Source organism: Lampetra fluviatilis, chromosome 59 (assembly GCF_964198595.1).
Source record: "Lampetra fluviatilis chromosome 59, kcLamFluv1.1, whole genome shotgun sequence".
Classification (NCBI taxonomy): domain Eukaryota; kingdom Metazoa; phylum Chordata; class Hyperoartia; order Petromyzontiformes; family Petromyzontidae; genus Lampetra; species Lampetra fluviatilis.
The window spans coordinates 4050012-4122100 of NC_136333.1; positions in this window are offsets into that span (position 1 = coordinate 4050012).

Here is a 72089-nt window from a genome sequence, read left to right on the forward strand (position 1 = left end):
TATATATAGTTATTATCAGGGGCGGTTTCTTCATTAGGGCGATTGGGCGACGCACCACCAATGTCATTCAACTACAGAGTCACGCTAGCCGTCACTGTGCCTCTGGATATAGTCCAATCAGCGTCATGCTACGTTCTGTGGAGTACCGCCTCTTTTTGGGCGATTTCCCTCCAGCTGAGTTGGCCCATAGACTTACATTCAAAGATGTTTTTTTTCGAACGGGGGCGCTGCAATGCATTCTCTATGGCTTCCGGGATGGCTCGCCCTAACGTGCTTACGTCATCATACGTGCTTACGTCATCATCTCTAACGCGTGTTGTTTTGATAACGCGAATTTCAATATAACGCGATGAATGCATTGGTGGAACACGTTTTTTTTCATATAACGCGGATTTGAATTGGATATAACGCGATCGAGTGAACAGAACTACGGCGCGGCAGCAGGAATAAGCGGTTGCTGCTGGATGTTTTCAGATGCTACCCACGTGCCTAAAGTCATTGTTCAGCACTGCTTTACGCATCTCTCGTGTTATCGTTTACTGTGCTTCATCCCTATATTATATACGCGCTTTACTACCCGGCTTCGCCCAGGACTTGGATTCACCACGCCCGGCCGCCTTTGTCCCCCCAGTGGCGATGTTCACACAGCAGACAAGTTACTCGTTTGAGGCAAAGTCGACCTAGGGGAGGCCCAGGACCGGTTAAAACAATCGTCACCGGTGGTAGCCGTGAGCGGGAATCGAACTAGGCTCGCCGGGTTCGTAGCGCGGCGCGCTAACCACTACACTACAATGCGTTACGCTTCCACATGCGCGGGTCACGTGACAGATTTGACGTCACAGCTCACTTGCTGTGCAAAAAATATATGCATTATTGAGTTCCCCCCCCCCAAATTTTTTTTTAAATCATTTTTGCTTGGTGCACATTCTGGAAAGTACCCACATGGTAAATTTCAAGTTTGTTGCATGTCAGGAATATATTTGTGTTCACCGAAAGAACAAAATAGTATAAAATTAAACATATGGAAAGGACGCCACCCACTTTTAATCAGCACATCGAATGTGATTAATTGTGGGGTCAAAATAATGTATTTTGTACTTTAGAATGTCAATAAAAGTGTGTGCATTTAAAATCTTGTTTTTTTTTACCAATTGTATGAGCACAACTGTCTTTGCCTCGGACCACGGAGCAAGCCCACACATCTTCTTAATCACAATCTTATCGAATGCCAGAAGCTAAGCAGAATGGAACCAGATTGGCTTGCCATGTGTTGTCGGTGCGGGGGCTGCGATTTCTCCCAGGTTTTCCGGTCTCCTCCTCCCCCAACACGAAGCCAAACTCTCTCACCACTCGTGGAATTCATGGCCAAACATCGCAACGTAGCAGCAGCAGCCGCATCCTGTCAACCGCTCTCGAGACTCAGTGAGACGTTCACGGCTGAACAACTAGCATCATTTGGATTTAAAGCTTTCGTGACTGCAGGGATTCATATTCTTGGTTCTTTCGGTAAAGTCACGTAGAAGGGAAACAATAAAATAAAAAATATATAAAACAATAAAATTATCACGACATTTCGCCTGCAACACAAGCAATCATCATCAGGTGTGAAATCCACAGCAAGAAAATTTGAAAATTTAACTAGCATCATACAGATTGTTATAATTATTATAATTTGCACGTGGTAAATAGTTCCCCTTGATCTTGATTTGAAGCTTTCGTGGCTGCAGGAATTCATACTCGTTGGTTCTTTCGGTAAAGTCACGTAGTTAGAAATAATATAAAATTAAACAAATCCCGACGTTTCGATTGCAACACAAGCAATCGAAACTGTCGTGATTTGTTTTATTGCAACACGAGCATTCGAAACGTCGTGATTTGTTTCATTTTATTTTATTTCCAACCACGTGACTTTACCGAAAGAACAAAATAGACTTTGCTCTCATCTTCACGAATCACGTTGAATCCGCTGCTGCACGAAGGTGCAGCACGTTCATTCCTGCTTTGGCTGCCGCTCCTGATGCGTCTGGGCCAAAGCCCCACTCGCTGGCCCTTCTTGACAGTCCACGTGACGTCTCTAAATTCGCGTGTCCGTGCCATGAACCTCCCGCACGCCTCTCGTTCAAAATCTCTGCTCGCTCTGCGAACAGCAACGTCTATCAATCACACGTGACACCTCGTCACCATGCCACTCGCTACCTCGTACGCGACGTATGTTCTCGCGATAATTGCGGTCCCTATGAATGCAGATTGACTTATGCGTGCGTATATGAGTGTCCGCCTCTGTTGCCTTCCTAGTGGTGGCGATGGTTACCCCACGCACGAGGTAGTCATTTAAGGCGACAAAGGCGGCCGGGCGGGGTGCTGGCCACCCACCCCCTCGTGCGCCGTGCCGGCCTTCATAGGTGCTCCGCGCTAACAGCACTTGCCCCAAAAGTCGGTTAAGGCTACGTGGGGGATCTTTGTTGTTTGTTTTCAGTGGGAATTAACGAAGGGACTTTACAAAACGGACGCTGTGAGCGGTGGCACGGTGGTTAGCGCACTGCACGATTTGCCCGGCGACCCGAGTTTGATTGCCTTCTTTCGCACCGTACGTAATCCCAGGCCGTGGTGATTGATGTCGCAAACCCGGTGTTCCTGGGTGCCACCACCCACCGCGTTCCACCAATCCCGCACTGACCGGCGTGGTGAAGTATGGGCAAACGACCTTCATGACCGACAGTGGCTTGATAAAGGGTTGTCAAATTACACTGGTCAACACACTTTTTCTGGCATAAGGCATTCCAACGGTTTTAATGTAATTTTGGGGTGCTGATTCAAAATCTGGCATCAGTTTTTGTCTATCACATCAGGTTTTTGAGATATCAAATATTGCATTTTCAATAAAAACTGCAGAAGAAAAAATTGAATAAATGTGGATATCTACATAAAATGATATTATAAACACACTATCCTAAAAATACAGCACCATATTTTAACACTAAAGCAGTCACTGACTCGCAACAACTTGCAATCATAAGTGACAGAGTTAATTTCGGGTAAAATCAATGAAAATGGGCTATGCCGATAGCATACAAATGATGTGATAAAGAAAATCTGAGATCAGATTTGGAATCAGCACCCTGAAATTAGTCTAGAACAGCTGCAAAAGTCCAGGCCAGAATTTATTTTTTAATTGACCAGTGTTATAATCGTACTCTATTTTTTAGTGGCTTGGCTGGAACGGACAGTCACGTTTAAAGCACGTGTTGCGCTGCTCGTTTAATATAACCTCGAAGTCTTCGAGTGAAAAGCAGATGTGAATGACTGGGATTACGATGATGATAACAAGGATGATGATGATGTCAGTGTTGTGCTTTCGAAACTGGGTGTGGTGGCGAAGCTGCACACTCGACGCAATGTTTGGATGCAACACCATTCGTCAACCTGCACCACGAGAATACGTGGGGGGAGGGGGGGGAGAGCCACAGAGTTTCAGAAAACATGGAACGAGAGCGGGGGGCGTAGCTCGAAGAGGTGAGCATCTCGGCAGGTATGAGGGCGGGTGTCCTCTATCGCATCGCGCGTATTGCCCCCCCCCCCTCTCTGTATTTGACAGCTGTGGCTACAGGGTTTGGTGGCACATGTTGTTTATGTCGTTTATTGTGAAATTTCGGTCACATTTCCTATGATCATTGTTACATTGCTTGTATGGCTTTATTTTGGTGATTTCGAAAGTTTTTTGGTTTGGCCATGTTTTGTTTGTTGTAGTACGGAGTTAGACTGATGGCTTTAATCTAAGTTGTCTTGTGGTTGTTATTGTTTGACTTGCATCCCACTGGGATTTTGCACGCAGCGTTGGTGTACGGTGCTTTTTCTGGAACATTTTGCTGTTTTTTTCTTGGATTTTCTGTTTGCACATAGTCACATAGTCACTTTGAGATGTTTCTTGTTCATGTTTTTGTTTTTTGTTTGTTGCGGTTGCACCCGATTCAAGAGCCGAATGGCTCACATGGCGATACCAAATAAATGAAACTGAAACTGTAAATGTATTGTTCCCTCCTCGCCCCTCGCCCCCTCTCTCGTGTACCATACGATGAACTTATTTTGCACGGCACATAATCTCGATTTGTCGGAACTAACAAACAAAAACTTCGAGAGAGATATTAGACCCCCTGATCGTTCTGACAAATGATGCAAGATCCAATCATAACAGATTATACATACTGGATGCTATATTCTTAGGTTTTTTTCGGTAAAGTCACGTGGGTAAAAAATTAAAATTAAAATTAATAAAAGTAAAATTAAAATTAAATTAAAATAAAAATCACGACGTTTCGGAGGTAACACAAGCTTCCGTCTTCAGGTGGAACCGTCACAGCACGATAGCTGTATCAAGAAAATAACCTAAGAATATGAATCCTTGCAGTCACGAAAGCTTCAAATCTAGACTGGATGCTGTTTATTTGTTCGGGCTGTGTTATATACACAGTAAGATAACTAAATAAGTTAAGCGATTGCCCAACACAATGGGGAAAACAAAGTTGGTGTGGTGACGCACGGCTGGCTGAGCATTGCGTTTTGGAGACGAGGGTTAGGCGATCACTCACTGACTCACCCAACTATTCACACTCGCACTCACTCGCTCACTCACCCCTCTACCCACCCACTCACACAGCCACTCACTTACCTGCACACCCACACACTCACTCACCCACCTTCATGCAGCCACTCATTCATCCACTCAACTGCTCATGTCAACCAGAGACTCAGAGGATTGAGAAAAGTGTGGCTCTCCCAACAGGCAGAACAGCGAAACGGTGATATCAATGGCACACTGGTGTTCATTCCCCATTAGGGATCATCGGTATAGACCACCGTCGTCCCAATTGGCAGCAGTGAGACACATAGACACTTTAGTTTCGCGGCTCTGCGTTGTGTTGGAACGCCCACCCAATGCTGTGACTGCCCTAACACGCAGCGTCACGGAGGCGAGGAGATATAATCTCATACGCCTGCTACGCATGCGGTCCGTGGGTTCGAACCAGGACACTGGCGATGCCTGTTTAAAATATTTGGAGTTCATGGTTCTTATCCTGTTTTGCAGAGTCTAAGCGAGTGTGATTGAGTGAGCGATTGAGTGTGCGATTGAATGCGTGTGTGTGTACTGTGTAGGTGAGTGTGATTAAGTGTAGGTGAGTGTGTGTAGGTGAGTGTGGTTAAGTGGAGGTGAGTGTGTGTAGGTGAGTGTGTGTAGGTGTGGGTGTGGTTAAGTGGAGGTGAGTGTGTGTAAGTGGAGGTGAGTGTGTGTAGGTGAGTGTGGTTAAGTGGAGGTGAGTGTGTGTAGGCGAGTGTGAGTGTGATTAAATGGAGGTGAGTGTGTGTAGGTGAGTGTGAGTGTGGTTAAGTGAAGGTGAGTGTGTGCAGGTGAGTGTGGTTAAGTGGAGGTCAGTGTGTGTAGGTGAGTGTGATTAAGTGGAGGTGAGTGTGTTGTAGGTGAGTGTGCTTAAGTGGAGGTGAGTGTGTGTAGGTGAGTGTGATTAAGTGGAGGTGAGTGTGTGTAGGTGAGTGTGGTTAAGTGGAGGTGAGTGTGTGTAGGTGAGTGTGGTTAAGTGGAGGTGAGTGTGTGTAGGTGAGTGTGAGAGGGATATTCTGTGAGAGTGAGTGGAGTTCGCGTGATCTCTCCCCGTGGTGTCGCGTGGATTGTTCTCCGGGTTCATCCCGTTGCCCTACACATTTAGAACCAATACGCGTTAAGATTACGCGGCTGCCGATAATAAATCTCAGTGACGGACGAAACTAGCATATGTTATAAAGGGGCCCTAAATAAAAAACACGCATTTTTTTTACTTGCACAGTAAAGTAATTGTACTTTTTAAATTGCTATACAGCCAGATAATACGACAAATCGCGAACCTTAAACACTTGCTCGTTCATAAAAGTTGAAGGCAGTATAGTACTATAGTAATAGAGCAAGTGCAGAATCACTGAACCGGAATTGATAGCTTGAAAGCATTTAGCGCGGGGCCCTTAAAAGTGTGGGGCCCGTAGCGTGTGTAGCTACTCTTGCCACTACGATAATCCGGCACTGATACATCCCCACGTGCAATGGGGAGCAATCATCACGTGCGTACAGGTCGCCCCCGAGACAAGAGTTCATAAGCTCAGTAGCTTTGAACCCGCAGGTCAAAAATAAATCATTAATTTATTTATTTAGCTTTTGCTCTATTCTCTCAACTCGTTTCTGAACGTTCAAAAAAAAAACGTGAATATCGGCACGTCCAAACTCTCCGTGGAGCCGGTGGTCTGGGCAAGGGCCGAGAGCGCTGTGCGCGCGCGTCTCACGGCGTGCGGCTAGAAATCTATTCTGGTCGCGGCCCGAGACCACGACACGGGAGGCGGAGAGACGGGAGGCGAGTCCTGGCACATCTCCCGCAGAGAGCCCGCGGTGGGGCACGGTGGGTGGGGTGCGGGTGGAGAGGGAGCAGGAATCCGCCGAGACGACGAGCGACGCTCCGGGGAGGAGGGAGCAGATGGGGTGCGCGGGGGGGTGGGCAGCTGAATACGCCCGGTGGTTGCGTGGTTGTGTGTGAGAGATAGTGCGCATTTGTGTGTGTGTGTAACAAGGTGCGTGTGGTATCGTCACTGGGGAGACAAAGGCGGCCGGGCGTGGTGCTTGCCTGCGACTGTGATATTTACACTTCGTGTACCATTCCGGCCTTCGTAGGTGCTGCTACTCGCTAACAGCACTTGCCCCAATAGTCTGCCAAGGCTGTACGGGGGGATCTTTATCTGTGTTTTTTGGAATGGCAGTGCTCAGAAGATCTGCGACCCGAGTTCGATTCCCGCTCACGGCCAACGGCAGTGGCGATTATCTGAACCAGTCGTGAGCTTCCCCGAGGTCTGCCGACGTCGCCCTGTCAGCCAGCCACATAATGAGCACTTGGAACGGTGAGTAAACATCGCCACGACGGAGAGAAAGGCGGTCTGGCCACTGACCCACTCATACGCCGTTCCGGGATAAATCGAGGTCCTAGCGCTGATAGCACTTTCCCCAACCATTATTCGAAGGCTATATGGGGGATTCATATTCTTTGGGTCTTTCGGTAAAGTCACGTAGAAAGCTTCAAAGAAAATAACAAAAAAATACAGCTTTAAGTCAAGATTTATATGCCTGTACGTACGCATGTGTTTTATATGCACGTGTGTATGTGTGTGGAATGTGATAGGGTGTGTACATAGTGGGAGCGGCGGTGCAGTGGTTAGCACACCGTGCTCCTATCCTCACAATCTATAGGTTCTATTCCCAGCCGCAGGTTAATATCGGCGGCAAGTGCTCTCCGAACCCATCCCGTACCACCCTTGGGTCAACTCAGCCTTAAATTGCTAGCCATTCGCACCGGCGAGACAAAGGTGACATTCGGGCAAGGTGCTACACCGACATTTGGCAGACCGTGGCAGCCTTAATAGGCGCTCGCGAACAGCACTTTGCCTCTTGAGTCAGTGAGGCTTAAGGGGGATTGATATGTCCTAAGGCTGCGAGGCACACCTTGGTAATGTGATTACAATTCCTCGCACACACACACGCACATATGTTTTGGATTTGTTTTTTTAAAAGCCAGCTGAATTGTAGGGGTGTTTTTTCTTATTATGCTCAGCACGCGAACAAGATTTTCTGGCCAACAAAGTCGGTGGTTTCTAACTCGAGTGAGCAGCGATGCAGTGATGCTGATCTACTGGTTACAGCCAGCTGGTGTGAATTCCACATTGCTATGGCAGGATGTGGGGTGGGTGGGGGGAGCGATTTTCCCTAAAGGACAACAGGGAGTTGAGCTCACGAGCTTCAGATTTGAGATGTTGTCCGGCCGGTTACGATTTTATGATCCTGACCAACAACAAAAAACCCCTGCAGCTAAATGACCAAAATTATTAAATTTCACTGGATCCGCTGTCGTCAAGCTACACTCTGGCAGTTGTGACCCTAGGTCGACTCAGCTATGAGTACCTGGTGATGTGTGTAGTCAACATCGCCACTAGGGAGGCAAAGGCGGCCAGGACGTGGTGATGGCCACTCCATCCCTCCTTTCATCAGTGCTATTCGCGAACAGCACTTTCCCCAAAACTCTGTTGAAGGCTGCACAGGAGAGCTTTGCCTGCGACTGTGATATTTACACTTCAAGGCCACGGGGTGTGTAATAACCGAACTGCATCGCGATCAATCACTGCCAACGTCACCCTGGGTGCTCATTAAGCCCACACGCGAGTGGGGCCCCTTGAATTCACGAAGAAAATCGAGGGCGGCATTATGGGAATCATCTATAGATAGATTGGGGGGGGGGGGCAGCAGTCGTAACAACAACAACAACATTACGAGAGTCGCCCGGAAAATAAAGGCCCACTTTTTTTTTTTCGGCCAAAATCTATTGAAGAAAATCATTGTGAGATGTATTGGTTACGTGCGCGTTTCTTTTCCACGTAATCACATTCCACCTGAATGACTTTATCCATAATATAGGTTTTTTTGGGGTTAGATCGCGTAAATATACGTCGTTAAAACCCACCACCACCCCACACAGCCAATCAGTAAGGTTTGTCACGTAAACAGAACGTGGCCGATTCGTCACTCGTACAGCACACCGATGTGTTGGAGAGCCAAGCCACAACATTTACAATCTTGGCTTGGCTCTCCAACACACCAGTGTGCTGTACTAGTGACGAATTGGCATGATCGCGTTATTTATAAATAACTCAAAAACGTTTATTATGAAGGCTGCACAGGGGGGGGTTTGCGCGATCTAACTCAATAACGTTTATTATTAATACTATTGGTCGCGACAGCCTTCCACGTGTTAACCTCAATGGCTTTACGCCATTGAGAAAACGAGACCCGGTGTATTCAATGCCCAATGGGGCATTCCTGTCTGGGCGACACTCGTAAAGGACGATGCGATTCTTAACGCGCTGCGCCAGACATTCGCGGACATGAATGACCGTGACCCTGGATGTGCCCGGTCAAGTTCAGTGTCGCTTGAAAGCCAGAGGCGAGAGAGAGGGAGAGAGCGAGCGATGTAGTGGGGCCTCTAAGTGTCTCTTTGAAGGCGGTGTGAGTTAAACGCTGCTGCTCCTGCTGCTGTGAATGTGCAGCAGCAGTGGGATGATGATGGCCGCGTTCCAGACGGCGGGAGCTGCCACAGAGAAACGACTGCCCGCAGCAGTGGCCACGATTCTGCTCCTGGGTGTAGAGAGGAGGAGGTTGTGAATCGCGCTGCTGCTGCTGCAGAGAGTTCCACCGTGAATTGTAGCGCAGGGTGCAGTGCAGGGTGACAGCAGCTGTAGTGCAGGGTGACAGGAGCTGTAGTGCAGGGTGACAGCAGCTGTGGTGCAGGGAGACAGGAGCTGTAGTGCAGGGTGACAGGAGCTGTAGTGCAAGGCCGACAGGAGCTGTCGTGCAGGGTGACAGTAGCTGTTGTGCAGGGTGACAGCAGCTGTTGTGCGCGGTGACAGCGGTGAGAAGAGATCGGTGGTGGACCACCGAGAGGAGAGACGCAATGGTGGCACGGGCAACAGGAAGTGTCGCAGCTGACCCTGATGGTGGTGATGGGAAACCGGCGGAGGAGGGAGTGGGAGGCAGGCGAGGGAATCTCCCCGAGGCTGACGGTGACCAGCACCGAGGGCGACACGGGCGAAATGTTTTTTTGCGATCGCGAGGAGGAATCCCCTGGGGTGGCTCGATCTCCCTTCTCCGCTGTCGCGTGGTTTGTCCAGGAATTAGCAAGGGGAGCGGCACGTGGTCAAAGGTCCACGTCACAGTATTGAAGGGCTGTCCGTAAATGACGTCACGCGATTTTGAACGATTTTTGACCCCCCCCCCCTTCGTTCGTCACACGACGTCACAAAAGGTCAGACCCCCCCCCCCTCAAATATGACGTCACAAAGCTCTGCCCCCCCCCCCCCAAAAAAATATATATAACATGCTTCAAATCGCTTTAAACTATTGTCATTGTAGTGCGTATTTAATGTGGCGCTGCACTCTGATGTTGTAGGAGAAAACATTTATTAAAAAGTCTATTTCATTAGCCTGAGCACAGGCGAAGTTGGCGAGAGAGAGCGAGAGGGGACATTGTGAAGGTTACCAAACTTCCTCTCGATGGGCATCGAGCAAGGGCGGAGGCGTTGCAAGTTCCGACGATGCTTGGTGGGTGCGCGTGCAAGAAGGATAGAGGATGGAGTCGAGAATGACGAAAAAAATCACTCGACGTGGTCAGAGAATTCGCGAGCGTAGCCAACGAATAATACGCACGAAGTAAGCGTGGACGTAGTGGTTAGTGCTGGGCCTCCCTTAGGTCAACTCGGCCTCAAATGTTGACCTTCATTTGTATATGCGGCAAGATCCACACCCTTATTATTTTTAAATGTTTAAATGTGAATTCACAAATACACGAGTCATCAACCTACCCGTGAACTTTACGCTCCGACGCCTTCCGATAGCGTGTAAATGTGCAATTACCACCGTCTCTTATTAACTTCTTTCATTCATGTACTTACTTGTGCTGTCTGCTTTGCGGTGGAAGTTAAAGATCCCGTGACGTAGTTCGCAAGAGTTGTGCCATCGTGTGACGGAGTCATAGGTCCAAATATGAGAACAAAAAATTTACTCGATTGGAAAATGGCAGGACCCTCCTGAAAAATGGAGTCGTCAGGCTCCGTGAAGTCTTCCCTGGGTAATAAAACATGCACGAATATATGCATGTGTACCATGAGGCTAAGAATCGATTTATTTGACGCCACATTGCCTATTGAACACAAAAAGGAGTGTACCATTCGCGAAATATACATTTGAATTTAAGCAGAAGGAAATTGCACCACCGCTTCAACATTACGAGTCACGTGTTATATATTATATTCAGAATTAAAATATGTGTTTATTCTGCATGAGGAATCCGATGATCTATAAAGCTCTTTTTCACAGATGTCCAGTAAGGGGCACGGGGTACGAACATTAACAACAACAAACAATACAAACATACGATAGTGTTGCAAAATAAAATAAAGGTTTAACACGTAGGCTTTCGCGACCAGTATTATTCATAATAAAGGTTTTTGGGTTAGATCGCAGTTATTTATAAATGTGTCGCAACTCTCCACCACCCGATACGGCCAATTAGTAAAACTTGTGTCACTTTAACAAAACGCCAATTAGTCACTTCTGCAGTCCACCGATGTGTTCTTTAAGTCTTACGCTAATGTTACGTCCCGTCTGTCCAATATATTGCACAATATATATTGTGTAAGACTGAAAGAACACCAAAGGAACATTAAATTATCTCAAACGCAGCAATCAGCAGTGGCAGAGCATGCTTGCCAACAAGGACATTCAATTGATTTTGATAACGTGGAAGTGTTATGCAGAACGAATTATTACTGGCCAAGACTAATTAGAGATTCAACCGAAATTGAGAAAAATACAAACAATTTCAACCGCTGTGATAGCTACAGACTCAGCGCAGCCTGGAAGCGTATTATTAAGTAATGCACAATACATATTACAATTCCTTATAGAGTAGTCCCATGCTAAGTGACTGATTACTGAACTATTACATACTGCAATACCCCCCCCACATCCGCCTCTGATCTCGAATCCTGATGGGGTTCAACAATGATGACGTCGTCCTATTTAAGACCGGGAGCAGGTGGGTGGCTTCACTATTCTGGCAAATCGCCCGAAGATGCTGGATGCAATTACCAGCGGAACGTCGTACTACTCAAATTATTAATGTTGTGGATTCACTCTTCCAAACACACCGGTGGGCTGAAGCAGTGACTAATTGGCGTTTTGTTAACGTGACACATTTTGATTTAAAGCTTTCGTGGCTGCAGGGATTCATATTCTTGGTTCTTTCGGTAAAGTCACGTAGAAGGAAAACAATAAAATAATAAAAATATAAAACAATAAAATTCTCACGACGTTTCAACTGCAACACAATCAATCATCATCAGGTGTGAAAAACACAGCAAGAAAATGTTCTTGTTGTGTTTATTGTTTTCCTTCTACGTGACTTTACCGAAAGAACCAAGAACGTGACACATGTTTTACCGATTGGCCGTGTCGGGTGGTGGAGGGTTGCAACACATTTGCAAATAACGCGATCTAACCCAAAAACCTTTATTATGTACGAGAAAGGTAAACAAATCGCCCAGAGACATACAAATAAAACTAACCCAACCCCATCCTTACCCGTCAGACAAATCATCAGCGTTGCTCCGTGGTCGAATCAGCATTGGTCCAAGAGATGGCAGCAGTGTCGTTCGGTCCGCATGTTGCTCACGAGCTCGCATAGACTTACAATTTCCCCAAAGGGTTACATTGGACCCATAGATATGCATAGGACTACAGCAGAGACTTTTATAGACCTTCATATACGAACGAGAAAAAAAGCTTACGTAGAACCCACATGCGTATGTAAAGTTACATGGGACCTGCGTAGGACTGTAGACTTGCACAGGATCCATGGATTTGCATGGATCCTGTGCAATGCAAACTTATCATGAGCGTCGTTGTGGAAATTATCAATGACGAAATAAATTAGCAAAACGGTGTCTCATTCCCGTATCCGTCTCGCCACGCATCTCGGGAACATCGTGGGAGTGCATAGTTTCAGCAGCATCGCTTCAAGACGCGCAAACTCTCGACCGAGTTTCACATTCAGTGTCTCATCAGCAGATCAAGGTTTGCTGACGTAAACGCTGGAGGAACTGTCGATTTTACTGCCAAGGATCCCCTCTATTATATGAGAGTGAGATGCGAGGGGAGATGCAGGGGAGTGTGTTAAGAGGAGAGTGGAGTGAGAGGGGAGGGGAGAGGCAGGAGAGTGCGTGGAGTGGAGTGGAGTGAGATGAGAGGGGAGAGGCATGAGAGTGCATGGAGGGGAGTGGAATGAGACGCGAGGGGAGAGGCAGGGGAGTGCGTTGAGAGGGGAGTGGAGTGAGATGAGAAGGCAGAGGCAGGGGAGTGTGTTAAGGGGGGAGTGGAGTGAGATGAGAGGGGAGAGGCAGGGGAGTGTGTTAAGAGGGGAGTAAGATGGGAGGGGAGATGCAGGGGAGTGTGTTAAGAGGGGAGTGGAGTGAGATGAGAGGGGAGAGGCAGAGGAGTGTGTTAAGGGAGGAGTGGAGTGAGAGGGGAAAGGAGAGGGAGGTGAGTATGTTAAGAGGGGAGTGGAGTGAGATGAGAGGGGAGAGGCAGGAGAGTGTGTTAAGAGGGGAGTGGAGTGAGATGAGAGGGCAGAGGCAGAGGAGTGTGTTAAGGGGGGAGTGGAGTGAGATGAGAGGGGAGAGGCAGAGGAGTGTGTTAAGGGAGGAGTGGAGTGAGAGGGGAGAGGAGAGGCAGGGGAGTGTGTTAAGAGGAGCGTGGAGTGAGATGAGAGGGGAGGGTCAGGGGAGTGTGTTAAGGGGGGAGTGGAGTGAGATGAGAGGGGAGAGGCAGGAGAGTGTGTTAAGAGGGGAGTGGAGTGAGATGAGAGGGCAGAGGCAGAGGAGTGTGTTAAGGGGGGAGTGGAGTGAGATGAGAGGGGAGAGGCAGAGGAGTGTGTTAAGGGAGGAGTGGAGTGAGAGGGGAGAGGAGAGGCAGGGGAGTGTGTTAAGAGGAGCGTGGAGTGAGATGAGAGGGGAGGGTCAGGGGAGTGTGTTAAGGGGGGAGTGGAGTGAGATGAGAGGGGAGAGGCAGGAGAGTGTGTTAAGAGGGGAGTGGAGTGAGATGAGAGGGGAGAGGCAGAGGAGTGTGTTAATAGGGGAGTGGAGTGAGATGAGAGGGGAGAGGCAGGGGAGTGCGTTGAGAGGGGAGTGGAGTGAGATGAGAGGGGAGAGGCAGGGGAGTGCGTTGAGAGGGGAGTGGAGTGAGATGAGAGGGGAGAGGCAGGGGAGTGTGTTAATAGGGGAGTGGAGTGAGATGAGAGGGGAGAGGCAGAGGAGTGTGTTAAGAGGGGAGTGGAGTGAGATGAGAGGGGAGAGGCAGGAGAGTGTGTTAAGGGAGAAGTAGAGTGAGATGAGAGGGGGAGAGGCAGGGGAGTGTGTTAAGGGGGAAGTGGAGTGAGATGAAAGGGGAGAGGCAGGAGAGTGCATGGAGTGGAGTGAGATGAGAGGGGAGAGGCAGGGGAGTGTGTTAAGAGGGGAGGGGAGTGAGATGAGGAAGGGAGAGGCAGGGGAGTGTGTGAGAAGGGAAAGAGAGTTCCAGACTATGGACGCAGCAGAGGGCCACAGACTTGCATCGCGAACAATATATTAACAGAGACCCGTAGACTCACATAGAGACCAATATATTCACACAGAGACCCGTAGACTCACGTAGAGACCAATATGAAACTATTAACAAACTAAACAACAGTGTTATATTATAACTAAACGTTTTTATTTATTTTAACAGGTCATATCCAAAGAGCTGTATCGCTCTTTCGATTTAAAGCTTTCGTGACTGCAGGGATTCATCTTCTTGGTTCTTTCGGTAAAGTCACGTAGAAGGGAAATAATAAAATAATAAAAATAAAACATAATAAAATACAATTTTAAAATACAATTTTATTATGTTTTATTTTTATTCTTTTCTTATTTCCCTTCTACGTGACTTTACCGAAAGAACCAAGAAGATGTATCGCTCTTGTTCAGAAGCGACCTGGCCACAAATGATATCTCAATGAAGTGGACTATCACGTGGAAATTTATAGCAGTCGAACACTCGAAACGCACGTTTCTAAATGTGGAGCCCAGAGAAAACCCACGCGACCACGGGGAGAGAGACACCCAAACTCCAAAATATACAAGCGAACGTCAGGGTCGCGATCGAACCCACGACCTCCCGTATACCAGGCGAGGTAGTTAACATCTCGCCACCGCGGCGCCCGGGATGGTAACACAGAGAGAGACCCGTCGATTCGCATACAGACCCGATGATGCACACCCGTAGAGCGATCACCTATTTCCGAGACCTTGGGTGCAGCACAAGAGAATGAGCGACCCCTCCCACGGAGTGCGTCAGGGGACAGGGGAAGGGTACAAAGGGTAACATGAACAGATGAATGTTATTTTTGTCTTTAACATTTCGTGCTCAGTAACTACCGGCATCGCGACTCGCCATGCTGCTTTGTGCCGAGTGTCAACAGGTCATGGGTTGGGTTTTTGTAGGGCGCCGCCAACAATAACAATGCCGTTTGGTTGACGAGAGGAGGAATTATGACATTCATAGAATCTTCTGTCAAATCTTCCGGTCGACCGCCGCTGTGTGTGAGGTCGCGCAATTTCCTCTGATGCCCGCCGCAGTCTGGAAATATCTGATCAGTGTATAGGTGTGGGGTCTCTGCCGGATTCTATGGATCTCCTTGTTACTCTTATCGGTCTCTATGTGAGTGTATTGATCTCCATACCAGCCTATCGGCTTCTGCGTGAATAACTTGATTCGAAGCTTTCGGTAAAGTCACGTAGAAAATTTTTTTAAAAATAATAATAGAATACGACGTATCTGTCTCTGTGTGAGTCTCTCTCTGCTTGTGTGTCTGGCTGTGTGTCTCCGTGTCTGTGTTTTGTCTCTCTCTTGCAAATGTAGCAATCTTTGGATGAAGGTAATCAACCAGGTGGGGTGTTGACTGTTGTGTTGGCCGACTCTCTGTGTTGTATTGCATTATATTTCCAAGTTTTCTATGTTTGTTTTCTCATTCATTTCTACCTGATGATGGTTGCTTGTGTTGCAATCGAAACGTCGTATTCTATTATTATGTAATTTAATTTCTTTCTACGTGACTTTACCAAAAGAACCAAAGAGTATATGTGTGAATCTTTGAGACTTTGTCAATCTACGGGTCTCTGAAAGATTGTGGGTCTCTATGTGAGTCTATTGGTCTATGTGCGAGTGTCCATTGAGTCCAGTAATCTGTGCTGCCGGCACCCTGCCCCTGGTCAAGTGACTGAATGCCTCCCAAAGACTCACACAGAGACCCATAGACTCACACAGAGACCCATAGACTCACACAGAGACCCATAGACTCACACAGAGACCCATAGACTCACACAGAGACCTAGGAACTCACACAGAGACCCATAGACTCACATAGAACCCCATAGACTCACACAGAGACCCATAGACTCACACAGAGACCCATAGACTCACACAGAGACCTATAAACTCACACAGAGACCCATAAACTCACACAGAGACCCAAAGACTCACACGGAGACCCATAGACTCACACAGTGACCCATAGACTCACACAGAGACCCATAGACTCACACAGAGCCCCATATACTCACACAGAGACCCTTAGACTCACACAGAGACTCATAGACTCACACAGAGCCCCATAGACTCACACAGAGACCTAGGAAATCACACAGAGACCCATAGACTCACATAGAACCCCATAGACTCACACAGAGACCCATAGACTCACACAGAGACCCATAGACTCACACAGAGACCTATAAACTCACACAGAGACCCATAAACTCAAACAGAGCCCCATAGACTCACACAGAGACCTATATACTCACACAGAGACCCATAAACTTACACAGAGACCCATAGACTCACACAGAGTCCCATAGACTCACACAGAGACCAATAGACTCACACAGAGACCCATAGACTCACACAGAGACCTATGAACTCACACAGAGACCCATAGACTCACATAGAAACGCATATACGCTCACAGAGACCCATAGACTCACACAGAGACCCATAGACTCACACAGAGACATATAGATTCACACAGAGACCCATAGACTCACACAGAGACCCATAGACTCACACAGAGACCTATAAACTCACACAGAGACCCATAAACTCAAACAGAGCCCCATAGACTCACACAGAGACCTATATACTCACACAGAGACCCATAAACTTACACAGAGACCCATAGACTCACACAGAGTCCCATAGACTCACACAGAGACCAATAGACTCACACAGAGACCCATAGACTCACACAGAGACCTATGAACTCACACAGAGACCCATAGACTCACATAGAAACGCATATACGCTCACAGAGACCCATAGACTCACACAGAGACCCATAGACTCACACAGAGACAAATAGATTCACACAGAGACCTATAGACTCACACAGAGACCAATAGACTCAGAATCAGAATATGTATTTATCCTGGAGGAATTCGATGAGCTCTATCGATATTTTTCACAGGAACCCAGTTGAGGCAGGTCAGAACGTTACAGCAACAAACAGTACAAATCCATAACGGGGTGCAAAGTATAGGAAAGGTAAGCAAATCGCTAAAACATATTTATACATCAAACTAAACCATTGCTTACTTGACCAGGTAAAGCCCACCGAATTATAAGCTTATTTTCAGAAGCGAACTGGCCGCAAATGATAGCTCAACGAAGTGGGCTTATCACGTGTAAATTTATAGCAGCTATATAATCTAAATAATCCAGACGCACACAGATACGCAGAGACACCCAGAGACATAGACTCACATGAAGACACATAGACTCTGCAATTTTACTGGTAGGAACCACCTGGTTCCACCAGCCCACAGGGGATTATTGTGTCCGTCCGTCCGTCGTGCATCCAAAAATGGGAGGGGTCGGCCTGGGTGGAGAGGGGAGGGTGGGGAGGGGCTGGGTGGGGAGGGGAGTGTGGGGAGGGGCTGGGTGGGGAGGGTGGTGCTGGGTGGGGGGTGGGAGGGGTGGGGCTGGGTGGGGAGGGGCTGGTCACCCCGTGGTGCCCTTTTAAAACTCAACGTTTAACCTACTCACGCCGGCTTGTGCCCGCCCTCACAGTCGGGCATATTTGCGGAATACACCACGCCGCCGTTGACCCTGGCCATTGACCGAGCAACCCAACGTTCCTACCAGCTCCCTCCGCAGGAATGTGTTTTATTTTTTGTCTTTTGCTGCTGTTGCTGCTGTGATGATGCACCACGAATCTCCTGTGTAAAACAGAAGCCGGGCAAATGGAAACACGGGGCCCACTGGTGTAACTCAACACTCAAACGCAAAGAGACATTTGACTCATTACCTCTCTCGCTAGCTCTGTACGACAAATGTGCCCACTGTTTCTACTACACAGCATCTTGAGACGCGATATTCACACATTGAGTGTCGTAGCCATATCATGACCACCACAACATTCCAGTGAGTAATATACACCGATTGAATGCTCTCTTCTTGTGTACGTATTGGCACACGCACATATACATACACAGATCCCCCGTGTAGCCTTCAACTGACTGTTGGGGCGAGTGCTGTGAGCAAGGAGGATCTATGAAGACCGGCACTGCACGCGAAAGGGTGGGTGACCAACACCACGCCCGGCCACCTTTGTCACCCCAAGTTTGATGTTCATACACACCGGACCAGATATTCGTTTAATGCTGAGTCGACCCAAGGGGAGGCCCAGCACCAGTTCAGATAATCGTCACTGGTGTCTGTAGCCGTGAGCGGGAATCGAACTCGGCTGGCCGGGTTCCTAGCAAAGCGCGCTTAACCTCTGCACTCCCACGCCCATTCATAGACAAAGACAAAGATCCCCCGGTAAAGCCTTAACAGACTGCTGGGGCAAGTGCTGTCAGCGAGCACCTACGAAGTCTGGAACGGCGCACGAGCGGCAATGTTAATACATCGCACCAGGTACTCGTTTGAGGCCGATTCATACTCACGCACACACACACGCACGTACAGAGAACGCCGCTTATTTTGAGCCCAGTGAGTAAACAGCGGAGACGTCGTGGGTACAAGATTATGAAATCCGGCATGAGTGAGGAGGAGTCTGTGTCATTGTAATTCTACGCGAACGCCCAGACATGAATTGAATCATGTTCGTCGATGTCGCCAGGGCGCACGCTGAATGCCAACAGCCACGCGTCGCCTCGCATTACGCGGTCCACGTTGGTTTTTGGTGGGTTAGGCCACGTTGTAGGTTTCTTTTCTTTTTTTACACGCCAACAATCCTGTTCGTTAATCCATCCACCACCCGACAAATAGTGTCACGTTTATTATTTTATACCTAGGTGACTTTACCGAAAGAACTAAAGAGTACCATTGGACCTCATTTGCCAGAAGAAAACATATGATAATTGGTTGTTTACCCTTTTATCTGGCAACAAAACTGACACCTTTTTTCTTTCATACTCTGATGGTGCATTGTCTTTGAGTTGTGCGCATTTTGGCGTCATCTGGTCCAACACCATGTGAGACTAGGCTCTAAGGAAAGCTGTCTCGGGTGTGGACCAATCAACTTCAAGGACAGTGCATACATTATCAGAGTTGTGTTTTTTGTTTGTTTTACGACTGCAGGTATTGTGGTCTATGCAAACATGACTCCTTGTAAAAAAGGTGTCAGTTTTGTTGCCAGATAAAACGGTAAAAAAACAATTATCAACTAAAGAGTGTATGTACAGATAATATTGATATGCGTGCCGAGTTATTGATCAATTTCTGATCGATACAGCTCCTCCTCCCCATCCTCCTACTTCTCCTCCCCATCCTTCCCCTCCCTACTCCCCCTCGGGATCTGGTGCCTCGAGACTTCCTCAAGGCTGAATTGAACACCAACGCACGGTGACGACGTTTCGTTGGAACCGCTTGGGCCTTCATCGGTTAACGAGTGAGCGAGTTCAGAACTCGGCTTGCTGGGACCACGCACGTTCGAGCCATCACCCCAGGTCACCACTATCGGAAATGTCACGCTGTCCCCAATGGTACATGTTATGTATATCGTTTATACTGGTAGGAACCACCTGGTTCCACCAGCCAACAGGGGATGATTGTGTCCGTCCGTCGTGCATCCAAAAATGGGAGGGGTGGGGCTGGGTGGAGAGGGGAGGGTGGGCAGGGGCTGGGTGGGGAGGGTGGGGAGAGGCTGGGTGGGGAGGGGAGGGTGGGGAGGGGCTAGGTGGGGAGGGTGGGGCTGGGTGGGTGGTGGGAGGGGTAGGGCTGGGTGGGGAGGGGCTGGTCACCCCGTGGTGCCCTTATAAAACTCAACGTTTAACCTACTCACTCCGGCTTGTGCCGCCCTCACAGTCGGCCATATTTGCGGAATACACCACGCCGCCGTTGACCCTGGCCATTGACCGAGCAACCCAACGTTCCTACCAGCTCCCTCCGCAGGAATGTGTTTGTAAAATCTCAATCACAGTTCCTATGATCACTGTTACATTGCCTTTATAGATTTATTTTGGTGATTTCGAAAACTTTTGGTTTGGCCATATTTGTTTGTTGTAGTACAGAGTTAGACCGATAACTTTAATCTAAATTGTCTTATGGTTGTTATTGTTTGACTTGCATCCCACTGGGATTTTTGCACACAGCATTGATGTACGGTGCTTTTTCTCGAAGACTTTGCTGTTTTTTCCTGTATTTTTCTGTTTGCGCGTAGTCACTTTAAGATGTTTCTTGTTCATGTTTTTGTTTGTTGCGGTTGCACCCGATTCAAGAGCCGAATGGCTCACAGGGCTATACCAAATAAATGAAAACTGAAACTGAAAACTCGTCTCTCGGGTCGTCACCTGATTTAAACATTTAACTCGAGAACATTAGTCCCAAAGCGGACAACGAACGATAACAAGCGCAGGTGCACCGGTGGGAAATGGCATTCATTCGCGGCTCACATTTCAGAGATGATGCCGTCAATTGCGGCCGTACGCCTGCTTACGTTCGGGAAATATTGCACAGCGGTGGTTATGCAGCACTGATGAGTCCTGCTAAGCGCGAAACCAGCCGCCAAAAACAGTCCGTCACACTCTCTCGTGCTCTCTCTCTCTCTGGCACCACTGCTAATGCTGCTGCCCGTGTCGGTCGGCCACATTTGCTGACGTCTACCGTGACGGAGGCCTAAGACGAGAGGAGACCGCGGGGCAGAACTACAGGAACCGCCGACGCTTTTTTGTTTTTGTTTTCGTTGTTTTTTGGACCACGCACAAAGGACGCTCTCGTTCGATCTTCTCCCACGTGGCTCACGTCCAGGGAGCCGCCGCTAGCCGGCCCGCTGGCCTGGGCTCTACACCACCAACTTTCCCTTTGGCACCAACAAAGTGTCACTCTTCCACCATCCCAAACAACAACTATTACTGCGCCCCCCCCCAACCGCTCTTCCCCCCCCTCCCCACCAAGCCGAGTGGAGCTCGTGGCCAGGCCTGTGCAGCTCCCCCCCCCCCCCTAACCCGCAAGCTACGCATAAGCTGCTTACAATAATGATCAGGTCTTCCGTTGACCTCGTGGGCACGGCCACTGTGAACTGGTGTGCCCGCACGGTGTTACCCTGTCCACCCGCCTGAGATCGCTGCGGTCCCGTGCCTTTGATCTCTTAGGCCCACTCAGATGGCGCTCCTCCCTCTCTGACCCGGGCATCTGCAAGCCTCCGTCACCCATTCTTAGAGCCAGTCAGATGTTGTTGTTGTTTTTTTTACAGCATTCTCCGCATTATTCGACGCTCTGGAAAGTTAGGAGCCATCCATAAATGACGTCACGCACCTAGGGGGGGGGGGTCAGACATTTGTGACGAGGGGGGGGGGGTTTGAGAAATGCGCAACTTTGAATAAATATAGACAACACGTTCTACTTAATTAAATCGACTTTTTAATAAATGTTTTCTCTTACAACATCAGTGCAGCGCCACATTAAATACGCACTACAATGACAATAGTTTAAAGCGATTTGAAGCATGTTTTATTTTTTTGGAGGGGGGGGCAGAGCTTTGTGACGTCATATTTGAGGGGGGGGGGTCTGACTTTTTGTGACGCCGTGTGACGAAGGGGGGGGGGGGTCAAAAATCGCCCAAAATCGCGTGATGTCATTTATGGACGGCCCCTTAGACGAAACCCCGCTCTTGAGCCCGATGTTAACAAAGTTATGCGGATCTGATCACACGCGCACACACACGCACACAAGACAAAAGATCCCCCCCTATTATAGCCTTCAACAAACTGTAAGGGCAAGTGATGTTAGCGAGCACCTATGAAGGCCGGAACGGTACACGAAGGGGTGGGTGACCAGCACCACGCTCGACCGCCTTTGTCTCCCCAGTAGGAATGCTTACACACCGCACCGGGCACTCATTTGAGGCTGAGTAGATCTAGGGGAGGCCCAAGACCAGTTGAGATAATCGTCACTGGTGCTGGCTGTGAGAGGGAATCAATCTCAGGATGCCGGGTTCGTAGCGCAGTGTGCTAACCGCTACACCACCGCTCCCCACACACGCGCACACACACGCATACGAATGCACACATGCACGCAAACCGGAATTATAAGACGCACCCCTAACCTTTGGTTTAAATTACAGGGAGAACGCAGTGCCGAGTGAGGCTCTCATTACGAAGACCGGGGAAATAAGAGAGACTGAGTGAGCGGGTGAGAAAAGCGGGTGAGTGAGTAAGGGGCCGTCCATAAATGACGTCACGCGATTTTGGACGATTTTTGACCACCCCCCCCCCTTCGTCACACGGCGTCACAAAAAGTCAGACCCCCCCCTAAAATATGACGTCACAAAGCTCTGCCCCCTCCCCCCCCCCAAAAAATAAAACATGCTTCAAATCGCTTTAAACTATTGTCATTGTAGTGCGTATTTAATGTGGCGTTGCACTCTGATGTTGTAGGAGAAAACATGTATTAATAAAGTATATTTATTAAAAGTTGCGCATTTTGATGTGACCCCACATTTCTCAAACCACCCCCCATCGTCACACATCGTCACAAATTTTTGACCCCCCCCCCCCCCATAGGTGCCTGACGTCATTTATGGACGGCTCCTAAGCGGGTGAGTGAGTGGGTGAGCGAGCGAGCGATTAAAAATGAGTGAATGAGCGAGCAATGTGAGCGGGTGAGTAAGTGGGTGAGTGAGTCAGTGAGCGAGTAAGCGGGTGAGCGATCCGGTGAGAAAGGAAAGACCCCGCAGGCGAGAAACACCAGGTCTGGGCGTTGGCCAAGTGCGTGAATCAGGGAATAATAGAGGTTGACAGCGGAGACGTTTGGGTCTTTGGGAACCAGTCTGCCCCTTCCATCCACCCCTCCTCCCTCCCTCCCTCTTCCCTCCTCCTCATAATCCCCACGCTCAGTCTCGCTTTAAACTCTCCTCTCGCAGAGTGAATATCACGCGCGTCTCCCCCTGGGGCTTCACGCGCGCGCACGTGGCACAAACCGGATTTTAAGCTTCAGCCCACAATTGTCATCGTCGTCGTCATCATCGTCATCATCATCGTCGTCACCATCGTTATCGTTGTCAACGTCATCATCATCATCATCATCGTCGTCATCATCATTGTCACCATCATCATCAGCAGAGTCGATCGTCTAATCCGTCGTTCGCTCGAGTAGTCGGATAACAGTCAAATATTTGATAATAGAGGTCTGAGCTGCGCTCCCTCTACGTTGTGCCGCTGGACGGGAGGTGATGTGCGGAAGCTCGCCGACGTCATCAGCATCAATGAGCCCGCGTCACCGTGGCCGTTGCTCGGAGGTTTCCCGCCTTGGGGTGAGGCCCCGAGTCATCGAAAGCGGGAAAAGTAATCAATTGCAGTATTTGGTTTATTGACCCCCCCCTCACCCACCCCCTCCCCGCCCCCATGTAGACTCAATCAACGAATCGTCCTGTCGGAATCCCTCATCGTCAGCCTCGTCGCCGCCTGCCATGGTCTACCCACTGCTGGACGATGACGTCTTCGTGCTCTCGCGATCCATCCGCGATCCTGCAATTCCAGGGCCCACCTTGAACGCGTGCTTCGCGGGCTGACGTGTCCGCACGCATCTTGCATCCTCTATGCTCGTCTCGAGTTGTAGAGCGGCGACGCAGGGTGGGTGGGAAACTGATTGGTCCACACCAGAGACAGCTCAGTTTCAAATACAATGCGTATGTTATCAGAGCATGTTTTTGTCGCGTGTTCATCACAAGCACGCGTGGGTAATGCGGACAGGATTCCTTGCAAAAGGTTTCTGTTTGGTGTTTCAATATCTTAGCACAACTGTTTTAGTGCTAGAAAGGGTTAGACCATAGTATTATATTTTGATACTGGCAAGAAAGGTCACATATTGTAGCCACAGTGTTATTGACATGTAACGTGTTGAGTTTTTTGTTGTTGTTATCTGTGCACCACTGCCAATGCAGTAGCAGCCGCAGCATCGCCAGGTCATTTGTTTCATCTCCATACCTGCCAACCCATACGGTTTACCCCGTATTCCTGTACAGGGAAATTTAGTTTTCAAGTCCACACGGCGTACATAAAATATCTAAAAATGTATCTATTTTTTAGTGTTTCTCCCTTGTGATGGGACTTTGTAGGATGAACGTTGAGATATATAAGGGCACGATTGTGACCCATAAGGTCTGAATTGGTCTGTAATAAAGGGTTGACAGGTACCAATTATCTGTGCACCACTGCCGACGCAGCAGCAGCTGCAGTATCGATCATTTGGTCATTGGCCACCATCATCATCGTCATCGCCCCATACTTGAAAGATCAGGAAGCCCCTCCTCAAAATGAGTCACGGAGGCTCCGGTGAGGCTTCCCTGGGTGAACCAAATGTCACATATAATTATAACAGTTTAGATATATGTTTTCCATAATAGAGGATTTTGGGTTAGATCACGTGAATATATAAATGTGTCGTTAAACCCGCCACCACCCGACGCAGCCAACTAGTAAGGTTTGTTAAGGTAAACAAAACATGCCGATTCGTTACTAGTCGAGCACACCGGGTGTGTTGTAGATTAAAGCCGCAACGTGATAATCCATCCAAAGCACAAGCCGGGGTTAAAGGCTGCTTAGCAAGTAATACGGGCGGTCCTCGGGTTACGAACCTAATTCGTTTCCCGAGCTCCGTTCGTACGTCGAACGGTTCGTAAGTCAGAATTACAATAATACACCGTATTTAAATGCCCATAAGGTCAGTGTTATGAAATGTGTTACGGATCGACAAAAAGCGAGGCATTGTGAAACTCATGATTAAGACATTTGTATGTAACGCCGTAACGTAAATACTGTATAGTCAAAAAACTAACTAAAGTAACATAAATACCAAAAATACAGTTTGATTTTCACTTACCTTGAGTCCTGATTGACAGCATTGTAGTCGGAAGTAGAGCAATGAGTCACCACAATTGCACACACACGGGGCACGCGGGGCACGTGCGCACACAAAGACAAAGTCACACACCCCAACGACAACGATCCCCCCGTGCAGCCTCAACAGACTGTTGGGGCAAGTGCTGTTAGCGAGCAGCGCCTATGAAGGTCGGCAAGGCACACGAGGGGGTGGGTGGCCAAGGGCCACACCCAGCTGCCTTTGTCTCCCCAGTGACGATGTTTACACACCGCCACGAGGTACTGGTGTTGGCCGTGCGCAAGAATCGAACTCGGGTCGCTGTTTTCGTTGCGCAGCGCGCTACCCGCTACACTACCGCTACACAACAACAACCGCCATTCGCCACTAAGTGGCGGTGACGTCACCACGACGCTTGTACCAGGCTATGTGCACCTTGAGGCCACGTGAAGTGTCGAACGCCCGCTGGCAGGAGGTCACGGGGCAGACCCAGTTGCCACGGGTCGATTGAGATGACTCGCTGAGGCACCACCTGTGCCCCCTACTGTGACAACTTGCTGTGCTTTAGCCACCCGGCGCTCCGCTCGTTGTTGTGAGCGTCGCTCCTCCGCCCTCTGTTGTTGTTGGAGGGCGACTGCCTCCAACTGCCCAGTAGCGTCCTTCAAAAGCCTCCTCCACAGAGGCCGATCTTGACACCGCTCGTACCAGTCATCGGCAAGTCCACTCAGCTCCACATCCTCCTGTACCACCGCTACACTCACACACATGTCCGCGCGCGCACACACGAGCACACACTCACTCCCAGCGCGAGGCTGACTCGTTACACCTGGCGGAGGATCGCTCCTCTGAACAAAATATGGTTCAGTTTGCAATTGTGCGAGTTCGCCTTTTAAGTCAATATCTTTTTTTTATTTCATGGAATCTGATTCGTAATTACGATTGTGCGTAAGTCCGCGCGTTCGTAAGTCGAGGACCGCCCGTTACTGAAAGCAGCTCAAGCCTCCTGTAGACCACATGACTTCTGTGTGGCAACCCCCACTTCAAACCCCTCCCGTCTCCCCAGCACCACCAGCTGTGAAGACAGACTCCGCTCCTCATCCGTACAGCTGTGCGGAGGCACCCTCACCCCCCCCCCCCATTGCCTCTCCTGCACCTTCTAATCTCTCCTGCACATTATCCTCGTTTCTCATGCACCCTCTGATCATCTCTTCTGCACTCTCTCCTCACCTCTCCTGCACCCTCTCACCTCTCCTGCACCCTCCCCTTACCTCACCTGCACCCTCTCCTCACCTCCCCTGCACCTTCCCCTCACCTCCCCTGCACCCTCCCCTCACCTCTCATGCACCCTCTCATCTCTCCTGCACCCTTGAATCTCTCCTGCACTCTCTTCTTATCTCTCCTGCACAATCTCCTCGTCTCTCCTGCACACTATATCCTCACCTCTCTTACACCATCTACTCATCTCTCCTGCACCCTCCTCATGTCTTCTGCACCCTTTTCTCACCTCTCCTGCACCCTCTCAACTCACCTCTGCTGCACCCTCTCAACTCACCTGCACCCTCTCCAAACCCCTCTGCTCCCTTTCCTCCGCTCTTCCATCGTTTCCCTCTCTTTTCCCATTCTTCCGCCCTCCCTTCCCTCTCCCGTTCCTTTCTCTCCCTCGCCACGCCTTCCATGCTTGACTCCGCTCCCCTCCCCGTGGCGGTAGAGCTAGCACGGAGCACAGAAGTTTGGGGTCGGTATTAATCAGCCTCGGCGCGTCTGATTTACAGCGGCGCACAGAGCATGGCGTGCAGCGAGCTTGTAACAGGAGTTCCGCGGGGGGGAGGGGGGGGCTCACAAGGACACGGGGGAATCAAACGTGATAATAAAATGAAATATTTTAAAATACTTTTTTTTTAAAACACGCTTTAATTAAATGTACTGTCCGAGCTGCCCTTCCCCGTGCCCCCTTCCCCCATCGCCCCTCCCCTCCTTCCACATCCCCCGCCCCTCGGCGTGACTCCCCATGGCTTGCCGTGACGTCAGGGACCGTGGTGATTTACAGGAAGCGTGAGTTGAGCGTCGACAATTAGAGCCGTAAACGTGGACAATTAGAGCCGTAAAAAAGATTGTTTAAAAATTAATATTTTTTTATTTTCAATGATAGAATATAGTATTGTCATCAGTATGACACACCTATACCAAGTTTGCAGTCGATAGGACATTGGGAATACGGTTGAAATTGAGTTACACGATTTTAGGATACTACAACACACAGAGTAAGTTAAATAAAAGCGTGTACAATGTTAAAAAGTATATGTTTTGGATTTTTTACGATAGAATATAGTATTGTCATCAGTATGACATCGGTATCCAAGTTAGCAGTCGATAGCACATTGGGAAGAGGGTAAAAATGTAGTTACAAGATTTCTTTTTTCAGGATACAACAGACGGAGTGAGTTAAATAAAAGCGTATAATAATAATGAAGATAAATCGTCACGGCATGACGCCACATTCCGAGCAGTGGACTCGCCTCTAAACACGAGAGATGGTGCGGAGAGATACGGGGCCTGAGCATGCGTGTGCAGTGAAATGTTGACGTTAGAATAGCGCGGTTTGGATTTTTCACGAGTGGTGATCTTTCACTTTAAGGTCAATAACGCTGGTGGCCGCACGCATCAAAAAGGAGACCTGGGTTCGACTCCCAACTTGAAACTGTTCTGCATAGAGTTTGTTTGTGTTCGCCCCCTGTTCTGCAAACTGTTGGGTGAGCGAGTTAAAATGTCAGTGCCTGCGTGTGTGTGTGAAGGTACGAACCCGGCGACCCGAGTTCAATTCACGGCCACCAACACAGGTGGTGATTAAATAAAAAAAATGTTGCAAGTTTATAAAAAAAAATGTCACCCCACGCCTCACCCCTCGACCGCATCTGTACAAATGGATACAAACGCCACCACAGTCAGCCAATCGGCAGGAAGCGTGGTGGGATAAAGTGGGGGTTAGTACAGCCTCTTTCAAGACGTCTGAGCCAGCGTGGAAGATCAGGCCAACATCACTTCGTCTAGAGGAGCCAGCCAGCCTCTCTAAAGCTCTCTCCAGTGGAGGCCCTTCTGCCAGCAGTGCGTGAGAAAGATATTGCAAGGGCTGCACCTTTGCTATTGAATTGTTCTTTTTTATGAAGTCACGTTGGGCAGCACAGAACACGCACCCAGGGTGTGTGGCTGTACGATAAGATCTTGGTGTTTTTGTTGCTGTTTGTTGCGAGTTAATGTAGCTGAATCAAGCCCTACATTGTGATATATTTCTGGAATCTGTTCTGTCACTGGGAGATGAGAGTTGGCGAACCTTGATGTTTTGTGACGAGATTATCTATCTCGCATATGCAAAGGTCACCGATGCGGAGATACGCCTTCAAAGGACGCACAGCGACTGTAGGGCTTTGTAAAGGCACTGTAGCGTCCTCGACCTTCCCCCCCACTGAAAATGTGGGTTTGTAAAAACATATCAACAATAAATTGAAATATTGATACATTCCGACCATTCTCAATCTACCCATGGACGGAGGCCTCCCCCATGCTATTGCGGTCATGGGGGCTTTGCATAAATGGGTGATTGGGAGAGCAAGTGTGTGAGCGTGTGGGTGACCGACTGGGCGAGTGAATGGATGGTGAATGGATGAGTGGGTGAGTGAGTGGGCGATTGGGTAAGCAAGTGGAGAGTGGCTGATTGGGTGGGTGGATAGAAGAGTGTGTGGCTGGGTGAGCGAGTGGGTGTGCGGGTGGGTGAGCAAGTGGGTGGATTTGTGGGTCAGTTAGTGACCCACCCAGATTTGGCATCGCAACCTTCATACCTTCATATGGTCATAATCCCAGCTATTCACATCTATAGTTCAACAAGATGATAATTTACAGTCCTTTGTCAATCCTCTGCTGGATGAAGGCCTCCCCACGCCATGCTGATTATTGCACCAAACTTCACCACCGTGGTCGGCACGGGTTGGTAAAAGTGGTGGCTTCCCAGGACCGGTTCAGATATCACCCGTCACTCATGTTGGCCGTGGCCGGGAATCGAACTCAGTTATGTGGTTTCATAGCGCAGAGCGCTCACCACTTCCACCACCACCACACTCCCCCCCCCCCACCCCCCGCGCCAATATCTACACATCATCAGCATCAGCCATGTTCAATCCACTGCCGGCTGAAAGCCTCCCCAAACCATTTCTACCTCTCACGATGAAACAATTGTCAGGGCGCCCTGCACGTGGGGCTGATTTCATAGCTCCATCTCCTGGGCGGAGGTCCTGTTGGATGCGTGTCCTCCCTAGGCTGAGACAACTAATTGACAGTGGTAATGTTTTCAGGTGACATCTGTTGGCAACAATAAAGGCTTAATTTTAGATTTTAATTGCGTTGCGCTGGGGCAATTTCCATCGTAAATATTAAGAGCAATGTCCTTTACCCATCCAGAAGAACTTCTCGTAATAATAGTTTTGATTTGTGTTTCATATTCCGCCCTTCACGCGTCTCAGAGCGATTCAAGGTGACTCAGCACCTCACCTACGAGCAGGGCATGAGTCTGGCAGGAGAAGTCGATGATTGATCTGTAGTCTAGGATAGAAAACGCCCAGTGGCAGCACCAGGCTTGCGGACGGGCACTAGTCTGCTGCCAGTAGCGGGGGGACGATGTTTGTTGCTGCTGTGCCTGCGACCCCAATTGAGTAATTGATCAAATTCGGCAAATCTGAGCCGTGACGCCCGGCAACCCACGATGGCCTTCGCTTGCTCATGACGTCATGGGATATTTAAGGTCTCACTTCGAGTGAGGCAGACGGGTGGATAATATTTCAAACGGCTAATACCGCACCGCAGTAGTAACTGGGGCGGCCTGCCGGATACTAACCGCGAACTCTGTGCAACCGAAGGCGAACGAGCCACTACATGTGATTGCAGGATGATTCATATGTTCATGAAATTGCCTCGTGACAATTTTGACAACTTAAGAAAAATCTAACCCTCCGACTACCTCCCCCTCCCTTACCCAAAAGGCGTTGGCACAGTAATAATCTCCGAACAAACTGCGAGGCTCACTTATTGGGCGCTCGTGCCAGCTTGTAATGTATAATGTGCATAGCCAGGTGGTGTTGCGGGTGAAGGTATTGTGAACGGGTTTATTGTTTCCCCTTGCACTCCGACTCTTTAATGATTCTGGAATTGAGGCAGAACCTGAGATACAAGCTGGCACGGCAGCTGCCGATTGGAATTCAAATAATCCTGTTGGGGATCCAGGTGGCCGATCGGCTCACATGGTGGGAGGGGCGGTTCATAATGGCCATGTCGGCGACGCTGAATCAGTACCGCTGAGAATCTGTATTGGAATTCAGGTGTCAGCCACCCAACCGCGATTACAAACCGCGTTCTTAAGCGTAGATAGTTCATGTACCAATCCCGTATAGACTTCCATAGAAACCTATAGAGTCACACACAGACCCGTCGACTCACATATAAGAGACCCATTGACTCAGACAGAGACCCATATGCTCGTATAAAAACCCAGACTCACATATAGATCCGTAAATTCACGTAGAGACCTATAGACTCAGACAGAGACTGAGTTGTGATTAAACTAGGTCCTCAAGTCCCCGCCAGTTCATGGTGTCAATGGCTGCAGAATGACTGATGGATGCGCACACAGACAAAAAAAGACATCCTGTCAAAATTTTGATTTGTTACTTCATTTGGCTAACTGACAGCTCTAACAACTAAAAAAAATGTGGTTTGGCTGTCATGCGGCAAACCCCTCTGTCACAGCGCAGGAGGCCATGGAAGGGCCCTCAGGAAGTAGCTCTGTGAAGTCATCTTCCACGCAAGGAGGTGCGCTACTTCCTGCAAGAGTTGTCGAATGGAGATGTCTTCGCCCCGTTACCCATGTATCCGTCTCTCCACGTTAAATAAAAAAAAATGTAAATTCGAGTGTACGTTTATATTATTTTTACACAAGCCATTGGTTCCACGGCCTTCTGGGAGTGGAAACACTGCACAGTACTCCCAACAGCGTTGGTTCAGAAAAAAAGGAAACCCTTAGACCGGTTTTGATTTTCAGCGTCTCATCAGCAGTCGGGCTCGCTTGAACACAGTTTCAGTTTCATTTATTTGGTATAGCCCTGTGAGCCATTCGGCGCTTGAATCGGGTGCAACCGCAACAAACAAAAGACAAAAACATGAACAAGAAAACATTTTAAAGTGACTATGCGCAAACAGAAAAATCCAGGAAAAAACTGAAAAGTCTGCCAGAAAAAAAGCACCGTACACCAACACAATGCTGGTGCACGAATATATGTTTATAGCCAAGATATTGATTTCAGGTATGAAAAGTTTTAAGAAATGGGGATCACTTTGAGCACTCAAAGTAACTCCCTGCTCAAAACAGCATCAATGCAGTATCGCTCATTTCGTGCCAACTGCCCTGAGCCAGTGCAGTGGTGGACATTCCACGTTCCTATGGCAGGTGCGAGAACATCCATAGGAGACAGCCACTGTTGGCTCTCCCAACAAAGTGGTACTCGTCATGTCATTAACCCCCGGAGGCACGATGATGGGCTGAGTCAAAGGGTAACTAAAAACGTTGCTTCATTTGACCACCAACAGAGCCGCCACGCTTCGGGACTTTCGGCCAACTCCAGTGAACGAGCGCATGACAATCGTCGTATCGTGAGATCTGACATCTTAGCGTATTCAATTGCACGGCCAATTATCGTATCGCGGGAGCATTGCTACTGGGCTAATGACTGCGGTCAACCCACGCGGCGTGCAGCGCTAGGCTCACTGATTAATGCATTGACACAACGAGACGATATTGACACAAGAGCAGTTGGGCGCAAATATTTGCAGGTGATCACAAACTCGCAACACCTTGCGGCAATTCAAGAGCATCTCGCGGGTCTATTATGCAGTAGCCGTGGCGTGCAGGGAAGTACAGTACTGAAAACATACAACAGTGACCCATTTAAAGACACCCCGCTGATTTTCAAAGAACCTGCCCGCTTTCTTTTGAACGGGCGATTGAATATTGTGAATGCTGCGAACGCGGTCGGCCCGTGTGAAGTGCGGTCGCGGGCCGTGTGAAGTGTGAGGATGACGTCACGTGGGGCTGGGTGAGGATGACGTCACGGGGCTGGGTGAGGATGAAGTCACGGGGCTGTGTGAGATAAAGTCACGGGCCGCCGTGTGAGGATGACGTCACGGGCGGTGTGAGATGAAGTCAAGTTCAAGTTCATTTATTAGAAATAGCCCTGTGAGCCATTCGGCTCTTGAATCGGGTGCAACCGCAACAAACAAAAAACAAAACATGAACAAGAAAACATCTTAAAGTGAATATGTGACTAAGTGCAAACAGAAAATCCAAGAAAAGACAGCAAAATATTGCAGAAAAAACACCGTACACCAACGCTGTGTGCAAAAATCCCAGTGGGATGCAAGTCAAACAACAACAACAACCACAAGACAACTTATATTAAGGCCGTCAGTCTTACTCCGTACTACAACAAACAAACATGGCCAAACCAGTAAACTTTTCGAAATCACCAAAATAAAGCAATGAAACAGTGATCATAGGAACTGTGACAGAATTTTCACAATAAACGACAAACAACATGTATTACCACGGGCTGTGTGAGGATGAAGTCACGTGGGGCTGTGTGAGGATGACGTCACGGGCTGTGTGAGATGAAGTCAAGGCCGTGTGAAATGAATTGTGGGAAGCAACAATCCAGAGTTCGCTGGTTTGAATCTGCTGGGACAGCAGTCGAAGCAATGGTGCAAAGTCTCTAAATCCACCCACGCAGCGACATAAATGGGAAGTACCACAAGTTAGTCGATTGGGCCCTCCTCTCGGTTGAATTATCTCTGCCCAGCGTGGCGGCGAGTACACCAAAAACACCCTCTCGAGTCGAGAGGGTCTCACTAGAGCCTCGTCTAGTGGCGTGAGCAAGCAATTGCATGGCTGCGCCTTTACCTATCACGTGTTAAGTACGCGTGAACAATTTTCGAAACGTCATGAGAATTTTATTGATTTATATTTTTTTATTTATCTTCTACGTGACTTTACCTAAAGAACCAAGAATATGAATCACTGCAGTCACAAAAGCTTTAAATCAAAATTTAAGGGCAAGAATTTTCACAATAAACGACAAACATGCTCATGAGCAGCAGGAGTTGTGGCACGGATGGATATCTTGATGCCCAGAATCTGGCTGTCTGCGTTGGTTCGTCATGGCCATGCGGACACCTCTGAGTCAGTACCAAGCTGCTGCTAGGTCCAGAGTTCAAGCCCCCACATTCCTGAATAATCGTCCCTAAAACAGCATTCCTAACGGAGGGTTGTGGACACTCCCAACCTCGAGGGGCTGGGCCGAGGTGGCGATGTCAAGACGGTTCGGCAAGTGGCTGCTTGAACTCACTCGCGTGGGGATTTGGGTGTATTCCCCTTGTATAGGCTTGGTGGATTCTCTCCCACGCAGAGCTAAACCTCTATTTCCGAGTGAAAATTATTGGCCAAACATCCCAATCAATACTCTTTGGTTCTTTCGGTAAAGTCACGTAGGTATAAAATAAAATAAATCACGACGTTTCGGGCGCAACACAAGCGTCCACCTGATGACGATGGACGCTTGTGTTGCGCCCGCAACGTCGTGATTTATTTTATTTTATACCTACGTGACTTTACCGAAAGAACCAAAGAGTATGGATTCCTGCAGTCACGAAAGCTTCAAATCAAGATTATCCCAATCAATGTAGCAGCAAAGTTTTTTGAAACTCTGCAATGCTTCCGTGGGAGAATAAATTGCGCTATGATGTTTTTATTAAGCTGTCCAGCCATTGATGCAAATATGATAACACTGACAATGGTAATATTGCATACAACTCTAAGGACAGTACGGAGCCTCGTGGTGGTAATTAATAACTAAAGCGACGGGAACTGACAGGGCCACATAAGGACAGTACAGGACCTAAGTGGTCGTAACTAATCATTGAGGAGACAGGGACAGAGAGGGCCAAATGAGGTCAGACAGAGTTCAGAGAAAAAGGGGGGCGTGGCCGAGTCCGAGAAGGCGATAAAAGGCGCCGTGGAGCAGGGCTCTGGGCTGCTGCGATGGGGGTCCGAAGCGACCGTCATCGCCGTCGTCATCTTGGCGTGGGTCGTCTTCATCATCTTGGAACGGGGGCACATTATAATCTTGGAAGGCTAGGGAAGGCTTTTACTGGTAGGAACCTCCTGGTTACACCAGCCTACAGGGGATTATTGTGTCTGTCCGTCCGTCCGTCGTGCATCCAAAAATAGGAGGGGTGGGGCTGGGTGGAGAGGGGAGGGTGGGGAGTGGCTGGGTGGGGATGGTGGGGAGGGGCTGGGTGGGGGGTGGGAGGGGTGGGGCTGGGTGGGGAGGGGCTGGTCACCCCGTGGTGCCCTTAAACGTTTAACCTACTCACGCCGGCTTGTGCCCGCCCTCACAGTCGGCCATATTTGCGGAATACACCACGCCGCCGTTGACCCTGGCCATTGATCGAGCAACCCAACGTTCCTACCAGCTCCCTCCGCAGGAATGTGTTTTATATATTATCTCCGTGGCTGCTATGCCTTCGCTCCTATCTAGTCAGCCAACTACATAGGAAACGTCGTGTCGCAGTGACATAAGTTACCCAGCTGTACGTAGTTACTCGCGGTTATCCGTTAAAATATCAGTGAGTCGGGCAGACCTTAATAGATAATAAATAAATAAATAATTCGACAAGACGGTGTCTCTGAGTGCTACATTACACAATTATAATAATCACCACGTTCGTGATCGTGAAATGTAACATGCCAATGGGTCTAAGCGGTCGTCCATAAATGTAGTCACGCGATTTTGGACGATTTTTGACCCCCCCCCCTTCGTCACACGGCGTTACAAAAAGTCAGACCCCCCCCAAAAAAAATATTAAATATGCTTCAAGTCGCTTTAAGCCATTGTCATTGTAGTGCGTATTTAATGTGGCGCTGCACTCTGATGTTGTAGGAGAAAACATGTATTAAACAGTCTATTTAATTAAGTAGAACGTGTTGTCTATAGTTATTTAAAGTTGCGCATTTTAATGTGCCGTCACATTTCTCAACCCCCCCTCCCCCCATCGTCACACATCGTCACAAATGGGTGACCCCCCCCCCCCCTAGGTGCGTGACGTCATTTATGGATGCCCCCTAAAGGCCAAGATATCAAGGCCACAGGTTTCAGGGAACTGAACTGGACACGCAGGGCGCTGTAATAGTACAGTACAATAAAGTTGGATACCCGACGAAATGAACGATCCGCGATGAGCCCAAATAAGAAAGAAAGTGCGCGTATGAAACAATAGGAATAGACGTTTACCCTTTCTGGCAATACAGCAGGAGGTGTTAAGATGTTGAAACGCCAAACAGATACCTTTTTGCGAGGAATCAAGTTCGCGTTAACCACACGCAATACCTGTGGTGACCAGACAAACAAACACACCCTGATAACACTGGTCAACAAAAAAAGAAATATTTTTTTCTGGCCTGGATTTTTACAGCTGTTTTAGACTAATTTCAGGGTGCTGATTCCAAATATGATCTCAGATTTGCTCTATCACATCTCATTTTTATGCTATCGGCATACCCCATTTTCATTGATTTTACCCGAAATTAACTCTGTCACTTATGATTACAAGTTGTTGCGAGTCAGTGACTGCTTTAGTTTTAAATATGGTGCTGTATTTTAGGATAGTGTGTTTATAATATCATTTTATGTAGATATCCACATTCATTTAATATATTTCTTTTGCAGTTTTTATTGAAAATGCAATATTTGATATCTCAAAAACCTGATGTGATAGACAAAAACTGATGCCAGATTTGGAATCAGCACCCCAAATTACCGTTGGAATACCTTATGCCAGAAAAAGTTTGTTGACCAGTGTAATATAATGGCCATTGTCTTTGATACTGATTTGCACCATAAACAGCGGCCTTCTATAGGGCCTCATCTCACCAGTGGAAAACCAGAGAACGCCAAACGGCGAACGGTACAAAGGCAATGCACGATGAGATTATTCATAGCTCGTTACAAAATGGGACATTTTTGTCAGTATAAAAGTAAGAAAAAATGAGAATACGTTGACTTAAAGCGTTCATGACTGCAGGAATTCATATTCTTTGGGTCTTTCGGTAAAGTCACGTGGATAGATTCAAATAATTTGTTTTCCCTCCTGATGACGACCGCTTGCGTTGCGATCGAAACGTCGTAGTTTTTTGTTATTTTTTTGTTATTTGCTTTGAACCTATCTACGTGACTTTACCAAAAGACCCAAAGAATAATAATAAGAATAGGTGTTACCCTTCTGGCAATAAAACAGATGTTACGGTGTTCAAACACAAACAGAAACCTTTTGCAAGGAATCAGGTTCGCATTAAGCAAGTGAGTGTGTCGTTGGCTGTAGGGGCGTATCTCTGCCCATATATGGTCTTGAGGAAACCAGAATCAAGGTCGATTTGAAGCTTTCGTGACTGCAGGAATCCATACTCTTTGGTTCTTTCGGTAAAGTCACGTAGGTGTTAAAATGAATCACGACGTTTCGGGCGCAACACAAGCGTCCGTCATTAGGTGGAAAAGCTTTCCAAAGAGTACCGAATCAAGGTGTTTATTGTTATCCATTCTGCTCATTCGATCGGGCAGCCTTGTCAGACTATCGATTTATCCAAGGTTATACACCGCGTCAATTCATTGGGAAGGGGTCAATGGATCGAGCGTGTTAAAGGCTAGACGGGGGGGGGGGGGCTTTGTCTTGTGTATGCATAAGGTGGGAGATGGGGGCAGAGGAGCGACGCTCACAACAACGAGCGGAGCACCGCGAGCATAAAACTCAGTAAGCTGGCACAGCAGGGAGCATAGCTGGTGCATCTGCCAGTCATCTCAGTCGACCCATGGCACCTGGGTCTGTCCCGTGACCTCCTCCTGTCAGCGAGCCTTCGACCCTTCACGTGGCCTCAAAGTGCACCTAGCCTGGCACAGGCGCCGTGGTGACGTCACTGGCCCTCAATGGCGGCCGTCGTTGTTGTTGTTGTTGGTGGGGGCGGGGTAGAGAGAGACGGCTGCGTGGAGGAGAATAGAGGAAGGCGTCATGGGCGACAATGGGAGGGAACGCTGGCTTTGCTATTTATTTCTCACAGTTGAGGCGCGTGCCTGGCGAACAATGTCCAAGAGGGTTCAGTCTCATTTGCGCAGCAGCAGCGACGGCGACGATCCCTCTGATCGCGTTCGACGTCACAACAGAATGTTATTTCTACGCAAGAAAAGCATTCTTCCACCGCTACAACCACAACCCGCACCGAACTCTCCGTCTCCGTCTCTCTGGCGCATTCTGTTCGTATAGCTTTAGGCGAGGAATGTTCAAATGCCGCGATGCGTTTTCGTTGCCCTTTTTATAAGAAGGTGCAAAATGTCCCCGGACAAAAGCGTGGCTGACGCTGTACGGACGGTGACGCAATGAAGCCGAACGGCACCTGCCAGCGTCTGGACCGGGGGACTCGTCCGCCCGGCTCACCAGAAGGGGCTGGGAACAGCGGCAGCAGGGAGCTTGACAGCACGGACGGTGCCGGGAGAGGGGCTGGGGTGAAGTTAAGTAGCAGATCGTTGCAGACCACTTGGGCCAGCAGAGGAGAACGAGCGAGCGAAGGTGGGGGGGGGCTTCGACAGAGAGGCATGTTGATGAGGATGGAGCAATCAACTCACAAATGGGAGAGACGATAGGCCGACTTAATCCACCGTGGGGGTTCCTTGAAGACAAAACGACCCGGCGACCCGAGTTTGGTTCCTGCTCACGGCCACCACCGGTGACTATTATTTCAACCGGTCCTGGGCCTCCCCTAGGTCGACTCAGCCTCAAACGTATAACTGTTGTGGTGTAAACATCGCCACTGGGGATACAAAGGCGGCCGGGTGTGGTGAATCCAAGTCCCTGGCGAAGCCGGGTAGTACAGCTAGTACCTAATAAATGAAACTGAAAACTGATCTCGTGCTGGTGCCTTACTCCGATAATCCTTACTCCAAGTCAGACATTTATGGAGTGGGCAAATTAGGGAAACCTGAAGTCCTGGGTGGGAAGACTTTGTGTAAATCTTGATTTGAACCTTTCGCGACTGCAGGAATCCATACTCTTTGGTTCTTTCGGTAAAGTCACGTAGGTATAAAATAAAATAAATCACGACGTTTCGGGCGCTTTCCCACCTGATGATGGACGCTTGTGTTGCGCCCGAAACGTCGTGATTTATTTTATTTCATACCTACGTGACTTTGTGTAAGTTCAGGGTCGTAGAGGTAAAGGCGCGGCACTGCGATCCGCTTGCTGTGCCCCCCCCCCCCCCCAGCGCTGCTGCGGTAACAGCGGGGTTATTTTTAGCTGTCGCGAGTTGGCAGCAGGCGAGCGAGCAAAAGCGGCAGGGCAACGTATCGTTCCCCACGCGCGGTGCCTGCCCGTCCTGTCCTCTCGCCGTGGGCATCGTAGCCACGGTGAGGGGCGGGGTGGGTTCGCACAGGCAAAGCGGGGAACCCCCTCCGCGTGCGCCACGGAACGAAGCTCGAGGCCCCTGGGCCAATCGTGTTGCGTTCGCTTCACTCGCAACTGGACTGTAACATTCTATGCTGCGTCGGTGGTAGGTGCGGGTGGGAGGTTGGGAGGGGGGTCCTGGTCGGTCGTCGCAACTTCCCAAGTCTCCGACTAAAATCATGAACCCTCTCTTGGAAAGCGTTTCCTGAATCTTGACTTAGCCACTTCTTTACTCTCTGTTCTTTCGGTAAAGTCACGTAGGTAAAGAAAATAAAATTTAAATAAAATAGAAGATAATCTTTTATTATAGGTAAATAAAATAAAATAAAAATAATAAAAATAAATAAAAAGATAATATTTCATTTCATTTTTATTTAATTTTCTTTACCTACGTGACTTTACCGAAAGAACCAAGGGTATGGATCCTTGCAGTCACGAAAAACTTCAAATCTAGAATTAGCCACTCCTTTCCGCTCGTCCTCACCGCCGCTAACCCCTCCACTGCCATTGACGTTCAGCGCCCTGAAATCTCGTGATGAAACGCGCCACTACTATATCAACTGCGATCATTGTTACAATACATTTGTTTTATATATATATTTTACCAATTATTATTATTATGAAGAGTCCGATTAGCGACACCGCAGGCGAGAGGAGAGTTGAGACTCGTTGTGCCGCAGGCCGAGATGGAAAGCCTCGCTCATCACGAGGCGTCCAGAGAACAACAACAGGCGAGCTTTGTGGCTTCCCAATTGATTGGCCGCCGTTGCCGCTCGTCTGCGCCACAGTTGAGTTAAGACTGCTCCTGATTGCGGATCATCTGGTTTCATAAGACGCATATACCCCCCCCACGCCCCCCCACGATGACCAGTGCCCGCTGACACACATCTGGTCCACACCAAGACAAATATCGCCCGTATAGCCTCTTAAACAGACTGCTGGGGCAAGTGCTGTGAGCGAGGTGGCACCTATGAAGGGTGGCATGGCACACGAGCGGGGTGGGTGCGTGGCCAGCACCACGCCCGGCCGCCTTTATCTCCCAAGTGTCGATGTTTACACACCGTGCCAGGTACTTTTTTGAGGCTGAGTCGACCTAGTCGAAGGCCAGGACCGGTACCGACGATTATAATCGTCACCGGCGTTGGCGGTGGCCGTGAGCGGGAAGCGAACTCGGGATTGCCAGGGTTTTCGGAGCGCAGCTGCGCCAACCGCTCCCCAACATCTCGTGCCGGATCGAGGCGTGGGGGCTTTAGGGGCTGTAGCCCAGAGGGCATCTGCCAGCTGGAGAGGGGCCTCCAGAGATTAAGTGAAGAGTTACTAAAATTGTGAATGCTGAAATGTATTTGTTGTTAGCCTTGTAAAAATGCAATATATGTTCTTCACCTGAGGACGGCTGCTTGCGTTGTGGCCGAAACGTCGTGAGAATTATTTTATTATGTTTTATTTGTATTATTTTATTATTTCCATTCTACGTGACTTTACCGAAAGAACCAAGAAGATGAATCCCTGCAGTCACGAAAGCTTTAAATCGAAATGTTTTTCATAATCAACGTTTTTGGGTTAGATCGCGTTATTTATAAATGTGTCGTAACACTCCACGATCCGACACGGCCAATCAGCAAGAAAAGTGTCACGTTGACAAAAGACAAATAGTTCACTGCTTTAGCCCACCGGTGTGTTGAAGCATGAAACCACAACATTTACAATTCGCCAGAATGGCGAATTGCCTGATGATGCTGGATGCAATTACCAGCGAAACGTCGTATAAAAAAAATGTAAATGTTGTGGTTTCACGCTTCAACACACCGGTGGGCTAAAGTAGTGAACTATTTGTCTTTTGTCAACGTGACACTTTTTTTGCTGATTGGCCGTGTCGGGTGGTGGAGGGTGACGACACATTTATAATTGACGCGATCTAACCGAAAAACGTTGATTATGAATAATATTGGTCGCGAAAGCCGACGTGTTAAACTGATTATATGTTTTATTTAACTTTGTTTTCCTTTTGAAAATATTACTGGGGGGCCTCACAGTACCTGTAGCCCAGGGGCCTACACAATCTTAATCCGGTCCTGGTCACAGAACGGGCTGACATACGCACCATGGGCGGTTGACCAGGTATAGGGCAGGCACTGAATCATGGCATTATTATCGAACCAATATCCACCGCCCATCTGTCCCTCTCTACCCCGCCACCGCCCAAAAAAAACAAAACGGACTTCGCCCTCGGAGCAATGGGCATGCCAGAGTGTAATGTGCATAGACCTCTGTCAATTCACTGCTGGATGAAGGCTTGCCCGGTGCTGTGTCACTTATGGAGGCTGTTTGGCCATACTTCGCCACCACGCTGGTGAGCGCGGTTGGTCAAGGGACCGGTCCTGCCCAAAGGATCTGTTCGGATACCGCCCGCCACTGATGTGTGCCGGCTTGTTAGTACAGTGCAACAACACCGAGTCACCATTCCCCCCCCCTCGCTCCCCCTACTCCGTCTCCGCCAGCTAATTGAATACATTTTACGATAATTCAAAAATCTAGGTCTTTAAATGTTCACAAACATTCGCCACGCCGTAAGCGTGGAATGTGTTTTACTTTGGCACCCATGCCCAAAGCACAATGCGGTTAGTGCACTGATTGACTTTCAAATGCCACTGCCTCCGCAGGGTCATCATTAACGAGGCAAAGGTGGTGCCCTGCAATTGGCTATCGCCCGTCCTGGCTAACACGCCCTTCCTGGCTCTGGACGGGCGGTGTCTCATTGTCCTTGACCAGGTCAATAAAGCAGAGGTGTAGGTCCCGTCGACGTTCTCTACACCTCTGCTGTACATGGACAGATTAAATGGCGTCCGTGACCGTCTGAAAGCACATTGGGGCTCCGCAAGCTACTCCCAAGCATGTCTGGCAAGTCGAAGTTGCATAATTATTGTCAGGACCTTTCCCGGCACGCTGAGAAGGGAGATAAACCGGTAGTTGTTGCAATCCGTGGGGTGCCCCCCCCCCCCACTTAAAATAATGGGGACCACCAGGGCGTCCTTCCACTGCTGCGGAACCCGTCCTGTGGACCAGACCGGTCTGAATGATATTAACTAGCGCAATGTGCATACAAGCTCCACTCTCAGCAGTTCGCTTGGGAGGTCATCTCTCCCCGGCGCTTTATCTGGTTTTCAACACTCAATCACACTCCACTCACTCACACGAAGTAACACTCTCACACACACAAGGACAAAGATTCCCCGTATAGCCTTAACAGACTGTTGGGGCAAGAGCTGTTAGCGAGGACCTTTAGAGGCCGGCACGGCGCACGAGAGGGTGGGTGGCAAACACCACGCCCGACCGCCTTTGTCTTCCTAGTGGCGATGTTTACACACCACACCAGCTACGCATTTGAGGCTGAGGCGACCTAGAGGAGACCTAGAACCCGTTCATATAATCGTCAATGGTGTTGATCGCGAGCGGAAATCGAACTCGGGTCGCCAGGTTCAAAGCGCAGTGTGATAACCACTCCTCACTCACGCATACGCTCACTCACACTCACTCACACACTCACTCGCACACTCGCTCAGAATGACACGCGCACTTACGCTCACTCACGCACACACTCACTCACACACTCACTCGCACACTCACACTCGCTCAGAATGACACGCTCACTTACGCTCACTCACACTTCCACTCACTCACACACTCACTCGCACACTCGCTCAGAATTACACGCTCACTCACGCTCACTCACACTCACTCACACTCTGCAGATCGGGAGATCACGCGAACTCCAAATATACAACAGGCATCGCAAGGCTCCGCGCGGCTCGAACCCACGCGTACTGCGCACCGGGCGAGGGAGATGACCTCTCCTCGCCACTGCTGCACGAGGAGACGCATGCGTGGAATTGCGCCGAGGGAGCGAGAAAGAGGAAGGCGCGGAGGAGGAGATGATGCGCGCACGCTAATAGCGTCACCCGAACGGTGAAAAGAAATGTGAGGTGGAGGCTTGGGCAGGATGCCTCAGCCACAAGAAGGGCGATGGTTGCTGGTCCAGAATAACAATCATTATTATTATTGAATGACAGCCGAGGAATGCAGCGCGTTTCGCGATGGTTTATTTGCATCACATACAGAGTGCGAGAAATTTTGTTTTAACACTTAATGGAAAAATGACGGATAATACACTTGTAACATGATAACAAATGGATGTTAATAGCTTCAAGAATCTCCACTTGTTCGCCATCGTAGTCAGCATGTGCCTGGAATCTTCTCCAGGTGGTCTCAAAAGCCCGGAGGCGCATTTCTCGTGGTATTGTTGCAAATTCTCGGACGTGTTAATATCTTTTTTTGAAGCACCCTGCGTATATTGCCAGTGCCTTATTCAAGAACTTCGGTCATGATTACATCGATTGCGGATAATTACGAGCGTGTATTACACGTTTGCCCAGCCCTTCTGTTTTATGCTTAAATTTAACATCACTCACTCGCCCGTGTTGGAAAATACCGACAACAACGAATCATGAATTGGTCCCCACCCAAGCAGTGGATTTACATCAGCCACACGGTGACTTTTGGCTCAAATGAGCCACATCGCAGCCCTGCAGAGCCGCTGGTGGAACTTTCCACATTCCTATGGCCGGGGAGGAGAGTCTCTCCGTCGGAACAACCGCGAAGTGGTAATCGTATTTTTTGTGATCAACCTTGTCAGTGCCTACTTTATGAGAGACCAATTCAGACCTTATTGGTCACCTCGTGCCCCTATAAATCTCAACGTTCATCCTACAAAGTCCCACCACAAGGCAGAAACGCAAACAAATAGACAAAACTATATTTATTTCCCGTATTGAAACGGCTGTACGCCGCATAGACCTGAAAACTTAGTTTCCCTGTACAAGAAATGCGGGTAAACTGTACGGTTTAACAGGTATAAATCATGTAGGAATGATGGGCTGAGTTATAACCCTCAGGCAGGATTTGAACCTCGCATGCCGATTTGTGGCATTACGGGCGCAATAAATCATTGCACTCACGACGACCGCGATATGATTTATATACACCATAATTATTCTTCTTCTTGGTTCTTTCGGTAAAGTCACGTAGAAGGGAAGTAATACAATAATAAAAATAAAACATAATAAAACAATTCTCACGACGTTTCGGCTACAACGCAAGCAGCCGTCTTCAGGTGAAGAATGAGACACTGCCAAGCTAGGAGCTTATATATAAGCTGAGTTGGAGGTGGAAGAAGAAGAGAGCCTTAACAAAAGAATGTGCATATCAAGAGGAATTTAGCATATTCATGGAAAATGCGTAGGAGGTGGGCGGGGGGGTTTCAAAGTCATATTATGCCCATGCATTATGCAGGATCAGCAGCACCGAATGGAGGGGGGGGCGGTACTGCTGCTGATCCTGCATAATGCATGGGCATAATATGACTTTGAAACCCCCCTGCCCACCTCCTACGCATTTACCATGAATATGCTAAATTCCTCTTGATATGCACATTCTTTTGTTAAGGCTCTCTGAAGACGACTGCTTGCGTTGTAGCCGAAACGTCGTGAGAATTGTTTTATTATGTTTTATTTTTATTATTGTATTACTTCCCTTCTACGTGACTTTACCGAAAGAACCAAGAAGATGAATCCCTGCAGTCACGAAAGCTTTACATCGAAATTTAACCATAATTATTATTTCATCGCGTGCCTTATTTGTTCTACGTGCCAGGACAAAATGATTGAGTGCCAGTGGAGACTGCGACGTGCTGCTGCAGCTGGGTCAAGATGTACGAATATGCGTGTGCTTACGGCGCAGTGCTCGTGAAACATTAAAAGCAATCTGGAAAGGCGGGCGCACGACGGCCGCGCTGCCCAGCCATGGTGAAGCACAGAGGCAGAGGTGCAGCTCTGCAATAGCCCGGCTCGCGTCACTGCCGGTGGAAGGAACTCCACGATCGCATTCGGAGAAATGTCGAGTGAGTCAAAGGGAAACGGCAATCGGACGGGTGGCCCCGCGTCTGAGTGACCGGCTCGCGATCGAAAGGTTTTGAGTTCGAATCCTGGACAAGGTGTGGGGTGGAGAAGGGGGTTGGTGGGTTGGTTGACTCAGCCCATCATCCATTTCCTCCCGGGTCGATTAAATGTATACACAAGTCAATAGTGGTTGGACACGGCCCCCCGCCATACGACTGTGGAATTTCCTCCACTGGTTCAGATGAGCACCAATAATGCCTGGATACTCATGTGAGCACAAAATCACTTTGACTTTAAGAATGGCAGCAATGCCAAATGTAGGTAATAGTGTGTAATATAATGGTAATAATATTATCATTCTGCTTGTTTACCCAGGAAAGGCTTACCGAGTCTCGAGGCTGAGTTTGAGCAATTTCTCGGCACTGGGATATACGTTGGCCCATACTACCCACATTGTATGCTTAACGGCTTTTCGCGACCAATATTCAAATTTTGATCAATGATTTTCGACTCAGATCGCGTAATTTATATGTGTGTCGTAAGCCCTCCTCCACCCGACGCAGCTGTCACGTGATCAACAAATGTGCCTACTGATTTCGATTTAAAGCTTTCGTGACTGCAGGGATTCATTTTCTTGGTTCTTTTGGTAAAGTCACGTAGAATGGAAATAATAAAATAATAAAATAAAACATAATAAAATAATTCTCACGACGCTTCGGCCACAACACAAGCAGCCGTCCTCAGGTGGAGAACAGGTCTGTCGAGAAGACAGAGTCATTCAGACTCTGTCTTCTCGACAGACCAGTCATTCAGACTCTGTCTTCTCGACAGACCAGTTCTCAACCTGAGGACGGCTGCTTGCGTTGTGGCCGAAACGTCGTGAGAATTATTTTATTATGTTTTATTTTTATTATTTTATTATTTCCATTCTACGTGACTTTACCGAAAGAACCAAGAAGATGCCAACTGATTGTTACAGTTTCAGCAGCAGCACCGGTGTGTGGGACAGCGATCTCGACTGCCTGACGATGCTGGTCTGTGACATTTCATTTATGCCATCTGACCCAAAATAAATAAATAATCAATCAACACATTGCACGATTGGGTGTGTGAATGTGTGATTGTGTGAATGTGTGAGTGTGTGATTGTGAGTGTGTGTAAATGTGAGTGTGTGGACGTGCGTCTTGTTACCACGCGACGCTACGAACCCGGCGACCCAAGTTCGATTCCCGCTCTCGGCCACCAACACCAGGTACGAATGTCCGAACTGGTCCCGGGGCCTCCCCTAGGTCGAATCAGCCTTAAATGAGGGAGACAAAGGCGGTCCGGGCGTGGTGCTGCCCACCCACCTCCTCGTGTGCCGCGTTGACCTTCATAGGTGCTACTCGCGAAACAGCACTTGCCCCAGCAAGTATGAAGGCTACACGGGGGAATCTGTGTTTGTTCTTTGTTTGTTAGACGCAACACGCACGCTATGCTCTGCCCGGCGTGACATCGCAGGAGCCACCCAGCGTCATCAACGACGAATGAACACCGCGCCGTGGGCAGGGCGAACGCAGAAGCATGTTGGAAATGTCAGGGGCACAGCCACGGGTTCCGTGATGAGATGACGGCACGGGCGGTAGATCTGACGCAAGGCCGACATGCGCGCATAAATGAAGGGGCACAACTTCTTACAACACCAGGCGGGCGCGCGTAATTTACGATTGTCCAGTGTCCTTTATTGAAACCAGGTGACACGCGGTTACACGGAGACGTTGTGTGGTGATCGCAGTCGCGGTGCGGGTGGGCGGGTGAGTGGCGCTCTGCTCTGTCGGGGTGAACTCCTGTGACCCGACTTTCGAATTCCTTTCTAACGAGCAATGTCAGCAGCGGGCTGGGAGCCGAGCCGAGTAGGTCTTGGTGGGCGAGACCACCCCCCCACCCCCCCATTCGCTAAACTCGCATCGACCACCGTGGTGAAGTATGGTCAAACGACCCCCGTGGCTCGGGCTGAATGTCACCTTACGCCATCACTCCTCTCCCAACAGATACAAAAATGCCTCAACCCGGCTGGTTTTTACCCCCCCCACCCCCCACAATGCCCACACTTCTGCTTTACCTTCCCAACTCCACTGTCTCCCTGTCTGCTATCGCTGTTTAAGTTGCTCATTCTAAGTCTCTAACATCTCTGTACGGCCTCACCCCACACCATGCCTCGCTGCTCTGGTATCCCACTGCTCTGTCTCATCTCGTCCTCTGCGCTCAAAGTCTCCGTGGCTCCCTCGCCCTGCTGTGCCCAGTGTCGCTCGCTCCTCTCTCGTGCCCCCCCCCCCCCCCCCCATCTTGCTCCCCATTCAATGGAACCAACTCCCAGTGCAGCACACTGAGCAATCATCTCTTCACTAGAACAACCTCAATCGCTTCTCCTCTTTCCTACCCTGCTACTGCTACTCCCTGCCCCTGCCCCCAGCTACGACCAGGCCGACTACAACCCTTATCACTGCCCCAACTCCTCTCACTGCCACTATCCCTATCACTACCCCTATCACTACCCCAACCCCTATCACTACCCCTATCACTACTCCAACCCCTATCACTACCCCAACCCCTATCACTACCCATAACACTACTCCAACCCCTATCACTACACCTATAACTACCCCTATCACTACCCCTAACACTACCCCAACCCCTATCACTACCCCAACCCCTATCACTACCCCTAACACTACCCCAACCCCTATCACTGCCACAACCCCTATCACTATCACTACCCCAACCCCTATCACCACCCATATCACTACCCCCATTACTACCCCGACTGCTACATTTGTCTTTATTCTTCTTGACGACGCAGTCTACGTGATTCTGTCGATTCTACGCGAGTCTCGGGATATCTGCATGAGTCTCGATGTAAGTCCAAGGGCTGTCTATGCGAGTCTTGTGCGTCTCGACGTAGCTGGTGACCCGCACTGAGACCATCCACAACTCGCTACGCTTAGAAAACCTCGATTCGAGCCCAGGATCTCAGCGATGCCGGCTGCACCTCTGTGACATCTGAGCCACTCTACCAACGTTGTGTGTCGCCGCACCTCGCCTGGCGCACCTTTTGGCATTTGCCCTTCGTGGCGCCAGAATCCGGCGTGTGTGAGTCACTGGACCTGCCTGTCGCATGCGCGGTAATGACCTGAGCAGTCAGCATCGTGGTGTGGCCTTGACGCCCGGTTTTGACCCAGAGGAGGAAGGCGGAGGCGAGGCTCAAGGGGGGCTGCTGCGATTGACGGCGGAATCCCAGGCTGGGCGCGAGAAGCCGTGCCGCACGCCCGGGGGTCAGAGGTCACCGACACAAAAGACAAAGATCCCCCGCGTGGCCTGTAACAGACTGTTGGGGCAAGTGCTGTTAGCGAGCACCTATGAAGGTCGACACGGCACACGAGGGGGTGGGTAGCCAACACCACACACATACACACCACACACACATACACCACACACATACACCACATACACCACACACACACACCACACACACACCACACACACACCCCAATCACACACACACCACCAACACCACACACACACCACACACACACACACACCACACACACACCACACACACACCACACACACATACACACACACCACCCACACACCACAGACACACACACAAAGACCCCCCCCTATAGCCTGTAACAGACTGTTGGGGAAAGTGCTGTGAGCGAGCACCTATGAAGGCTGGCACGGCACACGAGGGGGTGGGTGGCCAACACCACGCCCGGTCGCGTTTGACTCCCTAGTGGCGATGTTTGCAGACCTCACCAGGTACTCATTTGAGGCTGAGTCGACCAGGGCCAGGTTCAGATAATCGTCCCTGGTGTTGGCCGTGAGCGGGAATCGAACTCGGGTCGCCACGTTCGTAGCTCGAACCGCTCCACTACTGCTCCGACACCATTAACATCACCACCACCAACATCACCACCACCACCATCACCACTGTCACCACCATCACAACCACCACTACTATCGCCCCCACCGACACCATCACCACCACCACCACTAACCGTCACCGCCGTCACTACCACCACCACAATCACCGCCACCACCATCAGCAAACACCACCGCCACCACCACCACGACACAATCGCCCCCTCCCCTCCGTCACGTGCAGCAGTTGTTGTGACGTCACGTGCGCGAGCCCCGACGGTCCGCTCGGGCAGTCGCCTTCCCCCGCCACCGCCGCCGCGTCTTGCTTCAGATGTGGCTCCTGTTCGTCAGCCGACGCGACCTTCAAGGACCACCCTCGCTCCAGGGCTTGCCGGGGTTACCCGGGCTGCAGCGTCCTCAGCGGACCCACCTTACCGGCTCGTCTGGGTGTGCGCCCCTCGGTAGCTGACCTCTGGGTTGCCCGTCCAGTATCGGGCACCTAAACGATTTATTTTTAAAATTTTATTTGACCAGTTAAGCTACACTGAGCTACGTAGCGACCTGACCACACACGAAAGCTCAACAAGGGGACTCATCACGTGGACATTTATAGCAGCCAATTTTTTTCTAAAATGCATGTTAATTCTAAATGTGGAGGGAAAAGGCGGAGGACCCGGAGAAACACCCACACGACCACGGGGGGAGAGAGAGAGAGACGCAAACTCCAAATATATAGAAGGCATCATCAGGGTCGGGATCGAACCCACGACTTCCTGTATAGCAGGGGAGGGAATTGACATCTCCTCGCCACTGTGGTGATGATGAGAGAGAGAGACACCGCAAACTCCAAATATACAGCAGGCGTCAGGGTCGGGATCGAACCCACGACCTCCTGTGTAACAATCGAGGTAGTTAACATCTCCTAGCCACCTGGTCTCCTTCTCCTCCACCCTGCACACGTATCCCACCTTTCTGATCATATCAACAACGTTTCCTACTGAGGATGTAATCCCACATCGCAATTCGCTTACCCTATTCTTCTATAAAACTCACAGCTCGTCCAGAACTTCTCCTAACCGCCTGTATTATGCGCAGTTTTCCAGAGTTTGAATTCCTGGCCACGGCTTCCGTACGTGGCGAGACTTCTGAACCATTCTTGAGCTCCCCCTCGTATTCTAACCTGCACTGGCCAGCATCGCGAAGTATGGTCATACCAAGGCCGTAATTATCATATATATTGGGGGGGACACATCCCCCCCCCCAATATTCAAATATGCTCAAAATGTCCCCCCCCCCAATATATTGCTATAAAAATATAAAATAAGTAATAATAATTGCTATGCTATGTAAATAAAAAGAACAATTTTCTAAACCTTGTCGACAATATCTGGACTTGTCTTCATATAAATCAATGCATAGATTTCTGTTGAAATGATTGTGGTTATGGTTGTACTTGATTAATCCCTAATCTCTGCCATTACGTACAATGAAACAAAAAATGGTAAAGAAAGAAAGTAAAAACAGAGCAATGTAATACAATACACTATTATACATTATTGTAAAAAATAAATTAAAAGTCCATCCCATGTGTTGGTGAATTTTTTTTTTAATATTTTAGGCAGGAAATTCGTTTTCAAATGTTGGTATTTTTCTGGGGGGGGGGGACCTCAGACCCCCTGGGAGATTTGGTCCCCCCCAATGTTGACTCCATGGCAACGGCCTTGGGTCATACAACCGCCACAATAATAATAATAACAGTACAGTAATGCTATTGTAAACATGGGGCCCTTATAATTTGGTGGTGCACGTGGTGGTATTTGCGGTGGGTTACGTGCTCTGATCGTTGCTGATGGAACAGTCACTCGGCCACGCAGAGTGCTCTGTGCGATCCGTGTGTGCAAATAGGATTTCGAGCGGCTGAGTGTTCCGTTTATTTGATTTGTTACACGGGTGATTGTGGTCCCGTTTGGCCAGTTTCCTGGCTACAAACAACAACAACAAAACCATGCATATTTGAGAGACCGAGTGAACGGGGTTGGGAATGGTGCACAATTAGGCACGCGAGGCAGTTGACGGCGGTTTCCATTCGTAGCGCCTACCGCCTCCTGCTCCTCACTGCCTCCTCGTCACTGCCTCCTCCTCCTCACTGCCTCCTCTCGTCGTCCGACTGAGACGCAGGGTGACGACCCCCCCCCAGGGGGGGGAGTGGGATTTCTGGTCCTCACAACATAAACACGCGCTACAGTAGCGTGTCAACAATGGGCGGAGCGCTCGGCCCAATCGCACGATCTGACGGGCGAGCTCAGATGCAGTTTTGCTTGGGGTCAAATTTGTGCATCATCATTATCATCTCGTCGGAGGGGGGTGGGGGGTGTTCGGTAAAATGAGTACCACTTTAGACGACGATATATGTGCGTCACGTGTGCGTCTCTCCGTCAGCGGCGCGGCCTTCCTTCTGGGAGAGCAGCATTTCAGCAGCAGTGTTTAATGACGAGCAAATGCTCTGCACCGGCGTCGGCACACGGTGTCCCATCAGCAGAGTCAGGGCTCGCTTGAATCAAGACCGTAATTATAATATATATTGGGGGGGACACTTCCCCCCCAATATTCAAATATGCTCAAAATGTCCCCCCCCCCCCCAATATATTGCTATACAATAAATTTATGTTAATATGATTGTGGTGATGGTTGTACTTCATTAATCCCTAATCTCTGCCATTACATACAATGAAACAAAAAAAGGGGGGGAAACAGAGCAATGTAATACAATACACTATTAGACATTGTTGGAATAAATAAATAAAAATAAGTCCATCCTATGTGTTCGTGATTTATATATATATTAGGCAGGAAATGGCAGAAAAATCGTTTTAAAATTTAGATTTTTTTCTGGGGGGGGGGGGGGCCCAGATCCCCCTGGAAGATTTGGTCCCCCCCAATGTTGACTCCATGGCTACGGCCTTGGCTTGAATCAATGTCGGTAAAACTGCCATGTGATGTGTTTGTGGGCAATGGGGCCCTCTCTCCCTCTCTCTTTACGACGTTGGAGGTCTCGGTTCGACGCAAAACGATTCAGTATAGTGGCACGCAACTTTAAAAACAAAAAAACGACGGCGCTGTGAAGGAGACCATCGTCTTGCGTGGCCGATATTCTCTACAACGACGGGGGCGCTCGGTCTGAGTTAGCGCTTCAGTGGGAGGGGTTCGAGACATTGGGTACCGGGAAGGCGCCATCGCCGCTGTTGCTGCCGCTGCACGGGGAGTGTCGGGGCATGAATTCCAGTAACGAGCGACTGGCTTCGTGTGGGAGTTACCGGCAGAACCCGGAGAAAACCCAGCCACGCGTTGTGGTTACGAAAGGTGCGACAAACACTCAAATATCTCAGTTCCGCACAGATGGATCCACGAATCCCCACATACGACGTGCTGAAAAGCTGTACCCACGCCCGCAGCTGCCGATGCCACCTGTGTGAGGAATTCGGACTGCCACAGGTAACGAACACGTGACCCCCATTCAAGACTCTAAACACTGTTGCTGGGCATAGGGCCCAAAAACGCTGAGCGGCCAGAACAAAAAAAACACACCAACACTTCAGACGCTGTCTTTCCGACAGACCTGTTCTTCACCTGAGGACGGCTGCTTGCGTTGTGGCCGAAACGTCGTGATAATTATTTGATAATGTTTTATTTTTATTATTTTATTATTTCCCTTCTACGTGACTTTACCGAAAGAACCAAGAAGATAAATCCCTGCAGTCACGAAAGCTTTAAATCGAAATTTACACCAACACTATTAACGTTGTAATAGATTCAGGGTTGACACTTTATCGAATTTACGGGAGGAGGGAATTCCAAAGTAGAGCAGTGCCAGGGAAGAAGCAGAGAGGGAAGTGAGGTCACCTCCTGTGTGGTGAATCACTGGGTGAGCTAGTGGGTGGGTGAGTCAGATAGTGGGTGAGTTAGTGTGTGGTTTAGTGAGTTAGTGAGTGGGTGGGTGGGTGGGTGAGTGAGTGGGTGGGTGTATGAGTGAGTGAGTTAGTGAGTGAATCAGTGGGTGGGTGAGTTAGTGGGTGGGTGGGTGAGTGAATTTGTGGGTGGGTGAGTGAGTGAGTTCGTGAGTGGATGGCTGAGTTAGTGGGTGAGTGAGTGAGTTAGTGGGTGAATAGCTGAGTTAGTGGGTGGGTGAGTGAGTTAATTAATGGATGGAGAGAAAAACCAGAGCATCCGGAGAAAAATCTACGCGACAATGGGAAGAGACAGAGATAAAAAGTCCAAATATACAGAAGGCATCGTCAGGGTCGGGATCGAACCCACGACTTCCTGTATACGAGGGGAGGGAATTAACATATCCTCGCCACTGTGGTGATGATGTGAGAGCGAGACACCGCAAACTACAAATATACAGCAGGCATCGTCAGAGTCGGGTTCGAACCCACGACTTCCTGTGTACCAGGCGAGGGAGTCAACATCTCCAACAGCGCCGCTGACGGAGCGGTGCAAGGCCCCGCCAAGACTCCTCCTCCTCTTCACACGGCGATCGAGGCTCACGGCGCCACGATCATCCTTCCCACAACGGCGCTAAAACAACCGACCGAGTCTTTTCTATTTTTTGTTCGAAAGCCAGTTATTTTTGCAAGTTCCTGCGCTCCCCATAACCTCCCCCCCTCCCCCGCCGCACCACCACTACCCACCACCACACCCACCCCACCGCCGCCTCCCAAAGAGAATGCAGCGATGCTGCTTCACCCTGTGGAATGGTCGGCACTCTCGCACCTGTATTTATGGATATTGTTATTATTATTATTGGTCCGCGTGTTGACTCCAAAGAGAGACGCGCCGAGTCTCGAGAATCTTCTTTTTGTGTGTTCACGAGGTTCCCTGCCAAGCGTTGGCAGCAGCATTGAGGATGTTTGGGTCAACATCAGTGACATTGGGCGGGGTAGAGGGGCTGGGGGCGTTTAGCGCCTTGAGAACAATTGTTTAAGGGCGCTTCATCGATTTAAATTAGTATTATTAGCTATGGGAGGGAACCGGTGGAATCCCACCCATGAACAGATGGAGAGAACATACAAGCACCCAAAGACAAAGATCCCCCGTATAGCCTTAACATAATGTTGGGGCAAGTGCTGTTATCTAGCACCTATGAAGGCCGGCACGGTACACGAGGGGGTTGGTGGCCAACACCACGCCCGGCCGCCTTTGTATCCCTAGTGGCGATGTTTACACACCGCACCAGGCACTCATTTGAACCGGAGTCGGCCTAGGGGAGGCCCAGGACCTGTTCAGATAATCGTCACGGGTGTTGGCCGTGGGTGGGAATCGAACTCGGGTCGCCAGATTCATAGCACAGCGCGCTAACCACTGCACAACCGCTCTCCATGCACACATACAAACTCCACTCATACGTACAAACTCACACACTCTCTCGCTCACACTCTGCAAGAACAGGAGGGGGGAGACACAAACTCCACTCACTCACAATCTCACACATTCGCCCGAGTCGGGAATCGAACCCTAACCCTTTTTGCTGTGAGGCCACTGCGTTTCCGCCACCATGCCGTTAAGGCGCCGATTGTTACGCCGCTGATGTGGACACGAGGCGATGGCGGAATGTGGTTATTTGTATCAACAACAACAACAAAAACTTGCACCATTTGTTTCTAATGCCGCCGCGTTCCGGGAAATGGGATCGAACCGGCGGGGTTGGAAAGGTCCAGCGGGCATTGCGCCATCGGTTAGGGCACGGCGGCGCTGCCCTTTGAACCCTCGCGTCTCATCGGAAATCCCCCCTCCGCCACTCGTTACAGGTCACCGTCGCAGGCGGTGGACCGTCAACATTGCAGGGATGATTTTTCGATTTAAAGCTTTCGTGACTGCAGGGATTCATCTTCTTGGTTCTTTCGGTAAAGTCACGTAGAATGGAAATAATAAAATAATAAAAATAAAACATAATAAAATAATTCTCACAATTATTTTATTATGTTTTATTATTTTATTATGTTTTATTATGTTATTTTTTTATTTTATTATTTCCATTCTACGTGACTTTACCGAAAGAGCCAAGAACATTGCAGGGATGGACCGATGGAAGGTGCGAGTGAGCTCTTCGCGATACGCACGGCACTCGCTGGGGATTAATAGTCAGACTCGCAATCCGGAGGTTTGCCGGTGTGATATCCCGTCGCAGCAGTAGAAACGATGGTGCAAGTTTGTGTAGTTGTTGTTGCAGTTGCTCTTCATACCTCTCCTCCTCCACCGCTTCTCCTCTACCCAGCAGCGGTATAATACATTGGCGCAAGGCCGTAGCCATGGAGTCAACATTGGGGGGGACCAAATCTTCCAGGGGGTTTGGGGATCCAAACCCGGAAAAATATCTAAATTTGAAAACCCATTTCCTGCCTAAAATATTTAAAAAATTCACTAACACATGGGATGGATTTTTTTTTTTACAATAATGGCTAATAGTGTATTGTATTACATTGCTCTGTTTTTACTTTTTTACCATTTCTTATTTCATTGTATGTAATGGCAGAGATTAGGGATTAATAAAGTACAACCATAACCATCATATAAACATAAATCTATGCATTGATTTATATGAAGTCCAGATATTGTGGCCAAGGTTGAGCAAATTGTTATTTTCTTTTAACATAGCCTAGCAATATTTTTTATAGCAATATATTGGGGGGGGCATTTTGATCAAATTTGAATATTGGGGGAGATGTGTCCCCCCCAATATATATTATAATTACGGCCTTGAATTGGCGCATTGCATGTTCGTGGAATCGTCAGATCACGTGTGGGTGGGGTAAAGCGTGGGTGACCCCGAGACTTCTTCCGACGCCGTCTGGCGCAAATTGGGTGGCAGATTTGTGCCAAAAACGCGCCACTCGTGAACCAAAAATGTATTAACCCTTCAACTTGGGCAGCGTAGGCAGAGCAGGCCAAACGCTCTCTCGGGCGCCCACTGTGGTGGAGGCCCTTCCACCAACTGTGGCGTGGACAAGCGGCACCTTCACCTCTACAAGGCTCATCTGCACCCCACTTATTCTTGATTCTTTTCCTTCTACGTGACTTTACCGAAAGAACCAAGAATATGAATACCTGCAGTCACGAAAGCTTTAAATCAAAATTTGCACCTCACTTCTTACTCAACTCCTCCTCCTCTAAATGGGATTTGCGTCCCTACCTTTAAAAAATAATTTTAATGAACCCCAATCACTTCAGCAACCAATTGCATGGCTGCGCTCTCATCCCCAAGAGAGCCGATGCGATGTGGCTGGAAGGGGGAGGGGTAAGGAGGCGCACGCTCGAGAACGCGCTTCGCGTGACGTTTGTCCGCGCGCGGTTCTCAGGATAAATGTCATCCACATCAGCGGCTCGACTTTTAATAGCGAGCTTGCAATAACACAACGAGCGCATACCTTCTTGCACAAGTAGCACGCAGGGCCATTGCGAATAGAATGCCCGCGTGCTCCGCTCGTGTGTGTGTGTGTTTAAGCCGAGCCGAGAGGCGGCCGGAGTGGGGAGGGTGATGAGCGCGTGTTGAGCGCAACGAACCCGCACAACCGAATTCGATTCCCGCGCCACGGCTAATAATAGTGGCGATTATCTGATCCGGTGATGGGCAGCACCCTCCCCCCAACCGACTAGGTTGACTCAGCCTTAAAATTTGTATCCTGGAGCGTTGTGTAAACATCGGCACTGGGAAGACAAAGGCGACCGGGTCTGGTGTTAGCCACCCACCCCCTTCATAGCACTTGCGTGTGTACAAAAGACAAAGATCCCGCTTATAGCCTTAACAGGCTGTTGAGGCAAGTGTGTAAATACAAAGATCCCCCGGATAGCCTGAACGGACTGTTGGGGCAAGTGCTGTTAGCGAGCACTTATAAAGACCGGCAGGGCGCACGAGGGGGTGGCTGACCAACACCACGCCCGGCCGCCTTTGTCTCCCTAGTGGCGATGTTTACACACAGAGGAGGCCCATGGCCGGTTCAGATAATCGTCACTGATGTTGACCGTGAGCAGGAATCGAACCCCGGGTCGCCAGGTTTGTATCGCAGCGCGCTAACCGCTACACCACCGCCACCCACGCACACACGCACGTAGAGGAGGCGTAATGTCCGCTCGTCCACTTTGTTAAGTTTTATTTTCCACGACGACGCCAATGATGAAGTTGTGTTCAGTAACCACCACACACACACACAGAGAGACGCCCTCGCCGGAGTGGCAGGGCCTCCCTGTCACGGCACTTGGGTGGAGGGGGTTGGCGGTGGGGGGGTGTTGGTCTTTTAATGCGACGTGAAACGCTACCCCCCCCCCCCCACAGCTTAATACCTGGCTGTCAATCATCCACGCTCATGAATAATTCAAACCGAATTGGACAGGCAGGGACTACGCCCCGCGTCTCCGCAATTGTTATTACGACTGCTGCCACCAGCTACTGAGGTTCTTGCACCCAGGGAAGGATTAGAGTCTCAAGACCCTCGTTTTTAGGAAAGTCCTTTGCAGGTGTTCACCGTAGGCAAGGCTGGGGCGATGTAGCTGCTGCTGCTGCTTCTGCTGTGTAATCCCAATGGAGTAGTTTGCAGGCAATTGGTACGTTACGTGGCCAACACCGGTGACGCTGCGTGTGGTTGCTGCTTCTTCTTCTTCTGTTCGCTATGGGAGGAAATCGGAGAACCCGTTAGACACCCAAATGGGTAACCCGAGAACATTCGCAATGCGCACGGCGACTCTCACTCTCGCACGCTTTGGAAACAGGCCGCAGAAGACGGGGGGTTACACGCTCCGCGCATTAAGGGGCCTACGTTGGGAGTCGAACTCAGGGGCTCGTTGCTGTGAGGCGCCGCCCATCGTCATGAATATTGACTGTTCGTCAAAAGTAGACTCGGGCTGAGATCATCGAATCGCTGAATCTGAGAATATGGTTCAATCATAACTCAGTCTATCTCAGGCTCTCGGTATCTATGAGAATATCCGAGTCTCTATGAGTCTACGGGTATCTATGTGAGTCTACGAGTCGTTGTGTGCGTCTATGGGTCTATGTGTGAGGCTATGGGCCTCGATGTGACTCTCTGGGTCTCTGCGTGAATCAAAGGGTTTCTACGTGAGCCATTGGCGACCGGGCTGAGTCCATAAACTCACCGCACTTGAGACTCCCCGTGTAATTCCAGGCAGTGGCTGAAACACCCCAGATTTTAACCCAGGATCTTGGCCGGTGCCAGCTCATCGATCCGACACGCCGAGCCACGCAGTCACCTCTGAGTTAGAGCGTCGGCATTTTTTTAAATAACTCGCGCAGTGGGCGTTTGCCTGTAACATAAGCAAGGCGATATATCGTTCGTAACATATCTGCGAGGACGATTACTCGGATGGCGTCAGCGCACTCGCGTGTGCGCGGTGACCTCGCGTGAAGAAATGAGATGAACCATTCCACCCGGGGGGGGTGTTGATGCGTGACGAGCCATTTTATCTTCAGTCGGACATTCACATGGGCGGCGGCGGGGGGGGGGGGTAATAATGGAAAATCATCGTATCGTTATTAATTGCAGGTATCATTGCAGTGGTCGTCATCTGGATTCAATGTAGCGAGGTCCAATTCGTCCGGATGACGACGGTATTCGCGGCGTTGCCTGCCGCGAGAAGGCGAGCGTGCGAACACGAGCCAAGAGATGTCTCCTTCGCCAATGGACAATGAAAGTGCAATCCGCAGTCGTGCGATTACGGCCATGCAAACCCAAACTATGGACCATGCAGTAAACCCACAGAGACACACAGACACATAGAGACGCACATAGACACAGAGAGACCCAAAGAGGCCCATATATGTACATTAAGTGCAAGCCACAGTGGTAAGATTTTGGCCGTGCAATCCCAAACTGTTGGACCGTATGCAAACACCACTGCAGTCCGCGCTCCGTCGACGAAGAAGGGAACAACAGCCAAGCCGCACCAACGCGAACCCTTCACAATGGCATCTTGCTCCGAAACATATTGTCACGCGCAAGAACGGAAGAGGTGTCATGCGTGTAACCAGCAGATGTCATAAACCCACGGAGGCGCGTAACACACTACGTGGTGCACAAGGATCGCCTGGGTTTGGACCCATGTGCAGCAGAGAGAGTCCTTGCATATAAAACAAAACTATCTGGCAGTTCACCAACATTTGGTTCGAGCAAAGCCCGATGCTGCTGATGAGACGCTGAACGTCGAAACTGAGCCAGAGTGTTGCTTGTATTAAAGCAATGCTGCTCTCAGGAGGAGGAAGGTGGTGTCGCTGATGGGATGTGTTAAAGATGTACTTACATTGTTTTACGCGGAGAGACAGATATGGAAGAAGACGGCCACATTGTTTGCTTGGTAATTTATGGTCGCGCCATGTACTTTGTAAGTGAAACAGGATTTGTATATTGTATACATTTTAACAAATGAACGAAATGCAGACTGTTTAGAATAATGTAAGAGAAGTGTGAATATGGCCGAAGTAAAGACAAATCCGTAAATGTTCAAGAAGAGTAAATGCACTTTCTATGCAAGTAGAGGCAGCGGATTCCCACGGGATGTAGCGAAATTGTGGCCGCTAACCCTGACGGCAAACGCTTCGTCTGCGAGTGTGTGGGAGTCTTAGTGAGCCTGTACGGCAGTGTATGGGTCTCCGTGTAAGTCTGCGAGTCTCATAAATCTATGGGTATTTACATCAGTTCATGGGTCTTCGTGTAAGTCTGTGACCCTAGGTCTTTGCGCCTTTCCATCAGTGTATAGGTCTCCGTGTAAATCCGTGAGTCTGTGTAAGTCTCTGGGCCTTTTCCATCAGTGCATGGACCTCTGTGCGAGTCTGTAAGTCTCTGTAAGTATATGTCTCTTTTCGTATGTATATATGGGTCTCTGTGCGAGTCTGTATGTCTCTGAGTGTACGGGTTCCTATGGCAGCCAGTGGGGGGGGGGGGGGGGGTGGTCTCGACACAAGGCTGCACAATCCCACCTGCAAACAAATCGCGCCGACGTTGACGCCGATAATATTAATGAACGCAAGACGCCAGGTTCGTTGAACACAGGCCGAGGGTGGCGTGGGGCCACGTACAGAGGGAGAACATTCTAAGAGGGTCACCATGAATAGAGTACGGGAATAAATACGGAGATGACCTTTGAAGCTATTGCCATAAGGCAGGACGCCACTGTGTCTTTATTCTCGTCGCGAGCAGGAGTTTCCCAATGAACAAACACCCGTGGCACACACACAAAGACAAAGATCCCCCCCGTATACCCTTAACCGACTTTTGTGGCGAGTGCCGTTAGCGAGTAACACAGAGGAAGGCCGGTACCACACACGAGGGGGTGGGTGGCCAGCACCGCGCCCGGCCGCACCAGACACTCAGTGGAGGTCGAGTCGACCTAGGGGAGGCCCAGGGATTGGTTTAAGATAATCGTCACTTGGTGCTGGCGGCCGTGAGCGGGAACTGAACTCGGTTCGGCGGCTACGTAGCGCAGCGCGCTGACCGCTACTACGCGACCGCTGCCCGCCCCCATTCGATTCTTCGATTCTATTTCGCATTTATATAGCGCCCTTTTTCAGGGCGCTTTAAGATGAAATCCGACGGCGTTCGGTGAGGAAGGTGACGGAATGGATGCAGGGACAGGGGCTGGGAATGGAGCTGATGTTGCTGGGGTAGGTAAGGCATAATAAGGTGGAATGTGATGGCGAATGAGGGTGTCTGATGGGTGCAACGTGGATGAGAGGCAGTGGGGTATGGGGCACACGCGTAAAGTTGTAAATGGGCATGGATGAAGATAGGTGGAAGGTGGTCGGGGCAGAGGTCTGGTGGCCGGACAGTTGAGCTGATTGGAGGAGCGCAGTGCAGGGTTGGGGAAGGTGCATGCAGAGCAGGATTAGGATTTTGTAGGCCCCTGGGCTACAGGTACTGTGAGGCCCCCCAGTAATATTTTCAAAAGGAAAACAAAGTTACAGAAATATAAAATGTAATTTTTTGCAAGGCTAACAACAAATAAAATTCAGCATTCACAAGTGAAATAACTTTTCACTTAATCCATTGGAGGCCCCTCCAGCTGGCGGAGGCCACTGGGCCGCAGCCCCTAAAGCCCCCACGCCTCGATCCGGCCCTGGGTCCACGGAGAAAGCGAGATGCCGGAGCCGGCTCAGGAATTAGGTTCGTCGGAGGAAGACGACTTGGGTGCTAGGAGTTGGTTAGAGGCGCTCACTCTCTCTCTCTCCACGTGCGCGCAGGGCGCCCGTAACCCGGGTCCATTGACGCCCCGCACGACGCGTTCCGTCTCAAGGACGTGAACGCTTTAACAATTGAATGGAATTCATCTTCTTGGTTCTTTCGGTAAAGTCACGTAGAAGGGAAATAATAAAATAATACATATTAAACATAATAAATGTATTTCCCTTCTACGTCACTTTACCGAAAGAACCAAGAAGATGAATCCCTGCAGTCACGAAAGCTTTAAATCGAAATTTAATTGAATGGAAATTAATTAATTAATAATACCAATCCAATTGTATTGGAATGCAAATTTCACTGCTGGCGTGACTCGTGAGGTCGATTTCCCCGCGCCCGTGGCGAGTGTCGACGGCGGCCGATATCAAAGGTAAAGGTGCAGCCCTGCAATGGCTTGCCCGCGCTACTGCTGGGCGGATAGGGGGCATCGTCCACTTCGAGGGGGGTTCCCAGGAGAGGGTGCATATTGGCCTACTCTTCCACATTGGCCAGACGTCTTGGTAGATATGAGAGTGCCCACATTCGCCGCTACCCGCCGTGTGTACTGCTGAGTGGATACAATAATCGATCCTATGGGTTGTGCTGACTATTACGCAACGGCGAGTGGTTTCATAACACCAATCACGGTATTGGGGTCTCCGTCACCCAACCCGAACGCCGCTACGCAGGAGGGGGTCCAATACATTCAACAACAGCATTGGAACCTCAACAGGAAGAGTGTGTACACATTTCCTTGAAGGCCACGGTGTTGATTGTTACTGACACGGAACGCGTTGAGTAACGCTGTTGGTTTGCGCTCATGCACCGCTGCCAACGCAGCAGTAGCAACAGCAGCAACAGCAGCAGTAGCATTAAAGGCAGCAGGAGCAACAGCAGCAGCAGCAGCAGCTGAGCTGTTGATGCTTCGGCGTTCGCATCGTCCTTTCGTGCTGTTCGCCTTTCGGTGAGGCAAAGGGGGCCATGGAAGTGGGCTGCCTCTGATGGAGACCAATCAGTCTTACGTACGTTTGTGCGCAATGTTTTTTTTTTTTACCGCAAGCGTGCGTGGTCAATGCGGACTTGATGCCTTGTGATAATCGGCGTTATATTTGGTGTTTGACCATATTGATTTGAAGCTTTCGTGACTGCAGGAATCCATACTCTTTGGTTTTTCCGGTAAAGTCTTCATCGAAATAACCAAAGAGTATGGAGTCCGGCAGTCACGGAAGCTTCAAATCAAGATTCATATTGACACCGTCCCTATTAATGTCAAGAGAGGGTTAACAAAAACAAAACACTCGTCTTGTGTGTGTTTTTTCAAAATCATCTTGATTCTGGCTAAAAGGGGTGTAACGGTGCTTTGGAGGTGTCGATCTAGAACCGAAACCCGAGCTCCCAATACTCGCACCGCCGTGGTTTAGTTCATGGTGGGGCCCCCCCCGTTTCACGGGGCCGTCCATAAATGACGTCACGCACCTAGGGTGTGGGGGGGGGTCAGACATTTGTGACGATGTGTGACGAGGGGGGGAGGGGGTTTGAGAAATGTGACGTCACGTCAAAATGCGCAACTTTAAATAAATATAGAATTGTTATAACAACACTCATTTTGATTGGTTCTTTCGGTAAAGTCACGTAGAAGGGAAATAATAAAATGATAAAAATAAAACGATAACATTCTCACGACGTTTTTTAAATTACTTTATTATTTCCCTTCTACGTGACTTTACCGAAAGAACCAAGAATATGAATCCCTGTAGTCACGAAAGCTTTAAATCGAAATATAGAATTGTTGTATCAACACTCCTACAACATCAGAGTGCAGCGCCACATTAAATACGCACTACAATGACAATAGTTTAAAGCGATTTGAAGCATGTTTTATTTTCAAAATGGAAATATGTTTTTGGGGGGGGGCAGAGCTTAGTGACGTAATATTTTAGGGGGGGGGGTCTGACTTTTTGTGACGCTGTGTGACGAGGGGGGGGGTCAAACATCGTCCAAAATCGCGTGACGTCATTTATGGTCGGCCCCTTTGTCTCCCCAGTCCTGATGTTTTGTACACCACATCAGGCACTCATTTGTGGCTGGGTCGACCTACGGGAGGCCCAGGACCGGTTTAGATAATCGTCACCGGTGTCAGCGGTGGCCGTGAGTGGGGGAATCAAACTCGGGGTCGCCGGTTTTGTTGCGCAGCGCCCTAATCGCTGCACCACCGCTCCCAACGGCACACAAAGACAAAGGTCCCCTGTATAGCCTTAACAGACTGTAGGAGCAAGTGCTGTTAGCGAGTACCTATGAAGGCCGGCCAGCACCACGCCCGTCCGCCTTTGTCTCCCCAGTGGCGATGTTTACACAGCGCGCCAGGTACTCATTTGAGGCTAAGTCGACCTAGGGGAGGCCCGGGATCGGTTCAAATAATCGTCACCGGTGTTGGTCGTGAGCGGGAATCGAACTCGATTCGCCGGGTTCGGAGCGCGGCGCGCTAACCGCTACACCACCGCTCCCCGCGCACACACGCTCACGCAATCCCCGTGGCGGCGAATTTCACGCCGTCAGTGTCTACATCCTGGTGTCAGGGGTTCGTGTGATACACGACACTCAGGGAGCGGGCCACCCCCTTCACACGCTGGCATGTGTAAAATCCGGGGTGGGACCGTGCAGGGTTAAAGGAAGACGGCATGAGGGATTAGAGGGGGGTGGAGTGGGAGTGGTCAATAAACGTGTGGAGAGAGCGAGAGAGGTGGGGAGAAGAGGGAGGCAGTGATGGGGAGAAAGGCGTAGGAGAGAAGGGAGGGAGGGATCGGTGAAAGGAGGAGCGCAGGGAGGGAGGGAAAATTAAATGAAGTGCAGAACCAAATGTCCGGTGTGCAAGTCACTGGTGACAGAGCCCAGACCGACAACTCGCCACACTAGAGAACCCGGTTTAATCACGGCCCAGTCTATGTGAGTCTATGGATCTCCGTGCGAGTCTATGGGTCTCTATGTGAGTCTATGGGTCTCGATGTTTAATTTTAATGTTTTCTTTTTTTCTTGTCTCTGATGTACAGCGCTTCGAGATTACCAATTTGAAAGTCACGCTTCATGAAGCCGAGTTCATCATTACTCCCAACGCCCCTCACTGTCATCACCGCGAAAAGTCACGCAGGAGGCCCACATGGACCCACGCACTCAACCTTCAACAGTGCAACTTCACCACCCCGATGGCAGTGGTGACGATGTTGGTGGTGGTGGTGGTGGTGATGATGATGATGGTATTGGTGGTGGTGATAGTGGTGGTGATGATGGTGTTGGTGGTGATCATGATGGTTGGTGATGGTGGTTGTGAAGACGGTGGTGATGGTGGTCGTGATGATGATGATGATGATGGTAATGATGATGGCGGTGGTAGTGGTGATGGTAATGATGCTCTTGGTAGTGATGATGGTGGTGGCGGTAAATGATGATGATGATGGTGGTGGTGATGGAGGTGATGATGATGATGTCGGTGGTGATGGTGAAGCTTGGAAAGCCGAGTGGAGTTCACAAGTCACAAACAACAAACTCCTCGCGAGAGACGCGACGTCGCAGAAGATCTCCTGGCCTTCGATCTTCACCCTGAAGCTCCTGGACCACGACCCCCTGAACCGCATCGTCCTCTGAATATCAACCATGGCAGCAGCAGCACATGATGAAGCGGATAGTCGGTGATGGTGGTGACCATGAAGATGCACACGACGGGAGATAAAAAAAACTCTCCGGGAGGTGTGCTGAAACTGCGGTCACCACCACCGAGCAGAACCACGTGGACTCGGTGCCCGACTCGCACAACACGAACCAGCACGAGCAGGCCGTGGGAGGGCATCGCCACAGCAGTAGCAAATTCACCACTCGGCTACGCGAGAGGGAATCGTCCTGGCTAAGCAACCACCACCTCGATGTGTGAAATCACAGTGGCCGCTCAACATCAGCATCAACACGAAGACAAAAACAGAGACTCATAGACTCACACTTAGACCCATAGACTCCTTCCCCCCCCCCTAGTACCCTATATAAACAAGTGTCTCTAAATAGCTCTCTTCATACGCTACATTAATTTTGCTGGAGCAGTCACACCTGATGACGGATGCTTGTGTTGCTTCAGAAATGTCGTGATTTAATTTAGTTGTTTATTTTTTTATTTTATTTTCACCTACGTGACTTTTTCCGAAAAAAAAAGTGTATAGAATACACATAGACTCACTTAGCTAAAACTAAACTTTTTTTTTAACCAGGTAAGGCCCACTGAGTTATGTAGCTTGCTTCAGAAGCTACCTGGCCACAAATAATAGCTCAACGAAGTGGCTTATCGCGTGCAAAAATCCTATCAGCCAAATGACTCAAAACGCATGCATTTAAATGTGAAACGAAAACCCGGAGGACGCGGAGGAAAAATCGACACGGTCACGGCGAGAAGCACCACACCCAGTCGTCAAGAGAGAGAGCAGCAGCAGGAGGAGGCGGCGGAGGGGACCCCCTGTAATTAGCGCTAAAGATTTCGCCGCTTCGCATTAAAATCACGGGCGAGTCCCGTGCCCAACTGGCTGCTGGTGCGGTTTTAACGACCACCACCCCCCTCCACCACCAGTGCCGTGTCAGCACGCCCCATTCTTGGCGAGCCTGGCAAGAGTTATGCGCGTGCTGGTAAATAATAACGCGTTGTGCGGGCGGTGGCATTTTGTGCATCGTACAAGCGAAAAAGAAAAATGTTGTTTGGTAACCTTTTTGATTTAATGAAAAATCAAATGGACAAGCTTATTTTCATTCCACCAGTAACCTTTGGTGCCACTTTAGGCTTACCTAAGCAGTGACTTGCGTTCTAAATAATAGATGCAGTGGTTGTTTCGATTTGAGAGTGGAGGGCGGGGGTGGGGGGCAATTTGGGGTAAGTGTGGGTGGGGGATGAAGTTGGAGGAGCACCTTCGACACTATCGGCAAGTTTGAGTCACAGGAGTGATTTCGGACCAAGCCGTTGCTGAATGGGAGACGCTGCTGCGTAATGGTCAGCAGCGCACCGGAGTTGCACTCCCAGAGATCGCCGGCTCGATTCGATCTCCCGGCTCGATTTGATCTCCACCGCCAACTCTGTCCACCCGGCAGCGTCGCTGGGCGTACCGCGGTTAGCAGTCAATCAGCGGTTCGGCGGTGGTCTAAAGTGTGGGCAACTCCCCAACTCTCGCAGTACACCTGGAAGAGCAATCCACGCTCCTACAAAGGGGGCTCACTCTCTCTCTCTGTCCCTGTTGGATGCCCTTCGGCCAACAGCGATCCCGCGGGCAATCGTACGCAGGGCTGCGCCCCCCCTCGCACCAGCCAGGGCCGGGGGGTCGTGGCCACTTGGCTCCGAGCAGTGCTATAATGTGAACGTAATAACGCGGCAGAGTCCTTCATCGGCACACATTGAAAGGAGCCTCTCTCGCACCCCCCCCCCCCCCCACTTCTCTCTCTTTGACAGCTTGGGTGGGGTGGTCATTACCTGCGTAGTCGAAATACCACGGCGGTGTTCTTTTGCTGCTCCGGTGAATGTCCGGCCCCACTCGGCCGCTAGTTTACCATTCTGGCAAATTTCCCGATGATGCTGGATATAATTACCAGAGAAACGTCGTACTCAAAATTCGAAATGATATTGAGTCACTCTTCAACATACCGGTGGGCTAAAGTAGTGAAACTATTTGTCTTTTGAAAAACATGACACATCTTTTGGCCATGTCGGGTGGTGGAGGGTTACGACACATTTATAAATAACGCGATCTAACTCAAAAACCTTTGTTACGAATTCTAGATTTTAAGCTTTCGTGACTGCAAGGATTCATATTCTAAGGTTTTTCGGTAAAGTCACGTAGGTAAAAAATTAAAATTTTAATTAATAAAAGTAAAATAAAAAATAAAATAAAAATCACGACGTTTCGGAGGCAACACAAGCTTCCGTCTTCAAGTGGAACCGTCACAGCAAAATTACTGTAGCAAGTGATACATCAAGTGATACAGTATTTTGCTGTGACGGTTCCACCTGAAGACGGAAGCTTGTGTTGCCTCCGAAACATCGTGATTTAATTTATTTGTTTTCTTTTAACATACGTGACTTTACCGAAAAAACCAAAGAGTATGGATCCTTGCAGTCACGAAAACTTCAAATCTAGAAAGAGGAGGGTGCTCAAGAAATAATAGATCAAGTAGGATCTGTCCGTGTCTGTTCGGTGTGCTGTGACGGTTCCACCTGAAGACGGAAGCTTGTGTTGCCTCCGAAACGTCGTGATTTTTATTTTATTTTTATTTTACTTTTATTAATTTTAATTGTAATTTTTTACCTACGTGACTTTACTGAAAACCCTTAGAATATGAACCTTTGTTACGAGTTTGCGCGGTTTAAACGATCCCCGGTGCACTCGAGATGACGGCGACGAGGGCCGTCGCGCGGCACGACGGGTACGGTAAATGACGGCTCCCCCACTTCGCCCGAGAGTTCCATCGCCGCCACAGTCGTCGTACAGAGGCCGCGCAAACCCCCCCACCCACCCCACGCCCGATCGCCGTGACCCCAACCGTGACCCCCGCCGTGACCCCCCCCCCCCGTGACCCCCCGCCGTGATCCCCGCCGTGACCCCCGCCGTGACCCCCTGCGGCGGTGTTGACGGGTTCTCTCTCGCTGCCGCGCGCGCGAGAGCGCTTCCCGGGTGGGCGTGTCCAGACTTTGGCTGCCAGTCCATTGCCAGCCTCGTCCCGGGGCCGTCGTCTCGTTCGTCGACGGGTCCCCGTCCGAGTCACGCTCGACTTTTCTTAACAGTAAATGGGGGAGGGGGGTGTTCCTCTAACCTGCATACGTTCCTGATACAATAAACCATTACATTCTAATTAATGTGTTGTATTCCATATCTTTGCAATGTGTATATATATATCTTAGTCCATTCGTCTCAATTGATTGCCTCTTAAGTTGACCACTAATCAGCAGCAATTATTCAAGGTAGCAAACTTGGGACTGGTTTGGCCCTCTCTGCGACTCATCAGCAGTCAGGCTTAAATCTTGACTTGAAGCTTTCGTGACTGCAGGAATTCATATTTTTTGGGTGTTTCGGTAAGGGCACGTAGAAGGGAAAAACAATAACATAATAAAAATAAAACAATACAATTCTCACGACGTTGTTGATTGCTTCCCTTCTACGTGACTTTACCGAAAGAACCAAGAATATACGTGACTTTAGTGAGGTTTGCTAAACAACCACCGCTGCTTTTACCAGACGTCATTCGTGAGCGCAACCCCTCCACACAACAAGCAACATAAAACAACAGCGTGCCACGAGTTTAATCGCCGGTAATTTTATTTTTTATTTGTTACTAATTGTGCGTCGTAGGCGTCGGCAAGAACTTGCGGTTGTGGCGAGGAAAACCGCGACCTTTAATAGTCCTCATAAATTAGTTTTGCGCAACAAACGTGTGGACGGTAAGGGCCAAGTGCTGCACCTCTGGGTGTGCTTCGACAAAGGAGGCATCGGCTGCCAGGAATGACACCGAGACAAGGGAACGCGTGGATTCAGAGAACCAACGCACGTCGCAAGTCAGAGACGTCCACTGGTGGCCAGCCGAGGAGACAGAGTCGTGACTCGGGCAGGGCACGGCTGCTCTGTCGGGGTTCGACGCAGGACACGGACGGGAACCCGGGATCAGTGCAGATAGTCGCTGTCACCGATCTGAGCTCTGCGGTCGGGAATCGAATCGTGTCGACGGGTTCGTTGCGCAGTGCGCGAATCCACTTTCGCTGCCGATCCACGCCGTCGATGCAGTTGTACTGTCCATGATAGAGGTTCTTTGGGTTAGATCGCGTACATATATAGATGTGTCGTTCAAACCCGCCACCACCCGACACAGACAACTAGTAAGGGTTGTCACGTAAACAGAACGTGGCAATTCGTCACTGGTATAGCACACCGGTGTGTTGGAGAGCCAAGCCACAACATTTACAATCCGAGTACGACGTTTCGCCAGTAATTACAACTAGCTTCATCAGGCGACAGACAGATTGCACTGTGTTGTATCGTTACGCTCGTTAGCAATGAAGAGCAAACGTGGCCATGTGCCTGAGAAGGAAAGTTTTCGATCAGTGCATATTCCAGGCTCTGACGTGCATCAGAGATGTGGATTAGAAGCTCAAGCTTCTCATGTTTTAGGCGTAGTTCCACTTAGTCTTGATGAGCTCACAACGCCGCCCTGCCGATGGCACGCTTGTACGTAAAACCTCCATCCCAGCTGCGTTCTGGGGGGTGGTCTCGCCTTTGCTGTGGTGGTACTGCGAATGGGGAAACTTCCAAACCTTCGAGATCAGTGTCGATATCTTTAAGCCCCGAGGGGCACGTGGGGAACATGCGGAGAGGCAGAACGATGGGCACGTGGGGAACGTGCGGAGGGGCAGAACGAGGTGCACGCCGGGGAACGTGCGGAGGGGCAGAACGAGGCCACGTGGGGAACGTGTGGAGGCAATGGGGCCCCCTCACACCGACTGCCGGGATCAGTGAGCGCGCGGGCCTGGGCAGGACACGTCCCTCGGAAGGGGACAAGGCCCCTCGGCCAAGAGTAACGAGAGAGACAAGTTCAAGTTCATTCATTAGGTATAGCCCTGTGAGCCATTCGGCTCTTGAATCGGGTGCAACCGCAACAAACAGAAAACAAAAACATGAACAAGAAAAAATCTTAAAGTTACTAAGTGCAAACAGAAAATCCAAGAAAAGACAGCAAAATATTGCAGAAAAAGCACCGTACACCAACACTGTGTGACGAAGCGCGTCCCAGCGTGGAGATGGAGCGACGACGTTTGCGATGGCCACTCCGCCGCCGGCGTAGTACCCTGGCCAGAGGGGAATGGAATTGAGCGGCGCAGCAGAGGCAGGCAGGGCGCAACCACCAACCCCCTCCCGCCCTGGCGCAAGAATGCCGAGAGCTCACCCACCACTCCACCCCACCACCTCCCAACAAACTCCGCAAGAGAGCCCAAGGCTGTACGCAGGCAACTTGTAGCCGAGTGACGTAGCGGACCAGCCCTTACGGACGTCAGCTGGCAATTACCAGAACATGGCTCCCGTTGCCAAGACAGAGTTTGGAGACCGGAGTGGCTGCATGTTAATAATATAAACGCATACCGACTACACGCCCCGCTTTGAACCCATTCCAGCTGGCAAAAATTCCCCGTTGTAGCCTCAGCAGGCTGTTGGGACAAATGCTGTGAATAAGCACCTATGAAGGCAGGCACGGAACATGAAGGGGTGGATGGTCAGCACCGCGCCCGGCCGCCTTTGTCACACCAGTGGCGATGTTTACTACACACCGCACCAGGTACTCATTTGAGGCTTAATCGACTTAGGGTAGTCCCATGACCGTTTCAGAAAATCGTCACTGGTGTTGGTGGCCATGAGCGGGTATTGAACTCGGGTCGCCGCGTTCGTAGTGCAATGCGCTAAGCGCTGCGCCACCGCTCCCCACTACCACACGCGCACACACGAGAAAAATACGAAAATCGAGCCTAGATTTGACAAATTGCTGACGATCCCAATTTTTTGATGTCGGGAAAATGTCGCATTTCTATCCACAAACAAGATGGCTACACAGGACGTGAAGTCGACCCCCACAATTCCACAAGAAGCAGCGTCATGTTGAGTGACAAAATAACTCAACACGCTCGTCAATAATGCCTCTGTGGTCTTAAAAGGGATTATTGTTTTATTATTATATAATAGGCGACGTTTCGGGCATTGGCCCTTCTTTTTCAGAGCACGTGAATGTATATTTTACGTCACTCATTTGCTTTGTCCACCCAAGATGGGGTGACGTCACTACGGTTAACACGAAGGCCGCGTTAAACACCAACTATCACGCTAAACGATCAGAACACCTCAAAGCCTTCATGAAATTGCCCTGAAAAAAAATCAGGAAGAAACAAAATTCGGTCAAGGTCGTCCTCGTTTAAGGCGTCAGATGCATTCCCGACAAGTGCCGCATTAATCGAGAAATGCGTTAAACGAAAACAACGTCCCCATGAATGACGTAACAATAAAGTTTGGCAAGATACGATGTACTCTTACGCACACACAGTGAGATGGCGGGACAAATAACGGGGGGAGTGGGGGGGGGGAGTACGCCGCCACGTTACTGCGTCACTCCGCGTCACTGTATCACTGTCAGAGGTCGCAAACGGGTTTTGATTCCTTACCCGTACCCGTACCCGGCCGCACCAGGGTCGCAAACGGGTACCCGGGTACGGGTACCCGTTCACTACCCGTACCCGTACCCTACCCAATACCCGGCCGGGTACGGGTAGCTGGGTATCGGGTAGGGTACGGGTATCGGGTACCCGATTGCGACCCCTGTGATGAAGCCATGTTGCAGGCGTGGGTGACAAACGGTTACTCACCAGTGATTCACGGCCTACCTGTACCCGTACCCGGTCGCACCAGGGTCGCAAACTGGTACCTGGCCGGTTACGGGTAGCCGGGTATCGGGTAGGGTACGGGTATCGGGTACGCGATTGCGACCTCTGATCACTGTACTGCTCAGCCGCGCAGCTCAAGAAAGTAGTTCGTCGTCGACCGCTCAGAAACGGCGTTGTAACAATAAGCATTATAACAATGGCTATATTCCGTGTGATAGCAATGAGCGTCATAAGAATAGGGATGTTATGCGTTACAACAATGGGCGTAATAGCAATGGACGTTCCGCGTTATAACAATGGGCGTTATAACAATGGGCTTGTTCCGCGTTACAACAATGGGCATTGTAATAATGGGCGTTATAACAATGGGCTTGTTCTGCGTTACAACCATGGGCATTATAACAATGGGCGTTATAACAATGGGCGTTATAACAATGGGCTTGTTCCGCGTTACAACAATGGGCGTTGTAACAATGGGCGTTATAACAATGGGCTTGTTCCGCGTTACAACAATGGGCATTATAACAATGGGCGTTATAACAATGGGCTTGTTCCACGTTACAACAATGGGCGTTATAACAATGGGCTTGTTCCACGTTACAACAATGGGCGTTGTAACAATGGGCGTTATAACAATGGGCTTGTTCCGCGTTACAACAATGGGCATTATAACAATGGGCGTTATAACAATGGATTTGTTCCGCGTTACAACAATGGGAGTTATAACAATGGGTGGTATAACAATGGGCTTGTTCCGCGTTACAACAATGGGCATTATAACAATGGGCGTTAAAGCAATGGGCACGTTCCGCATTGTGTGAATTGTTCCCAAACGGAAGAATCGCTCTATGGAGCCGTATCCGCGTTCTCGAGTGTTAGCACCACGCGTTGAGCGAGGCCTCACAGTCCAAACACGAGTTTTTGTTTCCAAGTCTGACGCTCGTCCCTGATGCATGCGCACTCCCTCACAGCGGCAGTAGATTCCGGCCGGA